The sequence below is a fragment of the Tamandua tetradactyla genome, chromosome 2 (genome assembly GCF_023851605.1).
Source record: "Tamandua tetradactyla isolate mTamTet1 chromosome 2, mTamTet1.pri, whole genome shotgun sequence".
In the NCBI taxonomy this organism is placed as follows: domain Eukaryota; kingdom Metazoa; phylum Chordata; class Mammalia; order Pilosa; family Myrmecophagidae; genus Tamandua; species Tamandua tetradactyla.
In genome coordinates, this window is record NC_135328.1 from 75514368 (window position 1) to 75586456 (window position 72089).

Consider the following 72089-nt stretch of genomic DNA (forward strand, 5'->3'; position numbering starts at 1 on the left):
GTGCATAACATAGCATTAAAGAACTCAGATGGAAATATGGAGGCTTCTAAAAAGAAAAATAGTAAAAACTAATTTAGATGCATACTTTAACCTTCTGATTAATTTTCAAAAATAGCTCATGTGGGAAAGGGGAGTTTCACAGATTCAGTTGAACCCAAGAACTAACATCATTTATTTGAAAGACAAGACTGGAAATTAATAGGTGTTAAGTGACCTGTATTCTATGCATATGGATTCTGGTCTATCTGGAAAGAGCCAGTGATGCTTCCAATGAATAGGACAAAATGGGAAATAGATGGTAGGAACTTGTTTGATTTTATGTATGTCAGGGAAAATGTCTGATTCAGAAGAGACTTTGCCTCTCATGGTTGTGGGGCTAGGCAGCCCGGGTTCAAGTCACAGCTCTAGTGTGTCCTGGCTGTATGACCTTTGCCACCTCATTCCTGTTATACAGGAATGACCATCATTCCCACTATGTCAGGATGCCCTGGGGATGGTTGTTGTGATGAACTTGTAACAACATCAGGTAAAAGTAAGCACAGGACCTGTTAGCCACTCCTGTAATGGAGATAAGCAACCCAGTCAACTATGGAAGCTAAATGGATATTTCCCTAAGATGATATGCCCTCATTTCTTTAATTCTCAGCTCAAAACAAAACAAAACAAAACAAAACCAAACTCACAATTTAGTTCCAATTTCATCTTTGTGTGAACTTGAACATATGTATGGAAGTAACACCCCTTCCAAATAAATAACATCTATTTGCTCCTGAAATAGGTAAAATATCTTGTAATTATTTGAATGGCCATTCAGGTTACAAGCCACCCTCGGTTTAATGTCAGTTGATTGTCTAAATCCATGGAGTTGGAGCATATTATGGTTAGTGGAAAAATAAAACACACAGAGAGAGACAGACAGGGAGAGGGAGAGTGAGGGAAGAAGATGGAGGAGGGGGATGAAAAGAGAGATAAAAGAACTGGGAAGAAATTAAGAAAGAAAAAAGATTCCCTGAACTTTAAAGTTAAAAACTAGTCTTTTAAGCAACAGCCTTTTTTAAAAGTCCAGGTGCCCTCCTTCTGGAGCCACCTGCAGCTTCAACAGTCTCATCCACCTGCTGCACTGAAACCTGTCATTCTGTGTAACACCTCTGACTTGTGGTGGTGACATTAGCTGTGTCATTATTGTTGTTTTTGAGAAATGTCACTTCCTCTTTTTAATTTTCACCATTTATTTTCCTTTTGCCTATGTGTGCCACTTTTCAATGACTGCTTACTTTTACTTTCTAGGAATATTAAAATTGAGCCAAATAGTCTGATGTCACGAAAATCATGCTGAGAATAAGTTACCTTTTGTTTATTACATTTTCTCTTCCCTTTTTTGCAACAAACCTCAAAGTGAAATTAGAAACATTACAGGGACATTAAGAAAACATTTAATCAGTGCAATGTCAAATACCAAAGAAGAGGGAACAATTTTTAAATTATGCATAAAATGTAAAAAAATAATTGGATAACTTAGTGATCCATTTTGATAAATCTAAAGTAATGAACTGAGCTGGACGTCTCTGCCACAAAGCAACAAAAATCCCAGTGCACACATTCTAACTGCTTGCATGTTTTGATGATAGTAAGACATAACTCATTTTGAGGGCATCTTGGTATAGTCTGGGCTCATTACAAACATGGGCGGTTCAGTACTTATCTGAATTAAGTAGAATAAAGAAAACCAAATTTGGCAAACTGCATATCATAAAACCATTTAATGTATATGGATTTAATTCTTGCAGAAACTATTCCCCTTATAAAGAGAAGAAGATATGAGAGTTGTTGTACACCTGAAAAAAAAAGAGTGTCACTACTGACCATCCTGAGACATTCACATACATTCCAAACTATATGGTGATGCTTGAATTAACAGAAGGAACTTGGGAAGCTAGGAAATGTAGGCTCATATGCACAACCATTCCACTCCCCACAACCACCATCACAAAAAACAGGATTGTCTAAAGGACTCTAGGAAAAGTATGCTGACATGTTCCCTACTTACAAGGCATGATTCTACAAGTTTGTAGGTGTTGTAAGGACACTAAACTAAATATCAAAGGTGTCGGCTATGAGGAGAGGGTGTAATACATTTGTGGAAATACAGATGAGATGAGAGGATGCTTTGAAAAAAATAATAATCATGGTGCACTTGAATATATGTCTTTGAAACTAGAAATAATTGTCCAATCAAATCATACAACTCTCCCCATCTTATCAGACCATACAGCTGTGCCTAAAAACACACTTAAACACAAAAACATACACACACATTTAATTCCCCTTTGTGTGTTTTCCTCATCAACTTAAATTGGGGGCAAATATACTCCAGCTAGAAAATGACAATAAGTATGAACCAAGTTCCTTTTTGTTCAGAGATACAATCTTCTTTGAACTATGCCAGCATGAACCAGGTGAAAGCACCTGTGTGCTGAAGGAAGTCAATGGAGCACTTTTGTCTTAGATGACCAAGTGCCTGGTATTAAGGATATGACAGAAAACAGAAGTAGATCTATGCACATAAAGGACATACCTTTCAAACCTGATGAGTATAGCAACACTTGTATAAAGGATACCTGAGGGGGTGGAGAAGATTTAAAAAGAAGCCAAGGAATGATTTTTTAAAAGTTGCTCTTAACATATGGAACAAAGGATCCAGAGAGCCCTAACAATTAAAAATTGGTGTTAACTGATTATAAGTATTCCACTGGATTGAGAATTCTAAGATTTTAAATGTGTAAACTGAGTTCTTAATGTAAGAATACAAAAGAACTCAAGTGATACATCTTCACAGACCCCTGAGGAGACGGGAAATTCCAAAATGGGGAATAGAAAGGTCTGGGTGAAATTCAGAAAATGAAAATGCTTGTCTTCAGTATTTAAATGGCACACACAGAAGAAGGTCCTCAGAGAACCTGGTTCGAAGCTCACGGTCCCCCATCTCAGCCAGAAAAGGGTCTCCTTGGAACTCACCAATGGCTTTTTCAGTCCCTTCACTGGTGGTGTTGGTGATGATCTTCTCCAGCCCCATCAGCTCCTTCAGCTGTGACCTGCCTCAGAGCCTGGACGTGGGAAAGCAGGAGACCCTCACAGTGTTGGGACAAATGGGGAAGATCTCCCTTCTCTCCTGCCTGAAGGACAGGACTGACTTCAGATTCCCCCAGGAGATGGTGGAGGCCAGCCGGGTCCAGAAGGCCCAGGCCCTGTCTGTCGTCCACGAGATGCTCCAGCAGATCTTCAACCTCTTCCACACAGAGGCCTCCTCTGCTGTTTGGAACACGACCCTCCTGGAACAACTCCTCTCAGGACTTTACCGCCAGCTGGAGGACCTTGAGACCTGTTTGCTGCAGGAGATGGGAGGAGAACAATCTTTCCTTGGAATGAAGGAACCCACACTGGCACTGAGGAGCTACTTCCAGAGGATCCATCTCTATCTGCAAGAGAAGAAACATAGTAGCTGTGCTTGGGAGGTTGTCAGAGTGGAAATCAGGAGATGGTTTCTCTTCACTCATGTGCTCACAAGGAAACTCAGGACATAGGAAGGGTACTGATTCCTTGAGATGATCATCCAAGCTCAGATTTAATGTTCCTGCCATTTCAAAGGTGTTATTTTTTTTCAGCCATTAAAAAAATTGGATTCGAAATTAGCAATTTTTTATCAGTATTATTAGGCATGTATAGGACCAAATATCTTCAGAATCTGGTGAACTGTAACTAGTGCACCATAACTGAATTTTATTTAATAAAATGTATATTTATTTATTTAAAAATTTCAAGTAATTTATAATTTTTATGGTGTTTGTATTTATGTTCTGTTTTATATAAGTATGTTCACATTTACTTTGTATAAATATATGACTTACTCTTTTAGAAGTTTAATAAATTGTTATTAAATTTGTTTTGAGAATTTCTGTTCATTAAAAAAAGAACTTCCTCTGAGGTGTTAATTCAAAAATAAATAAATAAATAAATAAATAAATAAAGTTTTCCTAATACCCTGTAATGTTTCCAATTTCTCTTTGAGCTTTGTTGTAAAAAAAAAAAGGGAAGAGAAAATATAATGAAAGAAAATCTTACTGCCTGCATAATTTTCATGACATCAGCTCTTTGACTCACTTTTAATATCCTAGAAAATAAAAGTAAGCAGTCATGGAAAGTAATGTACATAGGCAAAAGGAAAGTAAATGTTGGAAATTAAAAAAGAGGAAGTGACATCTGCCCTCTTGAAAAGACAACATGAGGCAGTTAACGACACCACTACAACTCTGGGATGTTACACAATGACACTTTACAATGTAGCAGGTAGATGAGGGTGTTGAAACCGGAGATGGGTCCAGAGGGAGGGCAGCTGGATCTTTAGAATAGAACAGGCTGTTGCTTAAAATGCTAGTTTTCAAGCTTTGAGAGACCAGGGAATTTTTTTTCTTACTTTCCTCCCAGTTCTTTTCCCTCTTTCATCACGCTCCCGTCTTCCATTTTTCTTGCTCTCTTTCCTTTCCTCCTTCTCTCCCTCCCTCATTCTCCTCCTCTCTCTTTCTCTCCTCTCTTTTGTTTTTCCAGTGACCATAAAGATCCAACTCCACAGTTTTAGTCACACCAGCTGCTATTCAACAGAGTGTGGCTTGTGCACTGAATGACCGTTTAGTGAATGTGAGAGAGGTTAGTTATTTCAGGAGCTAATAGATGATATTCATTTAGACAGGGGATTACTTCTATACATATATTCAAGTTCACACAAAGATGAAGTTATTAATGAAACTTGCTTTTTCTTTTGCACTGAGAATTGAAAGAATGGAGGCAGATCATCCCAGGGAAACATTCATCTAGTTTCCACAGCTGGCTGCATTGCTTTCCTCCATTATGGGAGTGGCTAACAGGACTTGTGTTTACTTTCTTCTAGATGTTATTATAAGTATCACAACAACCATCATCAGGGCATCCTGAAGTAGTGAGAATGATGGTCATTCTGTGTAACAGGACAGAGGTGGCAAAGGTCTCACAGCCAGGACACGTTAGAGCTGTGACCCACAGTGATGAGAAGCAAAGTTTCTTCTGAATAAGACATTTCCCTGCCATATACAAACACTAACATGTTCTTATCCTCCAATTCCCATTTTTCACTGGAAGCTGCATTCTCTCTTCCCAGATAGACTGGAATCCTTTTGGATAGAATACAGGCCACTTAACGCCTACTCATTTCCGGTCCTGTCTTTCAAAGAAATGGTGCTAGTGGTTGGGCTCAAGTGGATCTCTGAATCTCCCTTCCTCACGTGAGATATGCTCAGAAATTAACCACAAGGTTAAAGTATCCATTCTATATTCTTTTTACCTTTGTTTTCAGAATCCTTCATATTTCCAACAGAGTTCTTTAATGCTAGGTTACACACTCTTTGGAATATTTACTCGTTTTTGCACTTGCTGAGGGCAGAGACTCCTGTGTCTGGCCCTGTGACAGACACTGCTCTAGAATCTAGGGACAGTGTTACTGCCCTCAGGGAGCTCACAGTCCAGTGAGAGGTCAGAAGTCAAACAGCTAGTTAAGGTGATGACTTCATTACCAGTGTGCAGAGAGCAGCCAAAGGCTTAAGGCTAAAGAGTTAAAGTAGAGGGAGGACTGTGTCGGGTTCACCATCAATTACAGAATAAATCATGACTTTTATCCAACTCAGTACTCTCTCAGAATTTTCTGTTTCCTATCCATAAAATGGAAAGGACTCTTATGATTATACCTCAAAGAGAAACTGAAGATTCAATGAAGTTATGCTTGTGAAATACTTTGCTGAGAGCCTGTATATAATATAATTTGGCCATTAATATTTGCATTATAGAACCATCTTTGCATACGCAATGAGGGGATACCCTGATAAGCTCTGGGCACTATTGCAATCCCAACTATCCCCCTTCTGTGACATTAACTCTTCTTCCCAGGAACAAGCAGGTGTGAAAAAATATGTTTTAAAAGCTTTGGCAGATACTGCACTGGCACTTCCTGATTTTGAGCTTCCCATCAGGTACCCATGTCGATAAATATTCATTTCTTAATTGACTTCACACACGTTTGTGTGTTGTGAGCATCAAATGTCCTCAGAACATGCTGAGACAAAGCTCCCTCTCCAGGCAGCTCTGCAGAGTCACCAGCTCCCCGGGGGCCCTCCTAAGCTCTGGGTTGATGGCTCTGCTGAGACTTTGTCCCTTCCCCATCAATTGTCTGGCCTGTGTCCTGCCTGGAAGCCATGGCCATCGGCAACCATTCACACTGGTGAGTCAAATGGAGAGAAGCTCCCTCCTGTGATGTCTGATGAACAGGAATGACTTTCCATCCCCTCACATAATCATGGATGGGATCCAGTTTGAGAAGAAGCTACCACCACTGCCTTGCTTGTGCTGTTACCAAGTCTTCAACCTCCTCATCCCAAGTGGTTCCTTTGTGGCTTGGAATGAGACCCTGCTGGACACATTCCTCTTTGGATTTCTTCAGCACCTGGATGACCTGGAGACATGATTAGAGAAGGAAATGAAGGTAGATCAGACCCCTCTGGAAAGCAAGAACTCCAGACTGAGTGTGAGGAGGCACTTCCAAGGAGTCAGGATGCATCTGAAAGAGAAGCAATAGCTCTGTGCCTGGAAGGTGGTCTGGGTTGAAATCAGAAGGTACTTTCTCTTCATTAAGAAGCTCAAAGAAACCTCTGGAAAGAATGGACATGTGATTCTCAAAACAGTCAACTCATTTGCTCTTTCCAAGACTGAGAGTGTAATCATCACCACTATTTTATGCCAGATTAAAAATACATCGTGGCAAATTTTATGAATGCATAAGCCATTTAGAACAGGGAAATGCATCTTCTATTTGTTATAATTGAAGAAAATTTTATTATTTTTATTTACCTATTTAAATTATTGATATTTTTATGTAGTTCACATTATTTTGTACAAGACTCTTTTTCTTGCTTCATACACTTTCTTAATACAAACATTGACAAAAGCCTTTGGTCACAAATAAACCCAGGCAAAGCTCCTGAATGAAGAGGGAGTGGGAATCCCCAGCACCAGTCATACTATGATGGGCATCATGAGTAGGGATTGAATCTGATCCCCCAGGACATAACTCAGCTATAGAAAGAAGAGCTCTGTGGCGAAGAGCCCAAGGTCTGGACCCCGTTCTCTGCTTGGTGCCTGCAGCATGAGCGATGCTTCATGTGCCATTGAAGAACTGAGTGAGCCAAGGGAAGTTTACTCTGCTTCTAAACTGTGGGCCCTGGAGAGTGTGGGAGAATCCGAGGAAGTGAGAGGAAGCCTCACATGTGTGACCCGACCCTGAATATTTTCACTTCTTCATTCTGTGTTCCAAATATTTCAAGCATAAAATTGAATGATATATCCATATAGTAAAAAAATTAGATGGTAATGTTGTTTTATTTTCTACGATGATTTCATATTCTGTATTGATTTAACTCTCAAATTTACCTAAAAATTGTTGTAGCATTTTTATCAGTTTACTATTGTTGACTCTATAAACAGTGTTTGAGCTCCTTGTATATACTACATATTAGGTGCAGAGTTAGGTGCCAGGGACTCAAAGTTGAATAAAATTTCACACCTCCCTTCTCATTGTGTATCATCTTCTAGAGAGCTGGCCTAAGGAGAAGAAAGGCCATCTAGTGGTGCATCCCTGATAAAAGAAGACAATGAGGACACATTAGTGCATCCTAGACTCGGGCTCATTGACAGGTGTTCTAGTTTGCTAGCTGCTGGGATACAATATATCAGAAACCGAATGGCTTTTAAAAAGGGGAATTTAATAAGTTGCAAATTCACAGTTGTGAGAGCATGGTAATGTCCCAATTCAGGCAAGTCTATAGAAATATCCGATGTCAGGCATCCAGGGAAAGATACCTTGGTTTAAGAAGGTCGATGAGGTTAAAGGTTTCTCTCTTGGCTGGAAGGGCACATGGCAAACATTGCAACCGTTTGCTTGCTTTCTCCCTAGGCTTCCTGCTTCAGGAAGCTCATGGAGAGGAGTTTTCCTTCTTCATCTGCAAAAGTCACTGGCTGATGGACTCTCTGCTTTGTGCTTCTGTCATCCTTCTCTGCTTTTTCAGAATCTCCAAAGATCCCTGGTTGGTGGATTCTGTGGTTCTCTTGGCCTTGTGGCTCTGCTTGGCTCTGCTGTGGCTTTCTCGTAGTTCTCAAAAGACATTCTCTCCAAAACATGTCTCCCCTTTTTAGGATCCCAGTAAGCTAATCAAGACTCAGAATCAGTGGAGACACATCTCCATCTAAACAAGTTTAATACCCACAGTTGATTGAGTCACATTTCCATGGAGATAATCTAATCGAGTTTCCAAACTATAGTGCTGAATAGGGATTAGAAGAAACCATTGCTCCCATAAGATTGTTTAGAATTAAAACATGTTTTTTCTGAGGTACATAAATCCTTTCAAACCAGCACAGCATGCAATCTGAAACTGTTCTGATTAGTGCATGGCATCATTATGAGTCAAATTCAGTTTAGATGGGAAAAGATACTTGGAAGACAACTATCATTCAGCAGATTTGGGAGGTCAACACTTAGTATAAAAAGATAGGGTTTGGTAAATTTTAATATGATTAACTGAAAGTGAGTAACAGAACTCTGTTGTGAAAGATTTAATGTTAAATATAGAACATTTCAAAGAATCCACAAGAAACCTTCTAGTGGTAATAAATGAATCCAGCAAAATTGTTGAATATTATATCATTGTACGGCGTTACTTCTTTCTCTATGCACAAGCAATTCTTCTTCTTCTTTTTTTTTTTGCCTGTGTAGGCACCGGAAATCAACGGTGCTAACTCTGCCTGCTAAGCCACCTTGGCCAACCCTACACACAATTTGAAACAGAAATAAGAAAAAGTATTCCATTTACAACAGCGCCATAAGGAATAAATATCTAGTAACACAATTAACCAAGGTTGTTGTATTGGTCAAAATTCTTCACAGAAGTAGAAGTTACAGGATGTGTGTGTGTGTGTGTGTGTACGCAAATATTAAGGGTTTTATTATAAGAATAAGCTCAAGTGACTGAGGAGATAGACAACTCAAATTCCACAGGGCAGGACGCAAGTTGGGACTCTGGTGAAGGCTTTGATGAATTCTCCTCCAGAGAAGCTGGCTGGCTGAAGTAGAGATAGATACTTTCCTTTTTGATTGCTGAAATCATCAGTTCGCCTGTTAAGCCCCTCAGCTGATTGGAATGGACTTCTCCCATTGCCACAGGTATTCCTCTTTGTTCACTGTAGATGCAATCAGCCATAGTTGTGATCAATTGATAATGACTTAAGTACCCTCACAGTAACAGTCAGGCCAGTGCTTGTTTGTCCATGATGTAGCCAAGGTGACTCATGAATTAACCATCATACATGTGAAAGGCTTCTCCTGCAAATACTATGAAATATTGCTAAAAGAGATTAAAGACGAATGAAATAAATTGGAAATCATCCCATGTTCATGGATTAAAGGACTTAATAATGGTAATGTGCTCTTAATGTATTTCTTCTGTAGTACCACTGTTAGCTCTGGAATTATCCTTATTTCCTTCCCTCTTTTGGCTGGCCACTTTCTCATTGCCACGTCCCTCCTGTTTCTGTTTGCAAAATACAAGAAATGTATTGGATTTTTCAAAGAGAGTTTGTTAGGTTTAAAATTTACAGTTCTAAGGCCATGAAAATGTCCAAATCAAGGAATTGTTCTAGCTTGCTAGCTGCCAGAATGCAACACATCAGAGACAGATTTGCTTTTCATAAAAGGGGATTTATTTCATTAATTCTTCAGAGGAAAGGCAGCTAACTTACAACTGAGGCTCTTTCTTATGTGGGAAGGCACAGGGTGATCTCTGCTGGCCTTCTCTCCAGGCCTCTGAGTTCCAATAACTCTCCCGGGGGTGATTCCTTTCTGCATGTCCAAAGGTCTGGGCTGAGCTGCAAGTGCTGAGATGAGGTATACTGAGCTGCTTGGGCTGTGCTACGTTGACCTCTCTCATTTATGTACCAGCCAATTAAGTCAAACATCATTCATTGCAGCAGGCACGCCTCCTAGCTGACTGCAGATGTAATCAGCAACAGATGAGGTTCACGTACCATTGGCTCCTGTCTACAGCAACAGAACTTGGCCACCTGGCCAAGTTGACAACTGAATCTAACTACCGCAGGCATCAAGAAGATAATACCCGGACTCTGAGAAAAGACTCCTGTCATATATCACTCCCTTCTGGGAAGCTGGGAAGGCCCTGTTTGGCCTCTGCTGGTCCTTGCTCCTGGCTCCTTGATTCAGTTTCTGATATGATTGATTTCCTCTGTGTGTCCTGCAGGTCTTCTCCAAGCAATCCTTGGGGTGTTTCTTTCTCTAAGTACCAGTCAGTTCTCTCTTAGGTTCTCTGGGGCAAACTTTGGATTTCATCTCTTATCATCTCCCAGGCTGTCTTTTGTATCCAAGCTTCTGTGCTTGCTCCAAAATGTCTCCCTCTTAAATGACCCAGTGAGCAGATTAAGACCCACCTTGAATGGGTTAGGTAACGATCCATGGAAAAGTCTGTTGTCACAAGACTGGATTTCAAGAACATGGCTTTTCTGGGGGTCGGTAACAGTTTCAACCAACACTTCTCCCATACAAAAAGGGAGAGTGTGTTAGAAACTATTACTGAGAAAAAAAAATTCTGCTATTCTGACGAACATAGCAGCAAAGAACATAACTCTCAAATTACTCAAAAGAACTCCATTTTTTTATGCCAACTATTTTAACTCAGTTGGATAATCAAACTTTTTCATGTGACATGAATCCATATGATTTCCTGTTTATTCGAATCATGAAAAAGATAAAAAGGATAGCTCTTTTATTTTTCCAGAAAGGCACACCTCATTTCATATGAAGTTTATATTAAATCTTAAGTAAGTTTCACTAAAATAATGGGCATTTAACTCTCTCATCTAGACAAAAGTTATAATTTACTAGTCATGTGAACTGTCACAGTCAAGTTCATGAGTCAACTTGGCCAGGAGGTGGTACATGTTCGTCTGGTTGGGCAAGTGCTGGCCTCTCTGTTGCTATGAGGACATTTCATAGAAATAAATCATGATCACGTCGGCTACATCCACAGCTGATTCCATTTTAATCAGCCAAGGGGAGTGCCCTTCTGCAATGAGTGACATTTAATCTAATGAATGGAAGGCTTTTAAAGAGGATTCAGAAGATACAGTCTCTCTCCTCTTCCTGCTTCTGCTGGTGAGCCTAGCCTGTGGAGTTTGTCCAGACCTTCCATCAGAGTCATCAGCTTCACCGCATGCCCTACGGATTTTGGTCTCTACATTTCCATGGTTACATGAGACACTTTTATAAATTTTATATTTATGGAAATTTCCTCTCAATTATGCTTCTCTAGAGAACACTAACTAATACAGCTTGGTTCCAGGAGTGGTTCTTAAGAAAGAGAATCTTAAAAATGGGTTTTTATGATTGGTTATCCACTATTTTAATATTTCTCCAACTAAAAATACAAATCCCACAAAAGCTAGAGACTCTAGTTCTATCTGGCATTGTGACACAATCCTATTTTAATTTATAAATATACATTTGACCTGAGATGGTGAGGAATAAATGAAAGAAAAATTTCATTTATTTTTCTTTAATATTTGTTATTTCTTTCCTTCGGTTTGCTTTGGTGTTAGTTGGCTGTTATTTCTCTAGTTCCACCAGATGACAAGTTAATTCCTCAATTTTTGCTCTTTTTTCTTTTTTAATATAGCTGTTTAGGGCAATAAATTTCCCTCTCAACACTGCCTTTGCTACATCTCTTAAATTTTGATATGTTGTGTTCTCATTTTCATTTGCCTCAAGATACTTACTGATTTCACTTATAATTTCTTCCTTGATGGACAGTACTTTGAACCTGTTGTACCGTTACCTGATCTAGTTGAAGTATCCAGTGGTGAGGAAAATGAACAAGTTGTTTTCAGTCACAGAGCAAAACTCTAACTGGACTCAAAGGCACTAAGGACTCTGATTCCTATAATCAAAATGATACTGCCAATCCATGGGGTGAGTTGGCAAAAGAGACAGTGATGTATTACCATTTGAGTCTTCTGATGCTTGCTTCTACGAAGCCAGATCTGCAGGATAACGTTTTTGACACCTTTACGGAGTTTTGTGGAAATAGGAAGTATGGAGACATTGGCTGGTTGTTGTTAGATACACTGCATACATTAATGACTGAAAGGGATGGGATTAAGGCTTCTAATGAGAAGCTTTTCTGACAGATGTAAACACTTCTATAAGTGCCCTGAAGGAAAATCTTACTTCAAGTAGCTGTAGACTAGAGATCTCCGAAAATCAGACTTGGAATCCTATTGTTAGAGTAACAACTTTACAATGTAAATTGAAATCTCAATCTTGCATGGTGTCTGCCGTTAAAGTGAGGTCATTGATTGGAACGGAATGGGACCCTGAAAAATGGGATGGCAACATATAGATTGATAATAACGTCCGTGGAAAGGATGAAATATTAGCTCATGCTGAGTCTTATCTAGATAGCCCTGTGATAGTCTGCCTTGAGGACACAGTCCCCTCCCCCCCAACTCCAGCCTGCCTTGAGGAGTTGGCCACCCAACCTCTTCCTGAAGGGTTAGCCCTACAGCAATTAATCCTGTTTCAACAGATGAAACTGCAAATGAATGCCCTGAAGCAAATGACTTGGAAGATACTTCTAATTCTCTTCATGACCCACCCCCACCACCCCTCATTTCTTCCAGACCTATAACCAGACTAAAGTCCAAACAGGCCTGTAAAGGTTAGGTACAAAGTATCACAAATGAGGCGGTATGTTATACTCCAAAAGAACTGTCTGAGTTTATCAGTGTATATAGGCAGAAATCAGGAGAATATGTGTAGCAATGGATTTTAGGGTGTGGGATAATGGTGGGAGGAACATAAGGCTGGATGAGGCTGAATTTATTGATATGGGCCCACTAAGCAGAGATTCTGCATTCAATGTTACAGCTCAAGGGGATAGAAAAGGCATTAATGGTTTGTTTGGCTGGCTGGCTGAAGCATGGATCAAAAGGTGGCTGACATTTCCTGAGGTTGAAATGCCAGAACTGCCCTAGTATAATGTAGATGAGGGGATCCAGAGGTTGAAATGTTAGAGTTGATTCATCATGCAAAGCCTGCTCTTACACCCCAGGAATGCTTGGAGGATGCACCTTTTATCAGAACAGTGAGAAATAAATTTGTGAGACTAGCGCCATCATCCTTGGAGAGCTCTGTAGTTGCACTTCTCTGTATGCCAGATATAACTGTGGGAACTGCTGTGGCTGAGCTGAAATCCTTAAACACAATGGGGATAACCAGATCCCGAGTTGGGAGAAGCCAGGTGGCAGTGCTTAGTTGCCAAAGACAGGGTGGATATGACTATTATAATAGACAGCAAACTCAAAGCAGGAGTCAAAATAAGCTGACTCTCAGACATTTGTGGCATTGTCTAGTAAATCAGGGGGTACCTAGAAGTACTATAGATGGGCAGACTACTAAATTCTTGTTTGAGTTGTATAAACAAAAGAGTTCTAGGTCAAGAGAACAGAAGTCTAACTTGAATTACAAAAACAAAGTCATGGCCCCTAAATCAATTTCCAGACTTGAGACAGTTTACAGACCCAGAGCCCTTTGAATGAAGGGGAGGCCAGGTCCCTTTGAGGAAGATCCCTGTTATACTGCCACAAATTTATACTGTTGATCTTCCTCCAAGCCTTCCCCAAGGAGACGGATGGCCTTATATCAGGGTAACTGTGCACTGGGGAAAAGGAAATGATCAGATATGTCAGGGTTATTAGAGGCTGGTTCAGAAGTGACATTAATTCAAAGGGGATGGGATCGTCAATCTGGTCCACCAGTGAGAGTGGGGGCTTATGGAAGTCAGGTGATTGATGTAGTTTTAGCTCAGGTCCATCTCACAGTGGGTCCAGTGGGTCCGTGGACCCATTCTGTAGTTATTTCCCCAGTTCCAGAATGCATAATTGGAGTAGACGTAGTGAGCAACTGGCAGAATCCCCATAATGGCTCTCTAACTTCTGAAGTGAAGGCTAATATGGTAGGAAAGATGAAGTGGAAGCCACTAGAACTGCCCCTACCTAGCAAAATAGTAAATAAGGAAACAATAGTGGATTCCTGGAGGGATTACAGACATTACTGCAACTCCTAAGGACTTGAAGGATGCAGAGGTGGTGATTCCCACCACATCCCCTAACACCACATCAACTCTTCTATTTGGTCTGTGTAGAAAACAGATGGGTCTTGGAGGATGACAGTGGATTATCATGAGTTCAACCAGGTAGTAACTCCAACTGCAGCTGCTGTTCCAGATGTTGGTTTTACCTCAGGGGTACATCAACCCTCCAGACCTATGTCATCATCTTGTCCGTAGGGACCTTGATCATTTCTCCCTCCTAAAAGACAATACACTGGTCCATTATATTAATGATATCATGTTGATTGGACCTAGTGAGCAACAATTAGTGACTACTCTAGACTTATTGGTAAGGCATTTGTGTGTCAGAGGAGGGGAGATAAATCCAATAAAAATATAGGAGCCTTCCACCTCATTGAAATTTCTAGGTGTCCAGTGGTGTGGGGCCTGTCAAGATATCCCCTCTAAGGTGAAGGATAAGTTGCTGCATCATGCCCTTCCTATAGCCAAAAAAGAGACACAATGCCTAGTTGGTATCTGTGGATTTTGGCGACAATATATTCCACATTGAGGTGTGCTTCTCTGGCCCCTTGATCGAGTGGCCAGAAAAGTTGCTAATTTTGAGTGAGGATTTGAACAAAAGGAGGCTCTGCAACAAGTCGAAGCTGCTGTACAAGCTGCTCTGCCTTCTGGATCACATGATCCAGCAAATCTAATGGTGATAGAAGTGTCAGTGGCAAATAGAGATGCTGTCTGGAGCCTTTGGCTGGCCCATACAGGAGAATCACTATGCTGACTCATAGGATTTCGGAGCAAAGCCTTAACATCTGCTGCAGATAACTACTCTCCTTTTGAGAAACAGCTTTTGGCCTGCTACTGGACCTTAGTAGAAACTGAACATCTAACCATGGGCCAAGTGCCTATTCTGAGCTGGGTGTTGTCTGACCCACCAAGCCATAAAGTTGGGCATGCGCAACAGCATTCTATGGAAATCTTCTATACGACATAGGGCCAGAGCAGGTCCTGGAGACACAAGCAAGTTCCATGAGCAAGTGGCCAAATGCCCATGGCCCCACTCCTACCACAAATCTTTTTCTTTCCCAGACCAGAGCTATGGCCTCTTCAGGAGTTCCTTACAGTGTATTGACTGAGGTAAAGACAACTCATGCCTGGTTGACAGATGGTTCAGCACGATATGCAGGTACCACCTGAAAGTGGACAGCTGCAGCACTCCAACCCCTCTCTGGCATATTCTTGAAAGACAGTGGTAAGGGGAAATCCTCTCAGTGGGTAGAACTTCGAGGAGTGCACCTGGTTGTTCATTTTGCTCGGAAAGAGAACTGGTAATAGGTGCGTTTGTATACTGAGTCATGAGTTGTTGCTAACGATTTGGCTGGATGGTCAGGGACTTGGAAAGACCATAATTGGAAAATTGGTGCCAAAGAGGTCTGGGGAAGAGGTATGTGGATAGACGTTTCTGAGTGGGCTAAAAACATGAAGATATTTGGGTCCCATGTGAATGCACACCAGAGGGAGACTTCAGCAGAGGAAACTTTAAATAGTCAAGTGGATAAGACGACCCATTCTGTGGATACCAGTCAGCCTTGTTCCCCAGCAACTCCTGACATTGCCCACTGGGCTCATGAACAGAGTGGTCATGGTGGTAGGGGTGGAGGTTATGCATGGGCTCAGGGATATGGACTTCCACTCATCAAGGCTGACTTGGTTACAGCCACTGATGGGTGCCCAATCTGCCAGCAACAGAGACCCACACTCTGCCCCTGATATGGCACCATTCCCCGAGGTGACCAGCTGGGTACATGGTGGCAGGTTGTTTACATTGGGCCACTCCCTTCAGTGTATGGGCAGCAATTTGTTCTACCTGGAATCTAATTCTGCCACTTGGTCACTTTTGGCTACTCATGCCCCTGAATCAACAAGCCAAAAAGGGTTTACATTACTTTCAGGGGTGATTGACCCTGATTATCAGGGGAAAATAGGACTGCAACTACACAATGGAGGTAAAGAAGAGTTTTCCTGGAATATAGGAGATCCTCTAGGGTGCCTTTTGGTACTACCATGCCCTGTGATTAAAATCAATGGCAATCTGCAACAACTCAATCCAGGTAGAACTACCAATGGCTCTGAAACTTTAGGAATGAAGGTTTGGGTCACCACACCAGGCAAAGAACCATGGCCAGCTGAAGGGCTTATTGAGGGTAAGGGAACATGGAATAGGTAGTGGAAGAAGGTAGTGACAAATATGAACTACAGCCACCTGATCAACTACAGAAATGAAGACTGTAATGCTCTTTTGTTCATGTTATAGTATTTAAGTTGTAAGGCATCAAGTTTAAGAATGAATATCACCCAAGGACTTGTACCCTATTCAGTAGAGAGTTAATGTGTTTCTGGTTATATGCAGGACAATTGAGTATTGTTACGTAAGGAAAAATATGTGTCTTTTACTGTTTTCTATTTAGAAATTAGGTATGGTTTAGGTGATGTGTATAGCTGCCAAGTTGATGAGGGGTGGGCTGTCATGGTCAGGTTGATGTGTTAGCATGGCCACGTGGTGGCCATGTGGTGGTACCTGATTGTCTGGTTGGGCAAGTGCTGGCCTCTTTATTGCTGTGAGGACATTTCATAGAGTTAAATCATGATCACTTTGGCTGCATCCACAGCTGATTCCATTTGTAATCAGTCTAGGAGAATGTCTTCTGCAATGAGTGACATTTAATCTAATCAATGGAAAGCTTTTAAGAGGGTTCAGAAGAGACAGTCTCTCTTCTCTTTGTGCTTCAGCTATGTTCCCATGTTTATGTGAGACCCTTTTGTAAATTTTATATTTATGAATATTTCCTGTTGATTCTGTTTCTCTAGAGAACCCTAACTAATAAAAGAACCCTGTGCTTTTTTATTCAACTTTTGCTCCACCCTTCCCAAGAGGTACATATCTCCATTTTTGCTGACAATATGTAGGCCAAACACGTTTCCACACCTCTAAGAAGCTGTATTCTTTTTGTATTGAGGGTAAACCCATTAGGCTTTTTTCCATGTTCTGTTCCTTTCCCTGCATGTGACCTTGGCTTCCTAGCCTTAAACATACTTGCTACATACTGGCTATCCTCTGCCTACCAGGACTGTTTTAAGAATACAATCTAAAGAAACAATGATACTATAAATATTATTTTGAACGCTGATTTTCTATTTAATCACCTATCACAGTGCATGAATATGTGATGAGGGTGATTCAGCCGACCCCAGCCTGTGAGTACAAATAAGCTTACCTTTACTCTGACTTCACCCAGGCGCTATCAGCAGGGAGTCCCAACTCTTAAAGTACTTCTCCTCCAATAATATCTCCAAGATACTTCAGGTCAGTGTTGGTGCATTCAGGAATGAATGGTCTCTCATTTTCTGTCACATGCAAACCAGAGGAAGCCTCCCATTGGCCTCTTTCCTATAAGCCTGTCATCAGCAATAGAATCCATAATCCAACCCACTCCTGGGGCCAACAATGAATTTGGAAGTCAGATAGCAGTAATGTGCAGAGAGTGGCATTTTACTAAAATGAGAATCTGAGAAAGACACCCATTAATGCTGGTGTCTGAGGCTCCATATTTTAATGTATTAGATCCCATGCTAGGTGCTGGGAAACTGCAGTAAATTAGCACACATTGTACCTCCTAAATCTTGTCCTCTGTTTGTTTGTCTTGATACCCCTTATGACAAATCCTTTTCAGTTAACATTTTTTCTTTTCAAGTTTTATGTATGTATTCAGGAAACCTGTTCTTTTCCAGTTTATTGTTTTTCCATCATCAACATTCTCTCCAATGTGACTGTGGTGCTGGGTAGATCATCTGGCCAGGGCTCTGCAGGGCAAACATCACTTCCACCCACAATTAACTGACCAACATTCATCCACATGGTCACACCCAGCATAGAGAGGCTGGGGAAGGGAGTGTAACTGTATGATTAGAGGGAAAAGATGACAGTTGTGAATATGACAACTGTTGATTTTTTTAGTGTTTTATTTGTAATTGATCTTGTGTATGTGTATTTAAACATGCAAAACAGAAAATTTGCCATTAGTGACATTTGGTACATTCCAATGCTGTGTGGCCATCACCATCATCCAGTTTTAGAATATTTTCATCACCTGAACAGGAAACCCCATTTCCAATAAGCAGTTACTCCCCACTAATCTGATAGCTGTCTGCTTGTATTTAACTATTTTGGGTATTTCATATAAATGAATCACACTGGATGTGACCTTTTGTGACTGACTTCTCTCACTTAGCATAGTGTATTCAATGTTCATCCACATCGAATCATCCATCAGTACTTCATCCTTTTTCATGGCTCAATGATATTCCATTACATGGCAAGACAACATTGGGTTTATTGTGTTTATCTATTCATTTGTGATGGACATCTCTGTTGTTTCTACTGTTTGGCTATTATGAGTAGTTCTGCTATGAGCAATCATGTACAAGTTTTTGTTGGATACCTAGCTTCAATTCTTTATGATCTATGCCCAGGAATGCAGTTGCTGGTTCATATGTTAATTCTATGTTGTACTTATTGAGGAAATGCAAAGTGTTTTCCATCATGGCTGACCCATTTTACATTTCCATCAGCATTGTAGAAGTGTTCTAATGCCTCTATATCATAGCCAACACTTTGTAATTTTCTGTCCATTTTAATATTCTTATAGCCATCCTGATGGGTATGAAGAACTATCTCATTGTAATTTTGATTTGCATTTCACTAATGATTGCTGATATTGAGCATGTTTATGTGTGCTGGTTGACCACTTGTATATCTTTTTGGAGAAATGTCTATTCAAGTTCTTTGCCCATTTTTATTGGGTTGTTAATCCTTTTGTTGTTGAGTTGTTTAGAGGCTTTTCTTTTCCACTGATATGTGTCTCTTCTTATGCTATTATCTTGCTTTTTATTACTGTAGCTTTTAATAAGTTCTCAAATCAGAAAATGTGAGTTGTCCAATTTTGTTTTCTTTTTTAAGATTTATTAGTTTTGGTGATCACTTACAATTCAATATGAATTTCGGGACTGAGTTTTTCATTTCTGCCAAAAAGGTCATTGGGATTTTGATAGAGGTTACATTGAATCTGTAGATACTTTGGGTTGTATTGAGCTCTGAACACTAAGTCTTCCCATCCATGAACATGAGATATCTTTCCATTTATTTAGGATTCTTTCATTTCTTTCCACAGTGTTTTATAGTTTCCAGTGTACAGATCTTGCACCTCATAGATTAAATTTATTCCAAAATATTATATTCTTTTAGATGGTATTGTGAATGAACTTGCTTTCTTAATTTCATTTTAAATGTGTTCATTAGTAGCATATAGAAATACAATAGATTTTTGTGGGTTTATCTCGTATCCTGGCACTTTACTGAATTTGATTACTGATTACTTCTAACCAGATTTTTGTAGATATATTTAGGATTATATATATATTTATATATACATATATGTATAATCATGCCATCTGCAAATGGAGATAGCTTTACTTCTCTTCAGCTTGAAAGTTTTCTTTTCCTTCCCTAGTCATCCTAGCTAGGACTTCCAGTTCACTTTTAAATAGCAATGGAGATGGAGGGGATCCTGGCCTTGCTCCTGGTCTTAAGGCAAAGTTGTTCAGACTTTCACCATTGAGGATGATATTAGCAGTGGTTTTTATAGGTTCACTTTTGCTTTTGTTTTTTACAAATACCCTTTATGGCATTGAAGAAGATTCCTTCTATTCTAGTTTTCTGAGTGTTTCTTTCTCTCATGGAATGGTGCATATTTTTAATTGTTACATAGCCCTGCATGTATGTGTGTGTGTGCATGTTGGGGCACACCCTCAATACTCATCCAGGCAGCTCACAACTTTGCCTTAGTATTCACCTGCTGCTTATGCCCAGCCTTAAGATCAGCCAGAGCAGGCGATTAGGTCTTTTCCAGGTTTTCCTTAGCATTTGCACAGCTCGACAACTGTGCAGGCAGTTCTAGATTCCTAGGAATATGATCAACCTTTTCAAAGCCCTTTGGACATTTTGTTCCTCATTTTTTTCTTCTAAGCTTTTAGGCTCATATGTTGTTTGGCCCTACTGTTCTTGTTATCCATTTCCTCAGGTAGGCAATTTATTAAAACACTTGCCTGTAAATGCTTTTGAGAAATGCTCTCCAGGGAGAAGTTTTTAGCACTGGGTGAGCTCTGAGACACATAAAATATAGATACCCCTTTCCAGTGGGCTCTTTGCACCTGACAAGGCCAAATAATAGTCACCATTTTGCTTTTAGAAATACAGCTTACACAAACACTACCTTATTCTGTTTAGTTTTCTATGTGACCTTGTATTATCTGTCTCTGAGCTTGATTTAATCAAGGTTCGTAAGGTTAGTTTAAGAGTAGGAAGATGATGGGGATTTATATGAACTTCACTTTTATAATGGGAATTTCTTTCTTATTTATGCTTTGTATATTATTTTTTTAATGAACAAGAATTCAAAATGTTCTTTCTTTTTCCAATTTCTCATGTCCTGCATTCTTCACAGTTTGCTGCATGGCAGGGAACTCAGTATGTCCAATAATCTGGAAAGCCGGTTTATACCCACATGTAGCAGATGGCAGTAAAACTCCAGGATTACACATCTTTGCTAAGGGATGTTTCACCATGTAAAGGAAGACTCCAAATCTGAGGGTACATGGAGCAGAGAAAAGGAATGATGCCTAAAATTCTGTATTCTCATTGTTTAGCTTGATCCAGTTTGGGGCTGGAGATGTGTCTGTTTGAAAGTGTTTTGTAGCCCTGAAAAATCAGTTTTAATCCTGATCCTGTCTGGTGAGGGCAGCTGTTTTTTATCCTGATTCAACACCACAGTCTGGAACTTTGATAAGATTATGTCCAGGAAGATGTGACGCACCCAATTGTGGAAGTCACCTCTGATTTAATGGATATGGGACTCCACCCATTCCATTAGGGTCTGGATTAATTTACTGGAGTCCTTAAAGAAGAAATCCCTTAGATTTGACAGATTCCTCAGAATTCACAGAGCCTACGGAAACTTCAGAGCAGAGCTGACACAGACACCAACACTTGGAGAACAGAGGCATGGACGTTTAGAGATGCTTGGAGCCCAGCAGACATCTCCATGAGAAGTTAAGCAAGTCAGAACCTGGAGAGGCCAAGGGAAGCCAAGAGGTGAAAGCCACCACAGAGAAGCAAAGTGAGGAACCCCCATAGGAGCAGAGAGGACATCAACGGAGCACAGGAGCAAGCCCCAGCAGATGCCAGCCATGTGACCACCCAGCTGACATAGGTGATCCACACCCCTTGGCCTTTCTTGAGTGAGGGTGACCTCTAATTGGTGCCATATTTGGGGCACTTTCACTTGCTCAGAACTATAAACTTTAACATTTAATTCTCCTTTTTAAAAGCCATTCTACTTCTGGTATATTAATTTCTGGCAGCTTGCAAAATAAAACAGATGACAAGTCTCCAAAAGGAAAAGCAATCGAAGGCTTACAATAATAGATGCATGAGGTAAGCGCTGTCCCTAAACTCTATACTCAGACCCAGACAATTCATCTGCTTTTTGGTTCAAGGTCCTGGTGAGCCAAGAGGAAGGAATAGTGCACGTGGCACTCAAGAAGATCTTTCATGGAGACAACCAAATCAATAGGCCTAGCCCTCAATCCTGGGATTTGGCCCTATGAAACGTATCCCCACAAAAGATAAGCTAAGCCTATTTAAAATTAGACCTAAGAGTCACCCCCAGAGTATTTCTTTTGCTACTCAGATGTGATCTCTCTATCTCTCAGTCAACACAGCAAGCAAACTCACTTCCTTCCCCCTTTCTATGTGGGACATGACTCCCAGGGGTGCAAACTTCCCTGCCAATGTGGGACAGAAATCCTAGAATGAGCTGGGACTCAGCATCAAGGGATTGAGAAAACCTTCTTGAACGAAAGGGGAAGAGACAAATGAGACAAAATAAAGTGTCAGAGGCTGAGAGATTTCAAACAGAATTGAGAGGTTATCCTAATGGTTATTCTTATGCATTATGCCGGCATCCCCTTTTTAGGTTATGGTGTATTAGAGTGGCTAGAGGGAAGTACCTGAAACTGTAGAGCCATGTTCCAGTAGCCACGTTTCTTGAAGATTATTGTATAATGATATAGCTTTCGCAATGTGACCTTGTGATTATGAAAATTTGTGTCTAATGCTCCTTTTATCTATGGTATGGACAGATGAGTAAAAGATATGGTTAAGAAATAAACAAATAATAAGGGGAACAAAGGTTAAAATAAATTGAGTAGATTGAAATACTAGTGGGCAGTCAAAGGGAGTGGTAAGGGGTATGGCATGTATACATTTTTTCTTTTTTCTCTTTTCTTTTACTGGAGACATGCAAATGTTTAAAAATTGATTGTGGTGATGAATACAATCTATGTGACAATATCTTTAAGCATTCATTGTAGCCATGTCAAAAATATTTTTCGTCAAGAATATTTGTATGTTTGTTCATGTTTATAATAAAAATATTAAAATAAAACAAACAAAAAAGATGACCTTTCAGCTCTTTCCTTATGTAAATGTACTTCATTACCGTTTTAAATGCAAAGTCTGAAAAGCATGCAGAAGCTGTGGTAATGATGGCAACAGTCTTATCATCAACCAAGAGTTTTGCTTCCCACAGTGGAACTATATTCAGAGCCAGCTTACAAACTAGGCCAGCACGTCAGTCACATTGTCTTACATTCATATGCTTCATTTTAATATGAAAATTATTTAATCCTGTAGATTACCGCCTTATTGACCACAAGATTTCTGAAAATTTCCAAGAATATGGTGATAATATAGGACACTGCATCAAATTACTGTCATTGTAAGAGCATTCAAAATTAATATTGCTTTGTGAGCAAAATAATACAACAGAATCAATTTCTATTCACTAGCTTTTTCAATCATCTCACCTGTTTATATATGAACATAAATTCCCAGGTGTATCTTTTCAAATCATGTCTGGTGCCCACACTTACCAGGCTGACTAAAAGTAACAGTCCTGAAAGGAACTAGCAGTGAGCCATGGAATGAGTTAAAATTCATGAAATTTTTAATCAAAAAATTAAGAGATAATTTCAGTTGATTTTTAGAATATATTGTCTGATATATATTGAGTGATGCTCAGTCTCATCACTGGAAGGCTTTGAAGGAGGATGCAGAAGAGACAGTCACTCTTCCAGCCTCAGCCAGCCAGCCCCTCCTGTGGAGTCCGTCCAGACCCTCCATGGGAGCCGCCAGCTTCACGCCTGTCCTGCTTGGCACCTTACATCCCCACGGTTGTCCCTCCAGCCTCTCCTGAGAGCTCGTTGCGGACCTTCACTGGAGCTACCAGGTTGCGGCCTGCCTTGCAGACCTTGGGTTCTACATTCCCATGATTACAGGAAACACTTTTAAAATTTTATATCTGCAGATTTCTCCTGCTGAGTCTGTTTCTCTAGAGAACCCTAGCTAACACAACAACCCTATTAAAAGGAAAACTCTTGATTCATTTTTTAAAAACCCATAATTGTTCTCAGTAGGGACAAATGCCTAAAATCAAATAATACAAAAAATAAAAAAAGAAAAGAAAATGGTTTGCAGAGATAGAGGAAGACGATGAGGGAAAGATGTAGAAGTCACAAAATTACTCTCAATGAGTTCTTGATAATGAGTACTAGTTATAAGAGTCAATGAAAAAGTGTTAAATTTGAAAATGGTGTCAACATATAAAGGAAACAAATGTAATTCAAAAGTAAATTATAAAACTCTTGAACTCAAATGCAATTAAAATAAAACATTCCTTAATAATTTCTAGAAATACATAAAAAAGCAAACAAAAGGGCAGGCCATGGTGGCTCAGCAGGCAAGAATGCTCGCCTGCCATGCCAGAGGACCTGGGTTCGATTCCCGGTGCCTGCCCATGTAAAAAAAAAAAAAAAAGCGAACAAAATCACGATGATGGAACAAAAATCACGATGATGGATTATTGAAATTTTAGCCCAATATTACATTTTCTTAAAATAATATAGAAAAATAAGTAGTATAAAAGAATTGGGAAAACCTATTTATAGAATAAATTTGTGTTTTGAACTCTGGGGCATTGTAAGGTAAATCAGGAAATAGAGCCTTGTTCAAATATTTATAAATCACTAATAAAAATCATCACATTTTAGACTACAACAACTTATTCTTTACCGCCTACTGGTAAATAATAATAACTGTCATTGATTTAGCATCTATTATATGCAAGATTTAAAAACTGCAGATGCTAGTAAGTTGGCCTACTATCATTCAAAGCCAAATGATATTTCCCCAAGTCCATAGTCTTTCCAGTGTGACATAATTTAAAATTGTATTAGTAGACTAATTCATCATGATTACGAAGATTGCTCTTAGAAATACATGATGCTTTGATAGAAGAAAATATATTTATATAATTTCCTCTGGGAAATTGTCTCCTTCAAATCTCTACTATGGGACCCACTCTCACCACACATAATTCGAATCTTGCTCCCTAGCCACAGGGGTTGCTCTAAACCTAAGTTTCTCACTCCTTAGTCCCCATTAAGTCCATCCAACAAAACAATTATCAGAAGAATTCCCCCCAAATTGGAATTATTGAATATGGAAAATTACAAGACTAGATGAGGACTGAAGGTGGAGATGTGAGCAAAGGAAAAATTTTATTACAACAATCCAGGGTGAGTTTTGGCATTTCAAGTCTCCTTCTAGACTCTCAACTCCTGTGTGAGGTGCTGAGTATATGATCTTTTGGATCATGCAGAGCGCAAATATTGACTCAAACACAAACACACACACACACACACAGAGGTCCCAGATGACATTCTCAGTGATACACTTTTCCTTGAAGCAATAGAATTTGCTCAAAAACTGCCTACAATTACAGTTTACATACAAACGCTGCATGTGCAAGACTTCTGCCTTTGCAAATCTGGGACTGTTTACCAATTCTCTGTATTGTTGTCTTCACAGCTGAAAATTTGAAATTATCGCGTTCTTGCCCCTTTGATAAAATTGCATTATGAATCAGGGTGTGTTTGCTCATGGAAGGAAGGCAATATAAGGTTGAACTTACTCTTCAAAGGATCAATCCAAAGCATGTCAGGGCATGTTAAGCCTTACATTCCTATGCAGATATTTTCATAAGTTGAAAATAGAATGCAGTAACAGTAGAGATCTAAGAAGTGAAGAGAGCAAGGAGAGTAAGAATGTAACAGCAGGATTAGAGCCTAAATACAAGAGAAAAACAATAGAAATGACAGATCAGAAATGATGTCCTTATATGAAAGACAAACTTGATGAACTTTTGAAAATGAAGGATTGCAATTAAAAAGAGTAAAGAAGATGATAGAAAACATGTTATGGAAAGCAATGAATGGAGTTCCTAAGAAGAGTGTAGGTACTGTGGAGGAATAAATAAGGATAGTTGCAAAAGAATCAATAATTAAGATATAGTGAAAGATCATTTCTCATATTTGAAAAGAGACCTGAGTCAATAGATGAGCAGAGGCCAGCAGAACAAGACCTGGTGGGAAAGGCTGTGAAGTGTCTCCACTGCCCAGTGGGACTCTAAGTGTTCTAACCACTGTATACAACTTCCTTAAGAAAGTGACATGCAGCCGCAAGATGTTTTACGCCAGTAACTAGCTTCATCTCAGGAACACAAAAGTCATTTCTCATGTGATTGGTTAGGTCACCCAAAAGAGAGTAACTGTAGAGTGGGGTGGATTTCTTTCCTTGGAAATGATTTACTTTGCTCCAGCTGTGACCTGTCCTTGCTGCCCTCAGGAAGAGGAGAATGGAGACAGCGTGTGCCTCACTCTCTGCCTGTGAGTTCTACCTCATACTGGGTGATGCTTTCAATGTTTGAACCTATTTCATGACAGTAATCAGAAGGGCTCAAACTGTGTAAGGTCAAAATGATAAAATGAGTTGCACTTTTTTTTTTTTAAAGAAAAATTTTACATGCAACCTGATAGGGGCAGTTCATGTAGAAGAAGGAACCAATCCAAGATTATTCATTTTGTTGCTACCTTGTATTCAATTCAAGCCCAAGTATTAGAAAACGCAGATAAATTTTTCCAACCTTGTGAAGCAAGCTGACAGATTTGCTAGCTTAAAATCCCTGTTTGGGTGGTTGCCAGTCTTTCTTTTTCTAAACGTGAAGGCTCATTACACTTATCCTGTTTTCCATCTACTTTGGAATATTAGGAAGTGGAAGGTGGTTCTAGTTTTCTTTACCTGATGGTGTCAGAATTTGCAAAGTGTGTGAAAATCCTTAAGAAATCCTGGGCTAGGCCCTGGATTTAGAAACCAAATGAGGCTCATGTTATCCCCCTCTCAGTAAAAAGACCAGGGTCCTTTCGGTTGGTTATGACATAATTGCATTATATTGTTAAAAGTATTTGGGAATGAGAATCTTTGAATATGACAGACAAGTAATAGTTGTAATGCATTGCTCTGGTAATAAATCTTTCTTCCATAAAAGGGAATATTAGCCATGTGGGAAAGAGGTGGCCTGCATCTGCAGTCCTGAGTTCCAAGAATGGACAAGTCAAGAAAGCTGAATCTGTAGCAGGAATTGTTCCAGAATATCAATGAAAATTCTTTACACCTGAATGGCTAAGGCTGCTCTACCTAGATTCTTCATGACCATTTTGACAATAATGTACAAAGACGTCATCTAAAGGAATGGAAAAAAGACACACCCCCAGATATTTTGTTTGAGCCTGTTAGATCCCATTGGAATTCCCACAGGAGCCAATGGTTTGCTCTTGCCATGAAACTCACTGCTAAGGCATGTTTTGCTTTTCCTGTGCAGCCCAGAACCCAAATGCAAGCAATTTTATAAAAACTTTTTTACGTCCATGTCCTTCATTTATTGAAGCTCCAGAAGGTCAGCAAGTGGTCACCTCTCCCTCAAGGTTCTCTCTCAAAGAATGAATAATCAATGGATGAATCATCTGCACTGCATAATTTCCTATTTAGTTTGCAGAATTAGCACCTCAGAGAACATTCTGTTTTTGTTTTAAAGAATAGAAATGTCTTAAAACAAATTTAATAAGAATTTATTAGACTTCTAAACAGTAAGTAAAATATTCATTATAAAGGAAAGGTGAATATATTTATATTAAATAGAACATATAAATACAAAAAAATGAAAAATTTGTTGAAATGCTTACATAAATAAATAAATATTTTATGAAATAAAGATCAGTTACGGGTCACTAGATACAGGTTGACAGACTCCGAGAATATTTCGTCCTAATATGCTTAATAATATTGATAAAAATTGTTAAATTTGAATCAAATTATTTTACAGCTGAAGCAAATATCGCCTTTGAAATGACTGGAACATAAGTCTGAGCTTGGACGTTCATCTCTGGGAATCACTTTCCTTCCTAACTCCTAAACTTTCTTGTGAGCACATGAATGAAGAGAAACCATCTCCTGATCTCTGCTCTGACAACCTCCCAGGCACAGCTACTGTGTTTCTTCTCTTGCAGATAGAGATGGATTCTCTGGAAGTATCTCCTCACAGCCAGTGTGGGGTCCTTCATTCCCAGGAGAGATCCTTCTCCTCCCATCTCCTGCAGCAAACAGGTCTCAAGGTCCTCCAGCTCGCGGTGAAGTCCTGAGAGGAGTTGTTCCAGGAGGGTCGTGTTCCAAACAGCAGAGGAGGCCTCTGTGTGGAAGAGGTTGAAGATCTGCTGGAGCATCTCGTGGACGACAGACAGGGCCTGGGCCTTCTGGACCCGGCTGGCCTCCACCATCTCCTGGGGGAATCTGAAGTCAGTCCTGTCCTTCAGGCAGGAGAGAAGGGAGATCTTCCCCATTTGTCCCAACACTGTGAGGGTCTCCTGCTTTCCCACGTCCAGGCTCTGAGGCAGGTGACAGCTGAAGGAGCTGATGGGGCTGGAGAAGATCATCACCAACACCACCAGTGAAGGGACTGAAAAAGCCATTGGTGAGTTCCAAGGAGACCCTCTTCTGGTTGAGATGGGGGACTGTGAGCTTCGAACCAGGTTCTCTGAGGACCTTCTTCTGTGTGTGCCATTTAAATACTGAAGACAAGCATTTTCATTTTCTGAATTTCCCACAGACCTTTCTATTTCCCATTTTGGACTTTCCCGTCTCCTCAGAGGCCTGAGAAGAGTATCAGTTGTAATTCTTTCTGTTTTCTTACATCAAGAGTTCAGCTTACCCATGAAAATATTTGAATTCCCAATCCAAAGAGATGCTTACACTTTAATAAACATCAATTTCTAACTGATAGAACTGTCTTGTTCCAGTGTTCCACATGTTAAGTACAACCTTGAATTTCAGTCATAGGTTTCTTGTAAAATCTTCTTCCTCACCCTCTAAATATCCTTTATGGAAGTTTTGATGTACTAATCAGGTATGAAAGATACGTCCTTTATGTGCATAGATCCACTTGTGTTTTCCATCATATCCTCCATCAGGCACTTGGTATCTCCTTAAACAAATGGGCTGTAGAGACTTCCTCAACCCATAGGAGCTTTCACCTGGTTCATGCTGGTGTGGTTGATGCAAGGTTGTAACTCTCAGGTCAAGAAGTGATCTTGGTTCATCCTTATCCCTATTTTCTATTGGAATGTCTTTGCCCCGACCTTCAGAGAATAATGAAACCACGCAAAGGTGAATTAGATGTGCGTGCATGTGTTTGTGTGTGTGTTTATGTGTGTATGCACACTTGTTTGGTTTGATCGGATCGAGAGAGTATATGAGTTGGTTGGATAATTGTTTCTAATTCTAAAGAGATATATTATATTTAAGTTCACAATTATTACTATGTCTCCAAATAATCCTCTCACCTCACCTGTATTTCCATAAATGTAGTACACCCTGTCCTCACAGCCTAGACTGGTAGAATTTACTCAGTCTTTTTACAAAACCCACAAACTTATCAGAATCATTCTCTGAAGTTAAGGAACATGGCAGTGTACCTTTCCTAGAACACTTTAGATAATCCTGTATTTTGTGATGGTAGGTTAGGGAGTAGAATTGTTGGGCATATGCACCTATATTATTTAACTTCCCAAATTTCCTCATCTTAATTCAGGCATCATTATATAGTTTGGTCTGTCAAATGGCTCAGAATGTTCCACAGTGACATACTCTTTTTTTTCAAGTGTACAATATGTCTGATACCTCCTGTGTTCGTAAGGGGAAGAGTTCACCATTATAATTAAATTAAATTAAACTAATTTTATAGTTAAATTAAATCCATATACCTTAAACAGCTTTATAATATGCAGTTTTTCAAATTTAGTTTTCTTTATTCTACTGAATTAAGATAAGTACTGAACTGCCCATCATGGCACTGTGTCCAAACTAAACCAAGATGTCTAACCTGTCCTCAAAATGAGTAAAGTGCAGCAGTTAATAATGTTGAGATGTTCAGGCAGATGGAATGTGAGCACTGGACTTCATTGCTGCTTTGTGGCAGAGACGTTGTCCAGCCCTGTCCATTATTCTAGCTACATCAAAATGACCAAGTGATCCATTTATTCTTTCACATATTTTAGATAATTTAAAAATTGCTCCCTCTTCTTTGGCATTTTATTTTGCACTGATGAAAAGTTTTCCTTAAAAGTTTCCTAATGCCCCTGACAAACCTCACTTTGAGGTTTTCCACAAAAAAGGAGGAGAAAATTTAATGAAAACTTGTTCTCTGCATGATTTTCGTGATATCAGAAGAGTGGTATCACTTTTCATATGCCTAGAAAGTAAAAGTACACAGTCATGGAAAGGTAACACACATAGACAAAAGGAAAGTAAATGCTGCTGATTCAAACAGAGCAAGTGACATCTTCCCTCCTGAAAAGAAAATATGACAGGTAATAACACCAACACAATTTTGGGGTATTATACAGAATGACAGGTTTCAACGTAATGGGGAATGAGTGTTGAAACCAGAGATGGATCCAGAAAGAGGGCAGATGGACCTTTAAAAGAAGCTTTTGCTTAAAAGGCTAGTTTTCAGCTTTGAAAGATCAGGGGATTTTTTTTTCTTACTTTCTTTCCAGTTCCTTTTCCTCTCTTCATCATCCCTCCCCCCGACCATCTTTCTTGCTCTCCCTCTCTTCCTCCCTCTCTCTCTTTCTCTCTCTATTTTTCCACTGACCACAAAGATGACCCAACTCTACGGATTTAGTCACACAACTGATATTCAGAGGCTTGTATACTGACTGGTCTCCTCCATCTTCCCCTCCACACCCTCTCTCTCTCCTTCCCTCTCTCTCTCTCTCTGTCTCTGTCTCTAGGGTTTATTTTCCCACTGACCACAGAGATGCCCCAAACCCACGGATTAGTCACAACAACTGATTCTCAGCCTAGACTGGCTGCACACTGAATGGCCATTTAAAGAGTGAGAGAGGTCAGGTGTCTCGGGAGCGAGCAGATGTTACGTTTAGACAGGACATTGCTTCCATCCACATATTCAACTTCACGCAGAGAGGAAATGAGTGACAAAACTTGTGTTTTATTGGACTGAGAATAAAGGCGTGGATGCCCGTGATCTCGGGACGCATCCATCTAGCCTCGCAGCCGGCTGGGTGGTTTGCTCCGCGCCAGGAGTGGCTGACAGGCTTTGTGCGGACTTTATCCCGGTGTCGTTCTTAGTCCATCGCACAGCCGTCATCAGGACACCCCAGGGCAGCGGGAACGACGGTCACGTCCGCGTAACGGGAGCGAGGTGACAACGGTCTCACAGCCGCTACGAACGGGAGCTGCGCCTCGCCCCAGGCGCCCAGCTGACGACGCCGGCGGCCCTGCGGCTCGACCCCGCGGCTCGACCCCGCGCTGACGCGGTGGCGGCGACGTGCGCTGCGGCCCCGAGGAGCGCGCCGAGCCCGCGGAGGCCTGGCGCGGTGGCGGTGGCGGGTCCCGGGTCCCGCGTCGGCCCCTTTGCGCGCGGGGGGAGCCGCCGCCTGTGGGCGAGGAGGCTGCGGGGCGGAAGGCGGCCGGAGGGGGGCGCCCGCGGGACCTGCCGCCACCGTCCCTGCAGGCCCAGCACCCTAGCCGCTGCCACGCACGGACCCCGGTTATGAATGTATTTTCTGATGAAACTGGATTGGAATGATTTTCATGACATTTGTATATTTAGATATGTATATACACATTTTTAAATTTTGCATTTGTGCCAAGAGAAAATTTGCACATTTCAAGGTGGTCTTGGCCACCTCCTTGATTTGGGTGCTCTTGGATCTGTTCCTGCTGCTTTACTTCAGTGAATGCAACAAATGTGATGAGAAAGGGAAAGAGGATTTCCTGCTGGAGTTGTTCTAGCGGCGGTACAGAAGCTCATGAAGGTCCTGGAGAAATGGGGAAACCAGTCGTCATTCCTAAAGACGATCAAGAAAATATGAAAGAGATGTTTGAAATCAGTCAGTTCAACTTACTGGCGAGTGAGATGATTGCCCTTAGCAGAGCTTCACCAGATGTGAGGTTAGAAGGGTGTAAGCAAAGGTTTATCAGGATAATCTTCCTACAAGTGTGGTGATTGTTTTCCACAGTCAGGCTTGGGGCACACTTCTGCGAACTGTCCATATTGTGATTAAATTGCTTACCAAGACATATGTTAGAAGAAATTGTTCTGGTGGATGATGTCAGAGAAAGAGACTTTCTGAAAAGACCGCTAGAGAGTTAAATGAGGAAATTAAAAGCACCACTTCATGTAATTCGAATGGAACAACGTGTGGGGTGATCAGAGCTAGATGAAAAGGCGCTGCTGTGTCTAAAGGTCAAGTGCTCACCTTCTTAGACGCTCATTGTGAGTATACAGTAGGATCACAGGAAACCAAGGGTATGTCCAGTTACTGATGTGATCAGTGATGATACTGTGGAGTCCATGGCAGTTTCTCATATGACCTAGGGTGGATTCAACTGGAAGCTCACTTTTCTCTGGTATCCTGTTCCCCAAAGAGAAATGAACAGGAGGAAAGGTGATGGGACTTCTCCTGCCAGAAAACCAACAATAGTGGGAGGACTTTTTTCAATAAACGGAGATTACTTTCAGGTAATTGGAACATGTGATTCTGGAACAGCTGGGGAGAAGAAGACCTAGAAATGTCCTCTAGGATTTGGCAGTGTGGAGGTACTTTGGAAATTGGTACTTGTTCACATGTTGGGCATGTATTTTGTAAAGCTACACCTTACACATTTCCAGGAGGCCCAGGGAAGATTATCAATAAAAATAAGAGACGACTTGGAGAAGTTTCAATAGATGAATCCAGGGCCGCGGTGGCTCAGCGGGCAAAGTGCTTGCCTGCTATGCCGGAGGACCTCGGTTCGATTCCCGGCCCCAGCCCATGTAACAAAAACGGAAAAACAAAATACAATAAAACAAGAAAATGTTTGAAGATGTTTCCCTTTCTTCCTTCTTTCCTTCCTTCTATCCTTCCTTCCTTCTCTCTGTCTTTCCTTTAAAAAAAAAAAAAAAAAAAAATAGATGAATCCAAGACTTTCTTCTATATAATTTCCCCAGATGTTAACAAAAGTAGATTATCGAGCTACATCATCAAGTCTTAGTCTAAGACAAAAGCTGCAGTGCAGACCCTCCTCTTGATACCTGGAGGATATTTACCCGATTCTCAAATTCCACATCACTATTTGTCCTTGGGAAAGATACATAATATGGAAACAAATCAGTGTCTGAATAACATGGCTAGAACAGAGAAATGAAAAGTTGTAATATTTAGCTGTCATGGAATGGGAGGTCATCAGGTGTTTTCTTATACTGCCAAGCAAGAAATTTGAACAGTTGACCTTTGCTTGGATGTTTCCAAACTTAATGGTCCGGGCACAATGCTCCAATGCCACCCCCTAACAGCAGCCACCTGTGGGAGTGCGACCCAGTGAAATAAGCCTGCAGCATGCGGACACGCGTCAGTGCCTGGGGAAAGCGCTGGAGGAGGAGAGCCGGGGGCCCAGCGTTAGGGGTGTGATGGAAGCCGGTCCCAGCTGTGGCTTCTTGGAAACATCGCCCTTCCAGAACTATCCTGAGACCAAGTTTACGAAAAAAGGAAAAAAATACAGATTGACTGGGCTACCTCAGCGTACGTTTCTGGCACATTCTTAAGTAGCAAAAATGGAAAAGTGCTTTTCTGCTCTGCTGGATGTAAGGCTTATCAGCTATTAAAACCTAAGGCTCCTCTAGCTCTTCCCTAGCTGTGAACCAGCCTTCCTGCCCAAGGCCGTGAAATACATACAAGTGAGACTGCGCACACTGATGTTTACAGGATTGAGAGAGTCTCTCATCTAGAATCATTGTAAAGAAAATTCAGACAATGAAACAACCAAGAAACTGTACTTTCTGGAGAGCTCCACTTTTTACGGTTTGCTTGCACATCAATAATTTTTGCTGAATCTGCTATCATGATGAAGAGAATTCCAAGGTTTTTTTCTGATTAGGACTGGTGGCCAGTATATTAACATTGATACAAAAATAAATGTAAAAGAATTGGAACCTGATTCAAAATAATGAAAACAACATTTTTACAGCAATTTAAAAAACTTTATTAAACACAGCTTAAAGAAAATTGAATCAGAACTATGGGAAGTATAATTTGCTATAATATAGTTTCAAATTTGTACATAAATTTTCTGATTCAGTGGGAAAAATAACTGATTCCGAAGACATTTATTTTGTTTTCATCTGTTATAATTATGGATGCATTTTTTTCCCTCAGGGGGCTGAAATTGATCTGGACATAATGGCACTTTGTGAATAGTTTCAATTTTTTTCTAGTTTTCTTTTAAATTTTATTTTGGTTTGTGAGTGTTGGAATTAAAATTGTTTACGGACTTCTAAACAAATGGAATTTTGTCATAATATCTGGTCTCTACTGAAGAAGTGAGATATCTCAATTGGTCTTGGGTCAACTACAATGACGTGTAGACATATTTAAAAATTTTATTAAATTTTCAACTTCTCAACTTGATTCAATTGATTCTGCTTAAAGCTCAGGATTCATACTACTGTGTTACAGATTTGTTTTCCACAGCAGTAAATCTTCAGTTCTTTGTTTATAATTCAACTCAACGAAAAGTCTACAAAAATGATTTATTATTTGGGTATTTGGAGATGATATGTTTGATGGGTTTTTGGGAAAACTTTTACATTCCATACTCAGACATGCTTCATGTCAAGTGCATATTTAGATTAGATTCTTGAATTGTAGTGTCGATATGCTGCTTTTTAAAAATAAAATTTGGCTGAAAGTGTTTGACGTTTCTTAATGAGTTAGCCAAAGAAGTGCAGGTATTCTTCCATATTAATCATCCTGAATTTCTTCCCTAAAAATAAATCAATTTTATTTTTCTCTGATTTTAACTGCCGCTAAACAACCTCAGTATCAATTAAAAGTTAATCTTATAAAAGAAAACCTTGGAGACCCGGGTTCAATTCCTGGTGCTTGCCCATGTTAAAAAAAAAAAAAAGAAATCTTCGATGTGACAGTTTTCTTGATATGTAAAGCAGTCCATTGACAAAGTGGGCATTTTTTCCTTCCTATTTATAAGAATATATTTAATGGCCTTCTATTCTTTAATTATCAAAGACTCTCACTGCAGGCAGTGCTGTTTCTTGGGCTTCAGAATGTTTCAGAAGGTTTCTGAAATTTACATCACTAACAATAAACTGCCAAATTGAAGATACGTGCAGTTTCTTGAATCCTGATTAATTGACACCAAGGACATGTAGATGCTTTAAAGAGAGGACATAATACAGAATGCATAAACTCTGTACTCAGGATTTTTGAAATGGAGCAGGTACTAGATGGAATTTTTATTCCTATTCCATGAGCTGTGTTAGTTCTATTTTCATTAGGCCTAATGCTTCGATACACCTGGTGTCTAACCAAGAAATTATTTCTATGGGCAAAAAACAAAATAAAATAAATCATGTCAAACTTTATGTAGTCATAAACTGTTTAGAACAGAGAAATGCCCTTTTGATTTCAATCAAACAGCCTCCCAGGCACAGGAACTGAGTTGCTTCTCTTTCAGATATATATCCTGACTCCTTGGAAGCTCCACCTCACAGCCAGTCCAGAATTTTCACTTCCCACAAGTCTCTGAAATACCTTCATTTCCTTCTCCAATCATGTCTTCAGTTCATCCGGGTGCCGATGAAATCCAAAGAGGAATGTGTCCAGCAGGGTTTTATCCCAGGCCAGAAAAAAACCACTTGTGATGAAAAGGTTGAAGATTTGCTGGAGGAGCTCATGCTAGACAGCGGTGGTAGCGTCTTCTCAAACTGCTTCTCAACCAAGAGTGTGTGGGGAGATCAGAAGTCATTCCCGTTCCTCAGACCTAACAGGATGGAAGTTCTCTCCATCTGACTCACCTGTGTGAAGATTCCCAATGGCCATGGCTTCCAGGCAGGACACAGGCCGGACAACAGTTGGGGAAGGGACAGAGTCTCAGCAGAGCCATCAGCACAGAGCCTGGGAGGGCCCCTGGGGAGCTGGTGACTCTGCAGAGCTGCCTGGAGAGGGAGCCTCGCCTCAGCACGTGGTGGGGACACTTGGTGCTCACAGCACACAAACATTCATTTTCTGGGTTTTTCTAGTTTACCCCTTTAGTTTCCCTCCCTAAGGTTTTTGGGTGTTTCTGAATTCAAAAATGAACATGAGACCTGCATGAGTACCTGATGGAAGACTCCAAAGCAAGAAGTGCCATGCAGTTTCTGCAACAGCTTTAAAAGATGTTTTTTCATACCTTCTTGGCTGCAGCTTGGGAGAAAATTCTAGACAATCTCAGAGAAGGAGGATTGTAGGGACTGCAATGGTACCCAAAGCTTTTCCTGACATCACCTCATTGTGTTTGTAAAGATATTTTATATAATATTAATATTAGTGGCCCTATTTTATTATATGCAGGCTCTCAGCTAAGTGATGTACAAACATAATTTTGTTGAATCTTCAGTTTACCTTTGATATAATCATCATTGTGATTTATGTTTTATAAATGGAGAAACAAAACTCAAAGAGGTCTTGAGCTGGACAAAAACATATATAAATGGTAGCTAAACCCTTAACGGTACTCTCTCCACCTTAAAACTGTAGCCTTAACCTTTAGCTGCTCTCTGCACACTGGTAATGAAGTCATCAATCTAACTAGTTGATTGACTTCTGACCTCTCACTGGACTGTGGCTGCCTGAGGGCAGTAACACTGTCCCTAGGTTTTAGAGCAGATTTGGTCACAGGAGCAGACACAGGAGTCTCTGCTCCGCAGCAAGTACGAAAAGGAGTAAATATTCGAAAGTGTATTTAATGAAGCGTTAAAGAAGTCTGATGGAAATATGAAGGATTCTGAAAAGGCAAACAGTAAACACTAATTTAGATGACTAGTTTATCCTTCTGATTAATTTCTGAAAATATCTCATGTGGGAAAGGGGAGTTTCAGAGATCCATTTGAACCCAACAGTGGCATCATCTATATGAAAGACAAGACTGAAAATTAGTAGGTGTTAAAGGGGCTGTATTCTATCCATATGGATTCTGGTCTATCTAGAAAGAGGAAATGATGCTTCCAGTGAATAGGAAGAGTGGGAATTAGATGGAAGGAACTTGTTCGGTTTTACGTATGTCAGGGAAAATGTCTTATTCAGGAGAGTCTTTGCCTCTCATGGTTGCCACAGTAAACTCCTGGGCTAGGCAGCCCAGGTTCAGGTCACAGCTCTAGTTCATCCTGGCTGTGAGACCTTTGCCCTCTCACTCCTGTTACATGGAAATGACCATCATTCCCACTATGTTGGGATGCCCTGAAAATGGTTGTTGTGATGAACTTATAACAATATCTGGAAAAAAGTAAACATGAGCCCTGTTAGCCACGCCCGCAATGGAGATAAGCAACCCAGCTAGCTATGGAAGCTGGATGGATGTTTCCCAGGATGATCTGCCCCTTTAATTCTCAGCTCAAAAAGAAGAATAAAAACAAGTTTTATTTCTAATATCATCTTTGTGTGAACTTGAAGATGTGTATGGAAGTAATGCCCTGTCCAAATGAATAGCATCTATTCACTCCTGAGATACGTACTTCTCCTGGAATTAATTAAATGGATTTCAGTTTACAAGCCACTTTGTTCAACGTCAGTTGGTGTGACTAAATCCGTGGAGTTGGATCATTATTTTATTGTCCGCAGTGGAAAAATAAAGCACACGCTGAGAGAGAGCAAGAGAGAGAAAGAGTGAAAGAGAGGGTGGTGGAGGAGAAAAGGGATGAGAAGAGAGAGAAAAGAACCAGGAAGAAATTAAGTAAGAAAAAAATTCCCTGAACTTTAAAGCTGAAAACTTGTCGTTTAAGCAACAGCTGTTTTAAAGATCCAGCCACCCTCCTTCTGGAGCTATCTGCAGCTTCAACACTCTTATCCACCTGCTGCATTGAAACCTGTCATTGTACATAATCCCTTGATTCATTGTGGTGTAATTAGCTGTGTCATTTTGTCATTTCAGAAGAGATGTCACTTCCTCTTTTGTAATTTTCACCATTTACTTTCCTTTTGCCTATGTGTGTCACTTCTCAATGATTGCTTACTTTTACTTTCTTGGAATATTGAAAGTGAGCCGAATATTCTGCTGTATTGAAATCATGTGGAGAATAAGTTAGTTTTTGTTCATTACATTTTCTCTTCCCATGTCTGCAACAAACGTCAAAGTAAATTTGGAAACATTAGAGGGGCTTTAAGAGAAGTTTTAATCGGTGCAAAGACAAATACCAAAAAAAAGGTAACAATTTTTAATGATGTATGAAATCTCAAAGAATAAATGGATCACTTAGTCATTTTTTTGATTGTGCTAATATAATGGACTGGGCTGGATGTCTCCGCCACAAAACAACAACAACAAAAAAACCAAGTGGACACATTCTACCTGCTTGAATGTTTCGACATTAGTAATAGTTACACTTTACTCATTTTGCGGACAGATTAATCATTTTGGTATAGTGTGGGCTCAGTGCAATGATGGGTGGTTTAGTAGTTACCTCAATTAAGTAGAATGAAAAAACCAAATTTGAAAAACTGCTAACCATAAATCTATTTAAGGTATATGGATTTAATAATGATGGAGAACAATTCCTCTTATGATGAGAGGAGTATATCAGACTTATTTTACACCTGAAAAAAAGAAGTGTCACTACACACTACGCACTGGGGTATGTGTTTTTGGAACTAGAAACAATTATCCAATCAAATCATACAAGTCTCTCCATCCTATCAAACCACACGACTGTGCATAAAAGCAAACACACACGCGCGCACACACACACACACACACACACATACATCTTATTCCCCTTTGTGTGGTTTCATTATCATCTTAAACTGGGGGCAAAGATACTCCAGCTAGAAAACGGGGATATGTATGAACCAAGTTTGTTTCTTGTTCTGAGATCTACAACTTTTTATCAACCATACAAGCATGAACCAGGTGAAAGCTCCTATGGGTTGAAGGAGTCTATGGAGCTCTTTTGGTTTAGATTACCATGTGCCTGATGTTGAGGATATGACAGAAAACAGAGGTAGATCTATGCACGTAAGAGACTTATCTTTCATACCTGATTAGTACATCAACATTTCCATGAAAGATATTTAGAAGGAAGAAGAAGATTTAAGAAGAAACCTAGGAACGATTTCTTCAAAGTTGTCTTAACATATGGAATTAAGGATCCAAACAGCTCTATCAATTAAAAATTAGCATTTATTAAGATAATAAACATTCCATTGGATTGTTACTGGTAATAGCTTAATAGGTAAACCGAACTCTCAATATAAGAATACAGAAAGAATAGCAATAGATATATCTTGTCAGGACCCGAGGAGACAGGAAATTCCAAAATGGGGAATCCCCCTAGAAAGGTCTGTGGGAAATTCAGAAAATGAAAATTCTTGTCTTCAGTATTTAAATGGCACACACGGAAGAAGGTCCTCAGAGAACCTGGTTTGAAGCTCACGATCCCCCATCTCAACCAGAAGAGGGTCTCCTTGGAACTCACCAATGGCTTTTTCAGTCCCTTCACTGCTGGTGTTGGTGATGATCTTCTCCAGCCCCATCAGCTCCTTCAGCTGTGACCTGCCTCAGAGCCTGGACGTGGGAAAGCAGGAGACCCTCACAGTGTTGGGACAAATGGGGAAGATCTCCCTTCTCTCCTGCCTGAAGGACAGGACTGACTTCAGATTCCCCCAGGAGATGGTGGCGGCCAGCCGGGTCCAGAAGGCCCAGGCCCTGTCTGTCGTCCACGAGATGCTCCAGCAGATCTTCAACCTCTTCCACACAGAGGCCTCCTCTGCTGTTTGGAACACGACCCTCCTGGAACAACTCCTCTCAGGACTTCACCGCCAGCTGGAGGACCTTGAGACCTGTTTGCTGCAGGAGATGGGAGAAGAAGGATCTCTCCTGGGAATGGAGGACCCCACACTGGCCATGAGGAGATACTTCCAGAGAATCCATCTCTATCTACAAGAGAAGAAAAACAGTAGCTGTGCCTGGGAGGTTGTCAGAGTGGAAATCAGGAGATGGTTTCTCTTCATTCATGTGCTCACAGGAAAATTCAGGAATTAGGAAGGAAACTGAATCCCAGAGATGAACATCCAAGCTCAGACTTATGTTCCAGGCATTTCAAGGGTGATATTTATTGCTTCAGCTATAAAATAATTGGGTTCAAATTTAGCAATTTTTATCAGTATTATTAAACATATGCAAAACTAAACATTCTCAGAAGCTCAACCTGTATCTATTGACCTGTATTGAGCTTTATGTCATAAAATATTTATTTATTTAAGTATTTCAACAAATTTGTCATTTTTTATGGTTTTTGTATTTATATGTTCTATTTGATATAAATATATTCATCTTTGCTTTATAATGAATATTTTACTTATTGTTTGGAAGTTTTATAAATTCTTATTAAATTTGTTTTAAGACATTTTTATTCTTTAAGACAAAAAAGAACCTTCTCTGAGGTGCTAATTCTTCAAACTAAACAAGAAATTAAGCAGTGCAGTGGATTCATCCATTCATTATTCATTCATTAATTCAATGACCTTTAAGAGAAAACCTTGAGCGATAGGTTTAATAAGCAAAGGGCATGGACATAAAAAAGTATTTATAAAATTCCTTACATTTGGGATGTGCGCTACACAGGAAAAGCAAACATGCCTTAGCAGTGAGTATCATGGCAAGAGCAAAACATTGGCTTCTGTGGGAATTCCAATGGGATCTGACAGGCTCAAACAAAATATCTGGGGATGTGTCTTTTCCCAATGCTTTAGATGACATCTTTGTACATCATTGTCAAAATGATCTCGAAGAATCTAAACACAGCTGCTTTAGCCATTCAGATGTAAAGAGTTTTCTTTGATATTCAAGAACAATTCCTGCTAAAGATGCAGCTTCTTGACTTGTCCATCCTTGGAACTCAGGACTGTAGATGTAGCCCTCCCTTTTCCACATGTTTAATATTTCCTTTGTGGAAGAAAGATTTGTTACCAGAGCAATGCAGAAGTGAAAGCACAAAGACAAAACCAGTTGATGGTGAATGCATTACAACTATTATTTGTCTGTCATATTCAAAGATTCTCATTCCCAAATACTTTTAACAATATAATGCAATTATGTCATAACTGAACAAAAGGACCCTGGTCTTTTTACTGAGAGGGGGATAACATGAGCCTCATTTGGTCTCTAAATCCAGGGCCTAGCCCAGGATTTCTTAAGGATTTTCACACACTTTGCAAATTCTGACACCATCAGGTAAAGAAAACTAGAACCACCTTCCACTTCCTAATATTCCAAAGTAGATGGAAAACAGGATAAGTGTAATGAGCCTTCACGTTTAGAAAAAGAAAGACTGGCAACCACCCAAACAGGGATTTTAAGCTAGCAAATCTGTCAGCTTGCTTCACAAGGTTGGAAAAATTTATCTGCATTTTCTAATATTGGGCTTGAATTGAATACAAGGTAGCAGCACAATGAATAATCTTGGATTGGTTCCTTCTTCTACATGAACTCTCCTTTTCAGATTGCATGTAAAATTTTTCTTTAAAAAAAAGTATAACTCATTTTATTATGTTGGCCTTATACAGTTTGAGCCCTTTTGAATGCTGTGAAGAAATAGGTTCAAATGTTGAAAGCATCAACTAGTACAAGGTAGAACTCGCAGGCAGAGAGTCGGTAAGGCACACGCTGTCTCTATTATCTTCCTCCTGAGGGCAGCAAGGACAGGTCACAGCTGGAGCAAAGTGAATCATTCCCAGGGGAAGAAATCCACCCCACTCTACTGTTATTCTGTTTTGAGTGACCTAATCAATCACGTGAGAGATGACTTTGGTGTTCATGGGATAAAAGTAGTTAGTGGTGTAAAACATCTTGCGGCTGCATGTCATTTTCTTAAGGAACTTGAACACAGTGGTTAGAACACTTAGAGTCCCACTGGGCAGTGGAGACACTTCACAGCCTTTCACACCAGGTCTTGTCCTGCTGGTCTCTGCTCATCTATTGACTCAGATCTCTTTTCAAATATGAGAAATGATCTTTCACTCTATCTTAATTATTGATTCTTTTGCCACTATCCTTATTTATTCCGCAAGAGTACCTACACTCTTCTTAGGAACTCCATTGCTTTCCGTAACACCTTTTCTATCATCGTTTTCACTCTTTTTAATTGCAATCCTTCATTTTCAAAAGTTTGTCAAGTTTGTCTTTCATATAAGGACATCATTTCTGATCTGTCATTTCTGCTGTTTTTCTCTTATATTTAGGCTCTAATCCTGCTGTTACATTCTTACTTTCGTTGCTCTCTTCTCTTCTTAGATCTCTATTCTTACTGTATTCTATTTTCAACTTATGAAATATCTTTATATGAATGTAGATGGAAGCCTCACCACACCCTGACATGCTTTGGATTAATAAATTAATCCTAATTGTCTTCCTTCCATGAGCAAACACACCCTGATTCATAATGCAATTTTATCAAAGGGACAATAATGCGATAATTTCAGATTTTTAGCTGTGAAGACAACAATACAGATAATTGCTAAACAATCCCAGATTTGCAAAGGCAGAAGTCTTGCACATGCAGTGTTTGTAATGTAAAGTAGAACTGTAGGCAGCTTTAGAGCAAATTCTATTGCTTCAAGGGAAAGTATATCACCGAGAACATCATCTGGGACCTCTGTGTGTGTGTGCATGTATGTGTGTGTTTGAGTCAATATATGCACTCTGCATGATCCAAAAGATCATATATTCAGCACCTGACACAGAGTTGAGAGTCTAGAAGGAGACTTGAAATGTTAAAACTCACCCTGGACTATTGTAATAAAATTTTTCCTTTGCTCACATCTCCACCTTCAGTCTTCATCTAGTTTTGTTATTTTTCTATATTCAATAATTCCAATTTGGGGAGAAATTCTCCTGGTAATTGCTTTGTTGGGTGGACTATATGGGGACCAAGGAGTAAGAAACTTAGGTTAAGAGCAACCTGTGTGGCTAGGGAGCAAGATTCCAATTGTGTGTGGTGAGAGTGGGTCCCATAGTAGAGATTTGAAGGTGACAGTTTCCCAGAGGAAATTATATAAATATATTTTCTGCTATCAAAGCATCAGATAATTCTAAGATTAATCTTCTTAATCATGATGAATTAGTCTACTAATGTAATTTTGAATTATGTCACACTGGAAAGGTTATAGATTTGGGGAAATATCATTTGGCTTTGAATGATAGTAGACCAACTTACTAGCATCTGCAGTTTTTAAATCTTGCATATAATAGATGCTAAATAAATGATAGTTATTATTAATTACCAGCAGGCAGTAAAGAATAAGTTGTTGTAGTCTAAAATGTGATGATTTTTATTAATGATTTATAAATGTTTTAACAAGGCTCTATTTCCTGATTTAACTTACAACGACACAGAGTCCAAAACACAAATTTATTCTATAAATAGGTTTTCCCAATTCTTTTATACTTCTTATTTTTCTATATTATTTTAAGAATATATAATATTGTGCTGAATTTTCAATAATGCGTCATATTTTGTTCACATTTTTATATATTTCTAGAAATTATTAATGACTTTTATTTTTTTGCATTTGATTTCATGACATTTATAATTTATTTATGAATTACATTTGTTTCCTTATATATTGACACTGTTTTTAAAATTTAACACTTTTTCATTGAATCTTATAACTATCACTCATTATCAAGACTTATTGATAGTAATATTGTGACCTCTATGTCTTTCCCTCATCGTCTTCCTCTATCTCTGCAAATTATTTCCTTTTATTTTTTATATTATTTGATTTTAGGCATTTCTCCCTGCGGAGAATAATTACGGATTTTTTTAATGGATCAAGGGTTTTCCTTTTAATAGGGATGCTGTATTAGCTAGGGTTCTCTAGAGAAACAGACTCAGCAGGAGATATCTACAGATATAAAATTTATAAAAGTGCTTCCTGTAACCATGGGAATGTAGAATCCAGGGTCTGTAGGGCAGGCTGCAACCTGGTAGTTCCAGTGAAGGTCCGCAACAAGCTCTCAGGAGAGGCTGGCGGGACACCCATGGGGATGTAAGGTGCCAAGGTCTGCAGGGCAGGCGGTGAAGCTGGCGGCTCCAATGGAGGGTCTGGATGGACTCCACAGGAGGGGCTGGCCGGCTGAGGCAGGAAGAGCAACTGTCTCTTCTGCATCCTCCTTCAAAACCTTCCGGTGATGAGATTGAGCGTCACTCAATATATATCAGACAATATATTCTAAAATTAACTGAAATTATCCCTTTATTTTTTAATTAAAAATTTCACCAATTTTAACTCATTCCATGGCTCACTGCTAGTTCCTTCTAGGACTATTACTTTTAGTCAGCCTGGTAAGTGTGGACAGCTGACATGATGTGAGTAGATGTACCTGGGAATTTAGGTTCATATGTAAACAGGTGAGATGATTGAAAAAGCTAGTGATTAGAAATTGACTCTGTTGTATTATTTTGCTCACGAAGCAATATTCATTTTGAATGTTCTTACAATGACAGTAATTTGATGCGGTGTCCTATATTAGTGCCATATTCTTAGGAATTGTCAGAAATCTTGTGGTCAATAAGGCAGTGGTCTACTAGGATTAAATGATTTTCATATTAAAATGAAGCATACGAATGTAACACAATGTGACTGACGTGCTGGCCTAGTTTGTAAGCTGGCTCTGAATAGAGGTCCACTGTGGGAAGCAAAACTCTTTTGGTTGATGATAAGACTGTTGCCATCATTACCACAACTTCTGTATGCTTTTCAGACTTCACATTTAAAACTGTAATGAGGTACATTCACACTTAAGGAAAGAACTGAAATGTCTTCTTTTTTTCTTTGTTTTGTTCTTATTTATTATACTTTTTATATTTTTTATTTATAATATTTCTAATGTATTTATAATATTTTATTATAAACAATGAACAATTGTGCAAACGTTCTTGAGGTAAAAGTATTTTTGACATGGAATACAATCAGTGCTTCACAATATTGTCACATAGTTCTGTATTCATCACCATAATCAATATTTAAACACGTTTTGCATCTCTCCAGTAAAAGAACAGAGAAAAAAGAAAAAAACTCATACAGGCCGTATACCTTACCACTTCCTTTCACTGCCCTCTAGCATTTCAGTCTATTCGATTTATTTTAACCTTTGTTCCCTGTTCTAGTTTGCTAGCTGCAGAATGCAATATACCAGAAATGGAATGGCTTTTAAAAAGGGGAATTTAATAGGTTGCTCGTTTACAGTTCTAAGGCTGAGAAAATGTCCCAATTAAAACAGGTCTATAGAAATGTCTAATCAAAGGCATCCAGGGAAAGATACCTTGGTTCAAGAAAGCCGATGAAGTTCAGGGTTTCTCTCTCAAGTGAGAAGGCACATGGCAAACACAGTCAGGGCTTCTCTCTCGGTCGGACAGGCACATGGCGAATACGGTGTCATCTGCTAGCTTGGTCTCCTGGCTTCCTGTTTCATGAAGCTCCCCGGGAGGTGTTTTCCTTCTTCATCTCCAAAGGTCGCTGGCTGGTGGACTCTCTGCTTCGTGGTGCTGCAGCATTCTCTGCTCTCTCTGAGTCTCTCTGAGTCTCTCTGAATCTCCAAAATGTTTCTTCTTTTATAGAACTTCAGAAACTAATCAAGACCCACTCAAATGGGTGGAGACATGTCATCCGCTAATCCAGTTTAACAACCATTCTTAACTAAATCACATCAACCAAGGAGATGATCTCATTACAGTTTCAAATATACAGTATTGAATAAGGATTATTCTACCTTCAAGAAATGAGATTTATATTAAAACATGGCTTTTCTTAGGGGGCATAGTTCCCTTCAAACCAGCACATTCCCCTTATTATTTGTTTATTTCTTAACCATATTTTTTACTCATCTGTGCACACCATAGATAAAAGGAGCTTCAGACACAAGATTTTCAAAATCATGCAGTCACATTGCAAAAGCTATATCATTACACAATAATCTTCAAGAAACGTGACTACTGGAACATGACTCTACAGTTTCAGATACTTCCCTCTAGCCACTCTAATATACCATAAACTGAAAACGGATAACCTATATAATACATAAGAATAACTTCATGATAACCTTTCAACTCTGTTTGATTTCTCAGCCACTGACACTTTATTTTGTCTCATTTCTCTCTTCCCCCTTTCGGTCAAGAAGGTTTTCTTAACCCTTGATGCTGAGTCACAGCTCATTCTAGGATTTCTGACTCACATTGTCAGAGAAGTTTCACCCCTGGGATTCATGTCCCATAATTGAGAGGGGGAGGGCAGTGAGTTTGCTTGCTGTGTGGCTGAGAGAGAGAAAGATCACATCTGAGCAATAAAAGAGGTTCTCTGGGGGTGCCTCTTAGGCCTAATTTTAAGTTGGCTTAACCTATCCTTTGTGGGGATAAGTTTCATAGAGACAACCCCCAAGATAGAAGGCTCAGCCTATTGATTTGGTTGTCCCCATGAAAGGTCTACTTGAGCGCCATGTGGTCTATCCCTTTCTCTTGGCTCACCAGGACCTTTAACCAAAAGGCACATGAATTGGCTAGGTCTGAGTATAGAGTTTAGGGACAGAGCATATTTCATCCATCTATCACTGTAAGCCTTTAATGGCATTTTTCTTTTGGTGACTTGTAAGTTGCTTTAGTGACTTGCTAGAAAGAGATATACCAGAACTAGAATCACTTTTAAAAAGGAGAATTAAATGTTACAAGTATGTATTTCTGAGCAAGTGAAAGTGCCCAAAATAAGGCACCAACAAGAGGTCACCTTCACTCAAGGAAGGCCAAGGGGTCTGGCACACATACATCAGCTGTGTGGCCGCATGGCTGGCATCTGCTGGTGCCTTGCTCCTGTGCTCTGTTGCTTTCATTGCTGTTCCTATGGGGGTTCCTCACTTTTCTTGCTGTGCTGGTTTTCACCTCTTGGCTTCCCTTGGCCCTCTCCAGGTTCTGGCTTGCTTAATTTCTCATGGAGGTGTCTGATGGGCTCCAAGCATCTCCAAACATCTGTGTCTCTCTTCTCCAAGTGTTGGTGTCTGTGTCAGCTCTGCTCTGAAGTTTCCGTAGACTCTGTCAATTCTGAGGAATCTACAAAGTGTTTCTTCTTTTAAAGACTCCAGTAAATTAATCCAGACCCTAATGGAGTGGGTGGAGTCACATCTGCATTTAATCAGACGTCACTTCCATAATTGGGCATGTCACATCTTCCTGGGTATAATCTTATCAAAGTTGCAGACCTTGGTGTTGAATCAGGAGAAAAACCAGCTGCCCTCACCAGACAGGATCAGGATTAAAACATGGCTTTTCAGGGCTACATAATCCTTTCAAAGAGGCACATCTCCAAGCCCAAACTGGATCAAGCTAAAGAATGAAAACACGGGATTTTAGGCAACATTTCTTTTCTCTGCTCCATGTACCCTCAGATGTGGAGTCTTCCTTTACATGGTGAAACATCCCTTAGCTAAGGTGTATAATCCTGGAGTTTTACTGGCATCTGCTAGATGTGGGTATAACCTGGTCTTCCAGCCGGGCATATTGAGTTCCCTGCCATTCAGCAAACTGAGAAGAGTGCAGGACATTAAAATAGGAAAAAGAAAGACCATTTTGAGGTCCTGTCCATTAAAAAATAATAATACACAAAACATAAATAAGAAAGAAATTCCCATTATAAAAGTGAAATTCACGATTGCAAATCACCATCATCTTCTTACTCTAAAGCTAACCTTATGAACCTGGATTAAATCAAGCTCAGACACAGATAATACAAGGTCACATAGAAAACTAAACAGAATAAGGTAGTGCTTGCTTAAGCTGTATTTATAAAAGCAAAAATTGCTCCTGACATTTGTCATTTACTGACACAGTTCAGATTAATGTTAAAAAAGGGCCCACATTTGTCTGTGAAGGTGATTTCCTTAGATTCTTGGGAATGGAAGTGGAGACCAGTGACATCCATGAAAATGGCAGAGTAAAAACACCAGAAAATTTTTCTCCCTATAAATGAAAAAAAAACCTGGAGAAAATTGTCAAAATCAACTTTCTCAGAAATCTGGAAATTAACCAAAGTCTTACAAAACCTTGGGACATTTAATTCAAGTAAAGTAGCTGAATCTTAGTAAAGAAGAGCAAATGTTGCAGCATTTAACTTTCCCTAGTCTTCTCCTGAACACACAAGCACAGTAGGAGACTTGAAGAGTAACAGACTGCATCCCAGGTACTGGAGGCAGCAGAATGGAACTGGAATGCCTTCACACCCTCTTTCTCAATGATGGTCTTTATTTGGCCTGTCATGGCAAAGAGCCCACTGGAAAGGGGTATCTACATTTTATGTGTATCAGAGCTCACCCAATGCTGAAATTCTCCCTGGAAAGCGTTTCTCAAAAGCATTTACATGTTAGTGTAATGGACGTGCCAATGAAAATTCTTTTTTTACTGCTAAAAAAAAAAAAAAAAAAGCATTTACAGGCGAGTGTTTTAATATATTGGCTACCTGAGGCAATGGGTAAGGAGAACAGTAGGGCCAAACAATAGGCGAGTCTAAAAGCTTAGAAGAAAAAAGAGAGGAAGAAGATGACCAAAGGGCTTTGAAAAGCTTGACCATATTCCTGGAAATCTAGAAGTGCCTGCACAGTTTTCAAGCTGTGCAAATGCTCAGGGAAAACCTGAAAATGACCTCATCTCCCACTCTGGCTGTTCTTAAGGCTGGACATAAGCAGCAGGTGAAGATTAAGGCAAAATTGTGAGCTTCCTGGCTGAGTATTGAGGGTGTGTCCCAACATGCACACACATGCACACAGGGCTATGTAACGTTAAAAATATGCACCATTCCAGGAGAGAAAGAAACACTCAGAAAACTAGAATAGAAGGAAAATTCTTCAACGCAATAAAGGGTATTTGTAAAAAACAAGAACAAAAATGAACCTTTAAAAACCACTGCTAATATCATCCTCGATGGTGAAAGACTGAACAACTTTGCTTTAAGACCAGGAGCAAGGCCAGGATCCACTCCTTCTCCATTGCTATTTAACAGTGGACTCGAAGTCCTAGCCAGAACAACTAGGGAAGAAATAGAAAAAGACTTCCAACCTGAAGAGAAGAAGTAAAGCTATCTCTATTTGCAGATGGCATGATTTTATATATATATATATATATAAAATACATATACCTAAAAATAGCTACAAAAATCTGATTAGAAGTAATCAGTAATCAAATTCAGCAAAGTGTCAGGACACCAGATAAACATACAAAAATCTATTGTATTTCTACATGCTGCTTATGAAACCATTTTGTCATTTCCTCAATAAATAAAATGAGAATTAACATATGTACCAGCAACCTCATTCCTGGGCATAGATCACAAAGAATTGAGACTAGGTATTCAAGAAAAACTTGAACATGATTGTTCATAGAAGCACTACTCAAAACAGTAGAAACAACACTCATGTCCATCAACAGATGAATGTACAAATTCAGTGTTGTCTATCCATGTAATGGAATATCATTCAGCCATGAAAAAAGATGAAGTAAGGAAAGATGATGCAATGTGGATGAACATTGAATACATTATGCTAGGTGAGAGAAGTCAGTCAATAAAAGGCTGTGTACAGTGTGATTCCATTGATATGAAATATCCAAAATAGGCAAATATAAGTAGACAGATGTCAGATTAGTGGAGGTAGGATCGGGGAGTAACTGCTTATTGGAAATGGGGTTTCTTGTTCGGGTGATGAAAATCCTCTAAAACTGGATAATGATGATGGCCACACAACATTGGGATGTATCAAATGTCACTAATGGCAAAGTTTCTGTTTTGCATTTTTTAAGCACACATACATGAGATCAATTAAAAATAAAACGTAAAAGAAATCAACAGTTATCATATTCACACTGTCTTCCTTTCCCTCTAATCATACAGTTAGTCTTCCATTCCCAGCCACTTTATGCTGGGTGTGACCACGTGGATGAATGTTGATCAGTTAATTGCAGGTGGAAGTGATGTTTGCCCTGCAGAGCCCTGGCCAGATGATCTACCCAGCACCACAGTCACCTTGGAGAGAACGTTGAGGATAGGAAAGCCATAAACTAGAAATTAACAGGTTTCCCGAATACAGATACAAAACTTGAAAAGAAGAAACGTTAATTGAAAAGGATTTGTCATAAGAGATATCAAGACAAACAAAGGATAAGGTATAGGAGGAATGCATTTGCTGGTTCCTGTGTTAATTCTCGTTGTACTTATTGAGGAAATGACAAAATGGTTTCCACCATGGCTGACCCATTGTATATTTCCATCAGCATTGTAGAAATGTTCTAATGCCTCCATATTAGCCAACACTTTGTAATTTTCTGTCCATTTTATTATTTTATGGCCATCCTGGTGGGTATGGAGAAGTATCTCATTGTAATTTTGATTTGTATTTCACTAATGATTACTGATGTTGAGCATCTTTATGTGTGCTGGTTGACCACTTGTATATCTTTTTGGAGAACTGTCTATTTAAGTTCTTTGCCCATTTTTATTGTGTTGTTTATCCTTTTGTTGTTGAGTTGTTTAGAGGCTTTTCTATTCCACTGACGTAAATGTTCCTGCTTGTGCTATTATCATGCTTTTTATTACTGTTGCTTTTAATAAGTTTGAAACCAGAAAATGTGAGTCCTCCAATTTTGTTTTCTTTTTCAAGGTTTATTATTTTTGGTGACCACTTGAAATTCCATATGAATTCTAGGATTTACTTTTCCATTTCTACAAAAGAGTCCATTGGGATATTGAAGGGGTGGCATTTAATCTCTAGATCACTTTGGGTTGTACTGAGCCCTGAATAGTATTAAGTCTTTCCATCTGTGACCATGGGATGTCTTTCCATTTATTTAGGGTTCTTTCATTTCTTTCCACAGTGTTTTATAGTTTCCAGTGTAGAGCTCTTGCACTCATTGGTTAAATTTGTAGAGCTCATTGGTTAAATTTGTTTCAAAATATTAGATTCTTTTAGATGCTATTGTGAGTGGAACTGCTTTCTTAATTTCGTTGTAAAAGTATTCATTGGTAGCATATAGAAATACAGTAGATTTTTGTGGTATTATCTTCTATCCTGGCACTTTGCTGAATTTGATTACTGATTACTTCTAATCAGGTTTTTGTTGATATTTTTAGGATCATATATATATAATCATATATATATCATATATATAAACTGGGAAAGCAGTTTCCCAGTACCTAGCATGGGATCTAATACATTTAAGATATGGAGGCTCAGACACCAGCACTAACGAGTGTCTTTCTCAGATTCTCATCTCAGTAGAATGCCACAACTCTCAGCACATTATTGGTGACCTCTGACTGCCAACTTCATTGTTGGCCCCAGAAGTGGATTGGATTTTGGATTCTATTGCTGATGAGAGGCTTATAGAAAAGAGGCCAACGGGAGGCTTCAGACATACTTAGTTATGCATGAGTCTGATATTTCCCCATGTTTGCATGTGGGAGAAAATCAGAGAACATTCATTCATAAATGCACCAACACTGACCTGAAGTATCTAGGAGATATTTGTGGAGAACTACTTTAATAGACAGGATTTCCTACTAATAATGCCTAGGTGACGTCAGAGTAAAGGTAAGCTCATTTGTACTCACATGCTGAGGTCAGTTAAGTCACCTTCATCTCATCTTCATGTACTGTAGATGATAGATTATTAAATAGAAAATCAGGTACAAAATAATAATTATAGTATCATTGTTTCTTTAGATTGTATTCTTAAAACAATCCTGGTAGGCAGAGGATAACCTGTATGTAGCAAGTATGTTTAGGGCTAGGAAGCCACGGTCACATGCAGAAAAAGGAACAGAACATGGAAGAAAGTTTCATGGGTTTACCTTCAATGCAAAAAGAACACAGCTTTTTAAAGGTGTGGCAGCAAGTTTGACCTACATATTGTCAACAAAAGTGGAGATGTGTACCTCTTTGGAAAGGGTGGAGCAAAAATTGAATAAAAAAGCACAGGGTTCTTTTATTAGTTAGGGTTCTCAAAAGAAACAGAATCAAGAGAAAATACTTGTAAATATAAAATTTATCAAAGCATCTCACACAAACATGGGAAGGTAGAGTCCAAGATCCGTAGGGCAGGCAGTGAAGATGACGACTCCAAGGGAGGGTCTGGATGAACTCCACAGGAGCGGCTCACCAGCTGAAGCACGAAGAGAAAAGAGACTGTCTCTTCTGAATCCTCCTTAAAAGCATTGCATTGATTAGATTCAGTGTCACAGAAAACACTCTCCCTGACTGATTACAAATGGAATCAGCTGTGGATACAGCCAACATGATCATGATTTAATTCTATGAAATGTCCTCATAGCAATAGAGAGGCCAGCACTTGCCCAACCAGACCACCTGGCCATGTTGACATATCAACCTCACCATGACAGTTCACCACTTGTCAACCTGGCAGCTATGCACATCACTTTAAACCATACCTAATTTCTAAATAGAAAACAATAAAAGATACATTCGTTTTCCTTACCTAACAATATTCAATTGTCTTTCAAATAACCAGAAACACATTAAATCTCCCCAGAATAGGGTGCAAGTTCTTGGATAATATTCATTCCAAAACTTGATACCTTACAACTTCAATACTATAACATGAACAAAACAGCATTACAGTCCTCATTTCTGTAACTGATAAAGCAGTCGTATCACGACCTTCTTCCACTACCAATTCCATATTCCCTTTCCCCTCAGCAAGCACTTCAGCTGGAGATGGTTCTGTGCCTGGTGGCGTGGCCCAAACCTTCATTCCTGGAGTTTCAGAGCCAGTGGTAGTCCTACTTTGATTGGGTTGCCACAGTTTCCCATTGATTTTAATCACAGGGCATGGTAGTACTAAAAGGCACCCTAGGGGATCTCCTATAATCCAGGAAAACTCTTCTGTACCTCCATCGTGTAGCTGCAGTCCTATTTCCCCATGATAGTCAGGGTCAATCACCCCAGCCAGTAATGTAATCCCCTTCCTGGCTTGTTGATCCAGGGGCATGAGTAGCCCAAAGTAACCAGGTGGCAGTCTTAGATTCCAGGTAGAATAAATTGCTGCCTTTTCCTTGAAGGGTGTGGTCCAATGTAATCAATCTGTCACCATGTAGCTGGCTGGCCACCTCGGGGAATGGTGCCATATCAGGGGCAGAGTGTGGGTCCCTGCTGCTGGCAGATTTGGCACTCAGCAGTAACTTTAGCCATGTCAGCCTTGGTGAGTGGAAGTCGATGTTGCTGAGCCCCTGCATAACCTCCATCCCTACCACCATGACCACTTTGTTCATGAGCCCATTGGGCAATGTCAGGAGTTGCTGGGGAAAGAGACTGACTGGTGTCCACAAAACAGGTCATCTTATCCACTTGATTATTAAAACCTTCCTCTGCTGAAGTCACCCTCTTGTGTGCCTTCACATGGGACCCAAATATCTTCATGTGTTTAGCCCACTCAGAAAGGTCTATCCATATACCTCTTCCCCAGACCTCTTTGGCACCAGTTTTCCTATTATAGTCTTTCCAAGTCCCTGACCATCCAGCCAAACATTAGCAACAGCCCATGAGTCAGTATACAAAGGCACCTCTGGCCAGTTCTCCTTCCAAGAAAAATGAACAACCAGGTGCACTTCTTGAAGTTCTGTCCACTGAGAGGATTTCCCTTCACCACTGTCCTTTAAGGACACCCCAGAAAGGGGTTGGAGTGCTGCAGCTGTCCACTTTCGGGTGGTACCTGCATATTGTCCTGAACCATCTGTCAACCAGGCCAGAGTTGTCTTTACCTCAGTCAGTTCACTGTAAGGATCTCCCCAAGAGGCCATAGCTCTGGTCTGGGAAAGAAAAGGATTTGTGGTAGGAGTTGGGGCCATGGGCATTTGACCACTTGCTCATGGAACTTGCTTGTGCCTCCAGGACCTGCTCTGGCCCTATCTCATGTAGAACATTTCCATGGAGTGCTGTTGTGCATGCCCAACTTTATGGCTTGGTGGGTCAGACGACACCCAGCTCTTAATCGGCACCTGGCCCATGCTTAAATGCTCAGTTTCTACTAAGGCCCAGTAGCAGGTCAAAAGTTTTTTCTCAAAAGGAGAGTAATTATCTGCAGCAGAGAGTAAGACTTTGCTCCAAAATCCTATGGGTCTGCATTGTGATTCTCCTATACGGGCCTGCCAAAGGCTTGAGACAGCATCCTTATTTGCCACTGACACTTCCATCACCATTGGACCTGCTGGACATGTGTCCAAGTGTCAGAGCAACTTGTACGTCAGCTTGGACCTGTCGCAGAGCCTCCTCTTGTTCAGGTCCTTACTCAAAATTAGCAATTTTTCTGGTCACTCGATAAATGGGCTGGAGTAGCAAACCCAAATGTGGAATATTTTACCTCCAAAATTCAAAGAGACCAACTAGGCATTGTGCCTCTTTTTTGGTTGTAGCAGGGGCCAGATGCAGCAACTTATCCTTCGCCTTAGAAGGGATGTCTCAACAGGCCCCACGCCACTGGAAGCCTAGAAATTTCAGAGAGGTGGAAGTCCCCTGTATTTTTGTTGGATTTATCTCCCATCCTCTGACACACAAATTCCTTACCAATATGTCTCGATTAGTTGCTACTTCTTGCTCACTAGGTACAATCAACATGATATCATCAATATAATGGACCAGTTTGGTGTCTTGTGGAAGGAAGAAACAATCAAGCTCCCAACAGACGAGATTATGACATAGTTCTGGAGAGCTGATATACCCCTGAGGTAGGACAGTGAAAGTATATATCTGACCTTACCAGCTGAAAGCAAACTGTCTCAGGTGGTCCTTACTGACAGCTAATGACAAAAAAGCACTTTTCAGATCAATAGCTGCATACCAGGTACCAGGAGATGTATTGATTTGCTCAGGTAATGATACCATATCTGGAACAGCAGCTGCAATTGGAGTTCCCACCTGGTTGACAGATAATCCACTGTCATCCCCCAAGACCCATCTGTTTTCTTCACAGGCCAAACAGGAGCGCTGAATGGGGATGTGGTGGGAATCACCACCCCTGCATTCTTCAAGTCCTTAGGAGTGGCAGTAATCTCTGCAATCCCTCCAGGAACAAGGTAGTGCTTCTGATTTACTATTTTGCTAGGTAGGGGCAGTTCTAGTGGCCTCCACTTAGCCTTTCCCTCCATAATAACCCTCACTCCACAAGTTAGAGAGCCAGAGTGGAAATTCTGCCGGTTGCTCAGTATGTTTATTCCAATTACGTACTCTGGAACTGGGGAAATAACTGCAAAATGAGTCCAGGAAACCACTGGACCCGCTGTGAGATGGACCTGAGCTAAAATCCCATCGATCACCTGACCTCCCTAAGTCCCCACTCTCACTGGTGGGCCAGATTGACGTTTTCAGTCCCTTGGAATTAATGGCATTTATGAACCAGCATCTAATAACCCTGAAATAGCTGATCATTTCCTTTATCCAATGCACAGTTACCCTGGTAAAAGGTCATCCGTCTCTTTGGGGAAGGCTTGGAGGAAGATTAACAGTATAAATTTCTGGCAGTGTAACAGGGTTCTCCCCCAAAGGGACCTGGCCTGCCCTTTATTCAAGGGGCTCTGTGTCTGTAAACTGCCTAAAGTTTGGAAATTGATTTAGGGGCCATGACTCTGAGTTTTTGTAATTCAAGTTAGACTTCCATTCACCTGACCTAGAACTCTTTGTTTATACAGCTCAAATAAGAGTTTAGTAGACTGCCCGTCTATTATCCTTCTAGGTGTCCCATCATTTATTAGCCAATGCCACAAATCTCTGCAAGTCAGATTATTTTGACTCCTAATTTGAGTTTGTTGTCTATTATAATAGCCATGTCCACCCTGTCTTTGGCAATTAAGTGCTGCCACCTGGCTTCTGTCAACTCGTGATCTGGTCATCCCCATTATGTTTAAGGATTCCAGTTCAGTGACAGCAGTTCTCTCAATAATATCTGACCTACACAGAAGTGCAACTACAGAGCTCTTCAGGGATCAGAGTGCTAGTCTCACAAATTTATTTCCCACTGTTCTGGTGAAAGGTGCATCCTCTGGACATTCCTGGGGTGTAAGAGCAGGCTTTGCATGATAAATCCACTCTACCATTCAGTCTCTCTAAGCCCCTGGATTCCCTCATCTACATTATACTAGGGTGGTTCTGGCATTTCAAACTCAGGAAATGTCAGCCACCTTTTGATCATTGTTTCAGCCAACCATCCAAAGAAACTGTTAATGCCTTTTCTAATACCTCAAGTTACAACATTGAATGCAGAATCTCTGCTTAGTGGACCCATATCAATAAATTCAGCCTGATCCAGCCTTATTTCCTCCCACCATTATCTACACCATTAAAATCCATTGCCACACATATTCCCTTGATTTCTGTCTATACAAATTGGAAAACTCAGATAGTTCTTTTGGAGTATAACGTACCTCCTCATATGTGATACTTTGTGCCTCACCTTTAGGGGCTTTTTGGGACTTTAGTCTAGTTATAGGTCTGGAAGAAATGAGGGGTGGTGGGGGTGGGTCATGAAAAGAATTAGAAGTATCTTCCAAGACATTTGCTTCAGGTCATTCATTTGCAGTTTCATCTGGTGAAACACGATTGAACACACTAGGGCTAATCCCTTTAACCGGAGGTTGGGTGGTCATCTCCTCAAGGCAGGTTGGAGGTAGGGCAGCTCTGTCCTCAGGGCAACTATCACAGGGTTATCTAGAGAAGACTCAGCATGATGTAGTGTTTCATCCTCTCCATGGACATCATTACCAATCCATATGTCGCTCTACAGGGCAAACATCACTTCTACCCACAATTAACTGACCAACATTCATCCACATGGTCACACCCAGCATAGAGAGGCTGGGAAAGGGAGTGTAACTGTATGATTAGAGGGAAAAGATGACAGTTGTGAATATGATAACTGTTGATTTTTTTAGTGTTTTATTTGTAATTGATCTTGTGTATGTGTATTTAAACACGCAAAACAGAAAATTTGCCATTAGTGACATTTGGTACATTCCAATGTTGTGTGGCCATCACCATCATCCGGTTTTAGAATATTTTCATCACCTGAACAGCAAACTCCATTTCCAATAAGCAATTATTCCTCACTAATCTGATAGCTGTCTACTTGTATTTAACTATTTTGGGTATTTCATATAAATGAATCACACTGGATGTGGCCTTTTGTGACTGACTTCTCTCACTTAGCATAATGTATTCAATGTTCATCCACATCGAATCATCTGGTGAAACAGGATTAATCACTCTAGGGCTGATCCCTTTAGGTGCAGGTTGCGTGGCCAACTCCTCAAAGCAGGCTGGAGGTGGGGCGGCTATGTCCTCAGGGAAACTATCACAGGGTTATCTAGAGAAGACTCAGCATGATGCAGTGTTTCATCCTCTCCACGGACATCATTATCAATCCATATGTCACCATCCCGTTTTTCAGGATCCCACTCCTTTCCAATCAGTAGCCTCACTTTAACAGCAGACACCATGCAAGATTGAGATTTCAATTTATGTTGTAAAGTTGCTACTCTAACAATAAGCCTCTGAGTCTGATTTTCGGAGATCTCAAGTCTTCAGCTACTCAAAATAAGATTTTGCTTCAGGCCACTCATAGAAGCATTTACGTCTGTCAGAAAAGCTTCACATTTGAAGCCTTAAGCCCATCCCTTTCAGTCATTAATGTATACAGTGTGTCTAACAACAACCAGCCAACATCTTTTTACCTCCTTTTTCCATAAAACTCAGGAAAGCTTTCAAAAACATTATCCCCCAGAGCATGGTTTCGTACAAGCAAAGCATCAGAAGAATCAAATGGTGATATTTTGACTATCTCTTTTGCCAACTCACCCTATGGATTGGCGGTATCACTCTGATTATAGGAATCAGAGTCCTTTGAGTCCAGTCAGAGTGGATAACCAATCGTGAAGATATGTTTTCAAGATTCTGTTTCTTAAGAACCATTCCTGGTACCAAGCTGTATTAGTTATGGTTTTCTAGAGAAACAGAATCAACAGGAAATATACATAAATATAAAATTTATAGAAGTGTTTCACGTGACCATGGGAACATAGAGTCCAAAATCCACAGGGCAGACTGTGAAGCCGACGATTGTGATGGAGGGTCTGGGTGAACTCCACAGGAGAGGCTCGCCGTCTGAAGCAGGAAGAGAGCCTGTCTCTTCCAAATCCTCCTTCAAAAGCTTCCATTGATTAGATTAAACATCACTCATTAAAGAAGACACTTCCCTTGGTGGAATCAGTTGTGGATGTAGGCGACGTGATCATGATTTATTTCTATGAAACGTCCTCATAGCAACAGAAAGGCCAGCACTTGTCCAACCAGACAAACGGGTACCACCACCTGGCCAGGTTGACACGTGAACCTGACCGTAACAGTTCTCTTGACTAATAAATTATAACTTTTGTCTAGATGAGAGAGTTAAATGCACATAATTTTAGTGAAACTCATAGCGATTTAAGATTTAATATAAACTTCATACAAAATAAGGTGTGCCTTTCTGAAAACATAAAAGAGCTATCCTTTTAAACTTTTTAATGATCCGAATGAACAAAAAATCATTTGGATTCATGTCAGATGAACAAGTTTGATTACCAAACTGTGCTAAAACAGTTGGCATAAAAAATGGATTTCTTTTCAGTAAATTGAGAGTTATGTTCTTAGCTGCTATGTTAGTCAGAATAGCAGACTTTTTTTTTCGCAGTAATAGTTTCTAATACACAATCCCTTTTTGTAAGGGAGAAATGCTATTTGAAACTGTTACCTACCCCAGAAAAGCCAAGTTATTTAAATCCAGTCTTGTGAGGACAGACTTATTGTTGGGTCAGACTTTTCCAGTAGACTGTGTCCATGGACTGTGACCCGATCCATTCAAGGTGGGTCTTAATCTGTTCACTGGGTCCTTTAAGAGGGAGCATTTTGAAGCAAGCACAGAGGCTTGGATACAAAAGAGACCCTGGGAGATTACAAGAGACGAAATCCAGAGTTTGCCCTGGAGAACCTAAGAGAAAACTGACAGGTGCTTAGAGAGAGAAGCGCCCCAGAGATGCTTGGAGAAAACCCACAGGACACACAGAGGAAACCAGTCAAATCATAAGCTGAAATCAATGAACCAGGAGCAAAGACCAGCAGAGGCCAGACAGGGTCTTCCCAGCTGAGAAAGGAGTGACATATGACGGAGACTTTCTTCAGAGCCCAGGTATCATCTTCTTGATGCCTTAATTTGGACATTTTCATGGCCTTAAACTGTACATTTAAAACCTAATAAACCCCCTTTGAAAAATCCAATCCATTTCTGATATTTTGCAAACAGAAACAGGAGGGATGTGGAGATGAGATGGTGGCCAGCCAGAGAGGGAAGGAAATAAGGATAATTCTAGAGCTAACAGTTGTACTACAGAAGAAATACATGAAGACCACGTTACCATTATTAAATCCTTTGATCCATGAACATAAGATGATTTTTAATTGATTTCATTCTTCTTTAATCTCTTTTAGCAATATTTTATAGTGTTTGAAGGACAAATCTTTCACATCTATGATGGTTAAATTCATGAGTCACTTTGGGTACATCATGGACAAACAAGCACGGGCCTGACTGTTACTGTGAGGGCATATAAGTCATTATCAGTTGATCACAACTATGGCTGATAACGTCTACAGTGAACAAAGAGGAATACCTGTGGCAATGGGAGAAGCCCATTCCAATCAGCTGAGGGCTTAACAGGAGAACTGATGATTTCAGCAATCCAAAAGGAGGCAGCTTCTCTGGAGGAATTCATCAAAGCCTTCACTAGAGTCCCAACTTGTGGCCTCCCTATGGAATTTGGGTTGTCTATCTCCCCAGTCATGTGAGGTTTTTGGTATAATAAAACCCTTAACATTTACATATATGTATTTTTTATACATACATTACATAAATATATATATATATCCTGTAACTTTTTTTTTTTTAGAGAGAGGGAGGAAAGGAAGGAAAGAAAGACAGAGAAGGAAGGAAGGATGGAAGGAAGGAAGGGAGGAAGAAAGGGAAACATTTTCTTATTTTATTATATTTTGTTTGTTTGTTTGTTTTTTGTTACATGGGCTGGGGCCGGGAATCGAACCGGGGTCCTCCGGCATGGCAGGCAAGCACTCTTGCCCGCTGAGCCACCGCGGCCCGCCCTATAACTTTTATTACTGTGAAGAATTCTGACAAATATAACATACTTGGTTAAACGTACTACTAGATATTGACTCCTTATGGTGCTGTTGTAAATGGAATAGTTTTTCTTATTTCTGTTTCAAATTGCTTGTGTAGCGCAGGCCAAGGTGACTCAGCAGGTAGAGTTGGTGCCTGCTGGAGACCCGGGTTCGATCCCCTGTGCCTGCCCGGGCCAAAAAAAAAATTGCCTGTGCATAGAAATACAAGTAACGCTGTACGATGATATGATATTCAACAATTTTGCTGAAATCATTTATTACCGCTAGAAGCTTTCTTGTGGATTCTTTGAAATGTCGCATATTTAATATGACATCTTTTGACAACAGAAACACTATTACTCACTTTCAGTTAATCATATTAGAATTTACCAACCCCTATCATTTTATACTGAGTGGTGACCCCCCAAATCTGCTGAATGACAGTGTCTTCCAAATATCTTTTCACATCCAAACAGAATTTGACTCATAATGATGCCATACACCTATCAGAATGCAGTTTCAGATTGCATGCTGTGCTGGTTCGAAAGGATTTATGTACCCTAGAAAAACCATGTTTTAATCCTAATCAATCTTGTGGGAGCAATGGTTTCTTCCAATCCCTATTTAGTACTATCGGTTGGAAACTTGATGATGTTATCTCCACGGAGATGTGACTCAATCAACTGTGGGTGTTAAACTTGATTAGGTGGAGATATGTCTCCAATCATTCTATGTGAGTCTGGATTAGTTTACTGGGATCCTAAAAAAAGGAGACATTTTTGGAGAGAATGCCATTTGAGAACTTCAAGAAAGACACAGCAGAGCCGAGCAGAGTCACGAGGCCAAGGGTACCACAGAATGCACCAGCCAGCGACATTTGGAGATTCTGAGAAAGCAGAGAAGGATGACAAAACACCACAGAACCACAAAGCAGGGAGTCCATCAGCCAGCAACTTTTGCAGATGAAGAAGGAAAATGCCTCCCCAGGAGCTACATGAAGCAGGAAGCCTGGGGAGAAAGCAAGTGGACTGTTGCCATGTTTGCCATGTGCCCTTCCAGCTGAGAGAGAAACCCTTAACATCATCGACCTCCTTAAACCAAGGCATCTTTCCCTGGATGCCTGACATCGACATTTCTATAGACTTGCCTGAATTGGGACATTTCCACGGCCTCACAACTGTAAATTTGCAACTTATTAAATTCCCCTTTTTAAAAGCCATTCCATTTCTGGTATATTGCATTCCAGCATGTAGCAAACTAGAACACATGCCAATGAGCCTGAGTCTAGGATGCACTCATGTGTCCTCATTGCCTTCTTTTATCAGGGATGCACCACTAGCTGGCCTTTCCTCTCCTTAGGCCAGCTGTCTAGAAGACTATACACAACGAGAAGGCAGGTGTGAAATTTTATTCAACTTTGCATCCCTGGCACCTAACTTCACACCTAATATGTAGTACATGGAAGGAGCTCAAACACTGTTTATAGAGTCAACAAAAGTAAAATGAGAAAAGTGCTACCAATATTTTATAGGTAAATTTGAGTTAAATATTGAATATGAAATCATCATAAAAAATAAAAGGACATTACAATCTAATTTTTTTGTTATACAGATATATCTTCCAAATTTATGTTTGAAATATTTAGAGCGCAGAATGAAGAAGTGAAAATATTCAGGGTCCGGTCACACATGTGAGGCTTCCTCTCACTTCCTCACATCTCTCCCACACTCTCCAGGGCCCACAGTTTAGAAGCAGAGTAAACTTCCCTAGGCTTACTCAGTTCTTCAATGGCACATGAAGTATCGCTCATGCTGCAGGCACCAAGCAGAGGACTGTGACCAGACCTTGGGCTCTTCACCATGGAGCTCTTCTTTCTACAGCTGGGTTATGTCCTAGGAAATCAGATTCAATACCTACTCATGATGCCCATCATAGTATGACTGGTGGTGGGGATTCCCACTCCCTCTTCATTCAGACGCTTGCCTGGGTTTATTTGTGACCAAAGGTTTTGTCGGTCTTTGTATTAAGAAAGTGTATGAAGCGAGGAAATTGTTTTCTTCAAACAGCATTTATTTCTTATAACTTAAAAATTAACAGTAGAATTTTGTACAAAATATGATATTAAACACATGTTTAATGGACAATAAATACTTAAATACTGTGGACAACATAAAATATCAATAATTTAAATGGTAAATAAAAATAATAAATTTTGTTCAGTTATAGCAAATGGAAGATGGATTTCTTTGTTCTGAATGGCTTATGACTCCATAAAATTTGCCATGATCCATTTTTAATCTGGCATAAACATAGGGATGATGATTGCACTCTCAGTCTTGGAAAGAGCAAATGAGTTGACCAGATGAACTGTTTTGAGAATCACATGTCCATTCTTTCCGGAGGTTTCCTTTGAGGTTCTTAATGAAGAGAAAGCACCTTCTGATTTCAACCCAGACCACCTTCCAGGCACAGAGCTATTGATTCCATTTCAGATTCAGCCTAACTACGTGGAAGTGTCTCCTCACAGTCAGTCTGGAATTCTTGCTTCACAAGGGAGACTGATTTAATTCATTTCTTTCTCCAATCCTGTCTCCAGATCATCCAGGTGCTGATGAAATCCAAAGAGGGATGTATCCAGCAGGGTCTCATCCCAAGCCACAAAGGAGCCACTTGTGATAAAGAGGTTGAAGATTTGATAACAGCTCAAGCAAGACAGTGGTGGTAGCGTCTTCTCAAACTGGATCCAGAAAGGATTATTGGAAAGTCCTTTTGTCTGATGGGTATATTCCTAGCCTATTGCATAGGGAACTAACAAGAGTTTTATGGGACCTCTATAAACTAAACCACTACAAGTCTGGACTAAAGGTGAGAAGGGACAAATAGAAAGAAAAATATCTTCAGGGGCAGAACTACAGAAGCTAAGGACTGAAGTCAAGAACCCTAAGGCTGGGAGTGCAGGCCCACCCATGCATTTGGAGAGTGGAGTTTGCCCCAAAGGCAGAGGGTGGGCCTTCCACCTCACTGTTCAGGAAGAGCTGAGCCCCAGACTTGGAGAGTTATATCTTAGCTGCTGTGGTAGTCAGAATAGCAGAATTATTCTGACTAACACAGCAGCTAAGATATAACTTAGAAATTATAGTTTCTAATACACTCTCCCTTTTTCTAACTGAGGTGTGCTGGTTTGAAACTGTTACCCATCCCAGAAGCACCATGTTCTTTATTTTAATCTTGTGGGTGCAGATATATGGTTGGGTGGGACTTTGATATTAGGTTGTTTCCATGGAGATGTGATCCCACCCATTCAAAGTGGGTCTGTTTACTGGAGTCCTTAAAGAGGGAGATATTTTGGAACAAAGCACAGAGGCTTGGAGACAAAAAAAAGCCTAGGACAATAAAAGTTGAAATCCAGAGTTTGCCCAGGAGAACCTAAAAGAGGACCCACAGATGCTTAAAGATAGAAACACCCCAAAGATGCTCAGAGAAGACCCAAAGGACACACAGAGGAAATCACTGGAATCTGAAGCTGAAAGCCACAAACCAAGACCAAGGGTCAGCTATGGCCTTCCCAGCTGAGAAGGGAGTGATATAAGCTGGCAGAGTTTCTTCAGAGTCCAGCTATCCTCCTCTTGATGTCTTAATTCGAACAGTTTTCATGGCCTTAAACCTTAAATTTGTAACCTAATCAACACCCTTTGCAAAAGCCAATCCATTTTTGGCATTTTGCACTCTGTCAGCTTTAGCAAACCAAAACAGAAAGAGAGGTAGATGAGAAAGAGGCCAGCCAAAAAAGGGAAGGAAATAAGGATAACTCCAGGACAATCAGTGGTACTACAGAAGAAATATGTCAAGAACACATGCTACCAATATTAAATACTTTAACCAATGAACATGAGATTATTTTTTATTTAATTCTTCTTAATCTCTTTTAGCAATATCTCATAGTTTTTGAAGGACAGGTCTTTCACATCTCTGATGGATAATTTCCTGTGTCACCTTGGCTAGATCAATGTGGCAGTGGTTTGGACAAACAAGCACTGGCCTGACTGTTGCTGTGAGTATATTTGTCATTATCAGTTGATCACAACTATGGCTGATCACATCTACAATGAACAAAGAAGAATGCCTGTGGCAATGGGAGAAGCCCATTCCAATCAGCTGAGGGGCTTATGGGAGGAACTGGTGTTTTCAGCAATCAAAAAGGAGAATTTCTACCTCTCCTTCAGCCAGCCAGCTTCTCCTGAGAAATTCATCAAAACCTTCTTCACCAGAGTCCAACTCATGTCCTGCTCTATGGAATTTTGTCTATCCCTACAGTCTCGTCTATCTTTACAGTCATGGGAGGTTATTCTTACAGGAAAACCCTTAATATTTACATATGTGTATATATATCCTGAAACTTCTATTTCTGTGATGAATTTAGAAGAGGCTGTTGTGAAAGGAACTGTTTCATTATTTTCATTTCAGACTGCTGGTGTACAGAAAAACAAGTAATTCTGTACAATGATCTAATAATATGCAACAATTTTGCTGAATTCATTTATTGCTACGAGTAGTTTTCTTGTGGAATCTTTGAAATGTTCAATATTTAAGATCATGTCTTTTGACAACAGAAATAGTATTACTTTTTTCTTTCCGATTTGAAAGACCTACATCTTTCACATTTTTGCTCACATTCAGTTCATATTTTGCCTGTCTTTTCATACTGGGGATGCCGTTGTCAGATCTGCTGAATGATAGTTGTCTTACAAGTATTTTCCCATCTAAACAGAATCTGACAACATAATGATGCCGCACAATATTCAGAACGCAGCTCCACACTGCATGCCAGTGAGACTGAGTCTAGAATGCACTGACGTCTCCTCGTTCTTTCCATTTCTCAGGGATGCACCAATAGCTGGCTTTTCTTCTCCTTTAGCCAGCTGTGTAGAATAGTAGACAACTAGAAAGCAAGTGTAAAATTTTATTCAACTTTGTGTCCCTGGCACCTAACTCCACCCCTAGTATGTAGTATATGGAAGGAGCTCAAACACTCTTTATCGGGTAAACAATAGCAAAATGATAAAAATGCCACCAAAAATTTCTAGTAAATTTGCAGGTCAAATAAATACTGAATATGAAACCATCATAGGAAATAAAAGGACATTACAATCTAATTATTTTATTATATGATATAGCATTCAATTTTATGCTTGAAATATTTAGAACACAGAATGAAGAAGTGAAAATATTCAGGGTCCGGTCACACATGTGAGGCTTCCTCTCACTTCCTCGGATTCTCCCACACTTTCCAGGGCCCACAGTTTAGAAGCAGAGTAAACTTCTTTGGCTCACTCAGTTCTTCAATGGCACATGAAGCATCGCTCATGCTGCAGGCACCGAGCAGAGGACGGGGTCCAGACCTTGGGCTCTTCATCACGGAGCTCTTCTTTCTACAGCTGAGTTATGTTCTGAGGGATCAAATTCTATATCTACTCATGATACCCATCATAGTATGACTGGTGCTGAGGGTTCCCACTCCCTCTGCATTCAGTGCTTTTCATGTTTTTTTTTTGTGTGTGTGTGAGCAAAGCTTTGGGCAATCTTTATATTAACAAAGAGTGTGAAGCAAAAATTGTTTACTCAAATGGCATTTATTTCCCATAACTTAAAAATTAACAGTAGAATCTTGTCCAAAATATAATATTAAACATACATTTACTCTATGATAAATATTTAAATTTTTAAACAGCATAAGTATATCAATATATAAAATTAAAATAATAAAATGTGTTTAGTTATAGCAAATGGAAGATGCATTTCTTTGTTCTAAATGGTTCATGAACCCATCAAAATTGCCATGATTTATTTTTAAATCACAAAAGCAGTGATGGTGATTGCACTCTCAGGCTTAGAAAGAGCAAAGTAGTTGACCAGATAAAGAGTTTGGGAATCAGCAAATCCACAATTTACAGAGGTGTCCTTGGAGCTTGCTAATGAGAAAAAGCACCTTCTTATTTCAAATTGAACCACCTCCCAGGCAGAGAAACTGTATTGCTTCCTTTCAGATCCATTCTGATGCCTCAGAAGTGCCTCCTCACAGCCAATCTGGAGCTCTCACTTCCCAGGTGTCTGATCTTCCTTCATTTCCTTCTCTAATCATGTCTCTAGGTCATCCAGGTGCTGATGAAATCCAAAGAGGAATGTGTCCAGTAGGGTCTCATCCCAGGCCAGAAAAGATCCACTTGGGGTGAAAAGGTTGAAGCTTTGCTGGAGTAGCTCATGCAGACCAGTGGTGGCATCTTCTCAGACTGGTTCCTTACCGGGAGTACGTGAGGAGATCAGAAGTCATTCCTGCACCTCAGACCTACCAAAGAAGGAAATGCTCTCCATTTGACTCCACAGTGTGAAAGCCATGGCTTCCAGACCAGACACAGGCCAGACAACAGGTGGGGAAGGGGGAGAGCCTCAGCAGAGCCATCAGCACAAAGCCTGGGAGGGCCCCTGGGGAGCTGGTGACTCTGCAGAGCTGCCTGGAGAGGGAGCCTCGCCTCAGCATGTGGTGGAGACACTTGGTGCTCACAGCACACAAACCTTCATTTTCTGGGTTTTCCTATTTTACCCCTTTACTTTCCCTTCTACTTATGTGTGTGTGTTTGTGTGTGAACTCAATTAAAAATGAATTTTTATCGACACAGGTACCTCATGGGGGATCAAAATCAAGAACTTCCAGTGCAGCATCTGCCACAGATATTAAATATATTTTTTTCATAACTTCTTAGGGGTTCCTAGGAAAAAGTCTAGACAATATCATAGAAGGGGGATTTTGGGGACTGCAATGGTACCTAGAGCTTATCATGACATCACTTCATTACATCCGTAAAGATTTCTTTTATAATACTAATATTAATGGCCATATTTTATTATATACAGACTCGCAGTAAAGTGTCCCACAAACTTAATTTCACTGAATCTTCACAGTTTCCATTTCCAATATAACCATCTTAGTCATCTATATTTTATAGATGGAGAAACAGAAAATTTAGAGTGGCTCCTGAGCTGGACAAAGGTCAGGATTTATTCTGCAATTGGTGGTAAACCCTACATGGTACTCCATCTACTTTAACCCTTTAGCCTTAAGCCTTTGGCTACTCTCTGCACACTGGTAATGAAGTAACTACCCTAACTAGTCATTTGACTTCTGACCTCTCACTGGACTGTGAGCTCCCTGAGGGCAGTAACACTGTCCCTAGATTCTAGAGCAGTGTCTGTCACAGGGGCAGACACAGGAGTCTCTGCCCCACAGCAAATACAAAAAGGAGTAAATATTCCAAAGAGTGTGTAACCTTGCATTAAAGAACTCTGTTGGAAATATGAAGGATTCTGAAAACAAAGATAATAAAGACAAATATAAAATGGACACTTTAAATTTCTTGTTAATTTCTAAAAATATCTCATGTGGGAAAGGGCAGTTTCAGAGATTCATTTGAGACCAAAGGCTAGCACCATTTGTTTAAAAGACAGAATTGGAAATCAGTAGGTGTTAAGCGAGGCCTATTCTATCCAAAAGGATTCTGGTCAATCTAGAAAGAGAGGAAGATGCTTCCAGTAAATAGAAAAATGCTAGTGTTTATATATGGCAGGGAAATGCCTTATTCAGTGGTCTTTCCCTCTTACGGTTGTGGCAGCAAACTCCTGGGCTAGGCAGCCCGGGTTCAGGTCACAGCTCTAGTTCATCCTGGCTTTGAGACCTTTGCCCCCTCACTCCTGTTACACGGAAATGACCATCATTCCTCCTGCGTCCGGATGCCCTGAAGATGGTTGTGCGATGTCCTTATAACAACATCTGGAAGAAAGTAACACAAGCCACATCCGTAATGGAGAAAAGCAGCCCAGCCGGGTATGGAAGTGAGATGAATGTTTCCCGGTGATGACCTGCCTCCATTCCTTTAGTTCTCAGTTCCCGAAAAAAACAAAACAAAATGAGTTTATTAGTAATTTCATCTTTGTGTGAACTTGAATATGTGTATGGAAGTAATGCCCAGGGTAAACGCGTAATGTCTACTAGCTCCTGAGATATCTGACCTCTCTCACATTAATTAAATGGCCATTCAGTGTACAAGCCACTCTTTGTGGAATATCAGTTGGTGAGACTAAATCCATGGGTCTGGATCATCTTTGTGGTCAGGGGAAAGATAAAACAGGGAGAGAGAGAGAGAGGGAAGGAGAGATGGAGGGAAGGAGGGAATGAGAGGAAGATGGAGGAGGGGGTGGATGAAAACAGAGGGAAAAGAAATGGAAAGAAAGATAAGTAAGAAAGAAAAAATTCCCTGATCCTTCAAAGGTGAAAACTAGCCTTTGAAGAAACAGTCCATTTTAAAGATCCAGCTGCCCTCCTTCTGGAGCTGTCTGTGGTTTCACCAGTCTCATCCACCTGCTGCGTTGAAACCTGTTATTCTGTGTAACACCCCAGAATCGTGGTGGTGTCATCAGCTGCGTCATGTTGTCTTTTCAGGAGGGTAGATGTCACTTCCTCTTTTTTAATTTTCAGCATTTGCTTTCCTTTTGCCTTTGTGCATTACTTTTCCATGACATCTTCCTTTTATTTTCTAGAAATTAAATGTGAGCCGACTACCTGATACCTCGAAAATCATTCAGAGAATATTATTTTCCCATTCCATTTTCTCTTCTCTTTTTTGCAACAAACCTCAAAGTGAAATTAGAAATATTGCAGGGGCATTAAGAAACTTTTAATCAGTGCAAAGACTAATACCAAAGAAGAGGGAACAATTTTTTAATTATGTAAAATATGTGAAAGAATAAATGGATTAATTTGTCATTATTTTGATGCAGTTAGGAAAATGGACTGGGCTGCACAGCGTCTCTGCCATGTGCAACAAAAGAGCACAGTGCACACATTCTAACCGCATAAGCATCTCAACGTTATTAATTGTTGCCCTGTGCTCATTTTGAGGGCAGGTTAACCATCTTGGTATAGCCTGAGCTCAGTACAATGATGGGCAGTTCAGTACTATCTCAATTAAGTAGAATAAAGAAAATCAGATTTGGCAACCGGACTGTCATAAAGCTATTTATAGTATATGAATTTAATAATGATAGAGAAATCTTCCCTTATGAAGAGAGGAGGCTATCAGACTTAGTATACAACTGAAAAAAAGCGTATGTCACTATTGACCATTCTGAGCCATTCATATATATATAAACTATATGGTGATGCTTAAATTAAGAGGAGGAAATTTGGTAGATTAAATAATACAGACTCATAAGAACAAAAATTCCACTCCCCACATCTATCATCATGAAATACAGGATGGTATCAAGGGTTCTGTGAAAGGTAGGCTGGCATGTTCCCTATTTTCAGGGAATGACTCTAAAAAATGTGTAGGTGTTGTAAGAACACTAAATGAAAAATTAAAAGTCTAGGCCATGAAGAGAGGGTGGACTACATTTGTGGAAATACAGGTGAGATGAGGGATGCTTTAAGGAAGGTCACAATAATGGTGCACTTGAGTGTATCTCTGTGAAATTGGAAACAATTATCCAACTCTCTCCGTCCTTCCAAAGAACACAACTGTGCATACACACACAGACACATTCAAACACATGCATACACAACTAATTCCCCTTTGCCTGACTTCATTATCCACTTAAGTGGGGGCAAAGATACTCACCCCCACTGAGTTAAGAAAGAACCATGTTGTGCTCTTGTTATGAGATCTAAACCTTTCATCATCTACACCAGCATGAACCAGATGGAAGTTCCTATGGGTTGAAGGAAGTCTAAGGAGCCCTTTTGTTTTAGATCACCAAGTGCCTGGTATTGAGGAAAGACAGAAATCACAAAAAAACATATCTAGGCACATAAAGGACATACCTTTCATACCTGATTAGTATTTCAACACTCCCATGAATGATATCTAGAGTGGGGGATAAAAGATTTTTAAAAAGCATAGGAATAATTTCTTCAAAGTTCTTCTTAACATGGAAAAATGGACACAGATATCTCTGTCAATTAAAAATTGATGTTTATTAAAATGTAAGCATCCCACTGGATTGGAAATTCTAAGATTTTAAAGTGTAAACTGAACTTTCAATGTAAAAATACAGAAAGAATTAGAACTGAAACATCTTCTCAGGCCCCTGAGGAGATTGGAAATTCCAAAATGGGGAATAGAAATATCTGAGGGAGTTTCAGAAAATGAAAATGCTTGTCTTCATTATTTAAATGGCACACACGGAAGAAGGTCCTCAGAGAACCTGGTTCGAAGCTCACGGTCCCCCATCTCAACCAGAAGAGGGTCTCCTTGGAACTCACCAATGGCTTTTTCAGTCCCTTCACTGATGGTGTTGGTGATGATCTTCTCCAGCCCCATCAGCTCCTTCAGCTGTGACCTGCCTCAGAGCCTTGACATGGGAAAGCAGGAGACCCTCACAGTGTTGGCACAAATGGGGAAGATCTCCCTTCTCTCCTGCCTGAAGGACAGGACTGACTTCAGATTCCCCCAGGAGATGGTGGAGGCCAGCCGGGTCCAGAAGGCCCAGGCCCTGTCTGTCCTCCACGAGATGCTCCAGCAGATCTTCAACCTCTTCTACACAGAGGCCTCTTCTGCTGTTTGGAACACAACCCTCCTGGAACAACTCCTCTCAGGACTTCACCGCCAGCTGGAGGACCTTGAGACCTGTTTGCTGCAGGAGATGGGAGAAGAAGGATCTCTCCTGGGAATGAAGGACCCCACACTGGCACTGAGGAGCTACTTCCAGAGGATCCATCTCTATCTGCAAGAGAAGAAACACAGTAGCTGTGCCTGGGAGGTTGTCAGAGTGGAAATCAGAAGATGGTTTCTCTTCATTCATGTACTCACAAGAAAATTCAGGAATTAGGAAGGAAATGGATTCTCAGACATGATCATCGAAGCTCAGACTTATGTTCCAGTCATTTCAAAGTCGATATTTATTGCTTCATCTATAAAATAATTGGATTCAAAATTAGCAATTATTTATCAACATTATTAAGCCTATATAGGACCAATATTTTCAGAACTGTCAAACTTCATCCAATGTCACATAACTGAACTTTATTTCCTAAAATATTTATTTATTTATTTAAGCATTTCAACAAATTTATGATTTTTGTGGATTTTGTATTTATATGTTTTATTTTAATATGTTCACCTTTGCTTTATAATGAATATTTACTTACTGTTTTAGAAGTTTAATAAATTCTTATTTAATTTGTTTTAAGACATTTCTGATCCTTAAAAAAAAAGAACGTTCTCTGAGCTGCTAATTCTGCAAACTAAATAGAAAATCATGCAGTGTAGTGGACTCATCCATTCACTATTCATTCATTCATTCAATGACCTTTGAGAGAGAACCGTGAGCGAGAGATGACCACTCGCTGAGGATCTGGAGCTTACACAAACAAAGGATATAGATGTAAAAAAGTATTTATAAAATTAGTTCGTTTGGGACCTGGGCTACACAAGAAAAGCCAAACATGCCTTAGCAGTGAATATCACGGCAAGAGCAAACCGTTGGCTCCTGTGGAAATATCAATGGGATCTAAGAGTCTCAAACAAAATACCTGGGCGTGTGTCTCTTTCCCATTCCTTTAGATGATGTCTTTGTACATCATTGTCAAAATGGTCTCGAAGAATCTAGGTCGAGCAGCCTTAGCCATTCAGGTGTAAATGAATTTTTTGATATTCTAGATAATAACTCATTAGATAAATGAGTTTTCTTTGATATTCTAGAACAATTCCTGCTACAGATTCAGCTTTCTTGACTTGTCCATCCTTGGAACTCAGGACTGTAGATACAGACCAAACTTTCGAAAAAAGTTTATGTGCATTTTCTAATACTTGGGCTTGAATTGGATACAAGGTAACAAAACAACAAATACTCTTGGATTGGTTCCTTCTTATACATGAACTGTCCCTATCAGATTGTATGTAAAATTGTTCTTT

General features: G+C 40.0%; 4 protein-coding genes and 2 pseudogenes across 4 annotated transcripts; 5 read left to right on the plus strand and 1 right to left on the minus strand.

The window, feature by feature from the left end:
* Positions 1–3017: 3017 nt before the first annotated feature.
* Positions 3018–3581, plus strand: LOC143656703 (interferon omega-1-like). The gene has a single exon (XM_077128613.1). The coding sequence runs from the start codon at positions 3018–3020 to the stop codon at positions 3579–3581; it is 564 nt and encodes a 187-aa protein (XP_076984728.1).
* Positions 3582–6133: 2552 nt separating this feature from the next.
* On the plus strand, positions 6134–6850 carry LOC143656719 (interferon alpha-1-like; annotated as a pseudogene).
* Positions 6851–27737: 20887 nt separating this feature from the next.
* Positions 27738–28301, minus strand: LOC143656736 (interferon omega-1-like). Its single transcript, XM_077128614.1, has one exon. The coding sequence runs from the start codon at positions 28299–28301 to the stop codon at positions 27738–27740; it is 564 nt and encodes a 187-aa protein (XP_076984729.1).
* Positions 28302–31467: 3166 nt separating this feature from the next.
* On the plus strand, positions 31468–32533 carry LOC143656752 (polypeptide N-acetylgalactosaminyltransferase 1 pseudogene; annotated as a pseudogene).
* A 6784-nt stretch (positions 32534–39317) lies between these two features.
* Positions 39318–39924, plus strand: LOC143656764 (interferon omega-1-like). The gene has a single exon (XM_077128619.1). The coding sequence runs from the start codon at positions 39361–39363 to the stop codon at positions 39922–39924; it is 564 nt and encodes a 187-aa protein (XP_076984734.1). The 5' UTR covers positions 39318–39360.
* Positions 39925–70374: 30450 nt separating this feature from the next.
* LOC143656775 (interferon omega-1-like) lies at positions 70375–71004 on the plus strand. Its single transcript, XM_077128622.1, has one exon. The coding sequence runs from the start codon at positions 70441–70443 to the stop codon at positions 71002–71004; it is 564 nt and encodes a 187-aa protein (XP_076984737.1). The 5' UTR covers positions 70375–70440.
* The last annotated feature ends 1085 nt before the right edge of the window (positions 71005–72089 follow it).

What these genes read in the sequence shown, in the direction of transcription:
- LOC143656703 (XM_077128613.1), top strand. Translation starts at nt 3,018, where the DNA reads ATGGCTTTTTCAGTCCCTTCACTGGTGGTGTTGGTGATGATCTTCTCC.
- LOC143656736 (XM_077128614.1), bottom strand. Translation starts at nt 28,301, where the DNA reads ATGGCTTTTTCAGTCCCTTCACTGGTGGTGTTGGTGATGATCTTCTCC.
- LOC143656775 (XM_077128622.1), top strand. Translation starts at nt 70,441, where the DNA reads ATGGCTTTTTCAGTCCCTTCACTGATGGTGTTGGTGATGATCTTCTCC.
- LOC143656764 (XM_077128619.1), top strand. Translation starts at nt 39,361, where the DNA reads ATGGCTTTTTCAGTCCCTTCACTGCTGGTGTTGGTGATGATCTTCTCC.